General features: G+C 41.8%; 1 protein-coding gene across 1 annotated transcript; it reads left to right on the top strand.

The window, feature by feature from the left end:
* Nucleotides 1–17,035: 17,035 nt before the first annotated feature.
* Nucleotides 17,036–60,128, top strand: LOC306642973 (uncharacterized protein). Its single transcript, XM_079108847.1, has 3 exons — nt 17,036–17,188; nt 43,818–43,944; nt 55,449–60,128. Exons 1-3 carry the CDS (start codon nt 17,186–17,188, stop codon nt 57,779–57,781), a joined length of 2,463 nt encoding a protein of 820 aa, XP_078964973.1. The 5' UTR covers nt 17,036–17,185; the 3' UTR covers nt 57,782–60,128.
* Nucleotides 60,129–72,089: the final 11,961 nt, after the last annotated feature.

Below are 72,089 nucleotides of genomic sequence, written 5' to 3'. Positions count from 1 at the left end.
AGGCGTGATGTGCTGGTGGGATTCCCAGGACTGCTGCCCAGATGAGGAGTGAAGGGGCCATGGAAGGCCACCAAGCAGGCAGAGCAGAAATGCTTGTGGGATGCCAGGAACCTGAGAGGTGTCCTCTGCACAAGAGGCTGACTGTGGGCATCATGAGAAGCAGCAGAGTGTACGTTGGAGGCACCAGTCCAGTCTCAGGGGAATGTCCTGCGGGACTAATGGACAAACTGGAAGGTAAACCAGCACCTTTCAAGGGAGAAGCCCATGTGTTGGGTAGCCGGCGGTACCCCAGCTCCCAGGAGACGAGGCTGGGGTCCTGAGCACAGGTGGGCAGGCCCAACCTGGGGAACAGCCGGGACCCAGGGAGACAAAGAGGGCTGAGAGGAACAGAAGGTCGGGGAGCGGCAGAGGAGGAGGGCCGAGGTCCCTTCCTTCCGCTGCCTTTCTCGCTGGCACGTGCCTCTGTCTCTGTGTGAGGAGCTGTCTTCAGAGGGTTGGCAGTGCTAAACTATCTGGTTTTCCTACCATGTCTGGGGAGAGAAGAAGCAGGGGTATTTGTAATGGGATGAAGAGGAGGATTCCCTGCTCATCTTTGTGTGGCAGTGGTGAAACGGGGTTCATCCGAGTCTGACGTCACTCCTGAGGGGTTGTCTGACCCTGTTGGATGAAGAACGGGCAGGTGGACCATTACCAGTGCTATAGTAGAGAATGAAGAAATGAAGTATGACAAGTGATGCTACTTTGTCTACAGAGAATCCACCGCAGAGTCACTTTGCTAAACTTGTCCCACGTAAGGGACAGTCAGGAGGAGAGAGTCATCACAGTTGCTCCTCGGAGAACATTTGTCCTCTGATAACACAGAGGCCATGAATCCGTAGTCATTACTATGTGTGAAAGAAGAATGCCCAGCTTCACATTCCAGGATAGATGTGGGAGGCTCATCCTATGTGTAAGAATGAACAGACTTGGAATGCAGAAGCCACGTCTGCAGAGAGATTTAAAGTTAGGGAGAGTATTTTACCACCCAGCAAAGTGAATGATAGAAGAGAGTATGGTTATGGTATCAGTGTGGAATGTGTGCCTAGAAAAAAACCCCATGAGAGCTGGAAAGAGTGGTTCAGGGGGCTGAGGCAGGAGGATCGCCAGTTCAAAGCCAGCCTCTGTAACTTAGCAAGGCCCTAAGCAACTCGGTGAGACCCTGTTACTAAATAAAAAATAAAAAGGGCTGGGGCTTGGCTCACTGGTTACGCACCACTGGGTTCAATCCCTGGTACAAGACAAAAGAAGAGGAGGAGGAGGAAGAGGAGAAAAGAATTGGAAAGAAAATACATACTCTCAAGGGACCCAAAGGTACACCATGCTGAGATACCAAAGGGGCTGTCAAATCAGTGAATGAGTAGTTGATGATTTATCTTAGGGAGTGGGTTTTCCATATGTTGGTCATTGAAGTTTCTATAGTTGAATAAAAATGATTTTTCATTTCATTACTCATGGCTAAATTTCATGTAGCAATAATGACATACTGTGTTTTTGTTAAGTATAATTTTTGTTTTAGATATTTTAAGATTTTCTTCAAAATCTTTACCTATTTATGGTTAGCAAGTTTCAATAATTAGTGACAGAATTGGTTGTGGGATTGTATTATCTTATGGCGGGTCTTTTGTAGGATTAGTGGTGTTTTTCACTTATTTTGGGGGGATTGATAACAGTATTTGGACATACTATAGATACAACTATGGAAAAGTATTGTGCATACTCTAGCTATAGCTATCGCTATGGGAAAGTATCCTGAAATTTGGGGACCTGATATTGTAGGGCAGACCCCAGGTGGCTATAGTTGGGCTCTCTCGCCAAGACTTCTGGTCAGTTATGTTTTAATATGTAACACCCTGATTCAGCATAAGCACTCAAGGTCATATCTGCTTGTGAGCATGTACTCACTTATGTGACCGATTGACACTGGCCTTCTTTTTTTGGCCTACACATAAAAAAAGGCCTATGGAAAGACTCAGGGGCTGCTGCTGCCTTTGAATAAAGCAGGTCTACCATCCCAATTGCATCTTGCATCCTCTTTCACCTGCCAGGATCCTGAGTCTTCCCCAGGGCCTGACCCCCTGAAGGACAGATGTAGTAATGTGAACAAACCATTATTGGGATTTTAATGGAATTGTTAATGATTATATTTATAATTAGTTATTATGAGATGAAAATCGTTATGGAATTTAAAAATCTAGGGAGATTCAAGACAGCGGATTAGAGGAGGTCTGCGTTCCTACTTGTTCTGTGGCTCGGGATTTCAGCAGTGGTGGTACTGTTTCTCAGTGAGGTGGGTGAAAGAGGGATTTTACTAAAATCCAGTATTGAATAATCAGTGTTTTAGAGATTCAGAAATTTGTGTGCTTAGAAAAAGGAGTAAGAAAGACCACGTTGGAGCCAAACTAATGGTGGCAACATCAGTGGCAGTAGCACTGGTCCCCAGAGGGGAAGGAGGACACAGAGAGGAACATGCGAGCAGGTCTGGCATGCACGAAATGTAGGTCAGAAAAGCAGCCTAGGTGTGGGTGAACCGGAGGCTGTGCCGTGCACCGGTGCTTTGAAAGTGCCCTGTCTCTCAGTCAGTCACGGAGAGCTGAGGCAGAGCCATCTGGAGGTGGCTGTAGGAGCTGAGAGGTCTGAGCAAAGATGGCTGCATGGTCCTGGCCAGCAACTGCTGTATGTCCTAGGGTGTGACTAGCAGAATGGGCGCAAAACAGGCACAGAGAAGATTGCACCTGGGCGTCCAAGTTGGAAAAGCAGAGGGGAGCCCAGCTCATTTCTCCTTGAGTCTGGCAGCTCACATGACCAGCTGAAGTGTGTCTGGAAGCTGAACAAGATGGCGTGAATGCACTCAGGGTCTAAGTCTGGGGAGGCTGTGTTCATGGGCAGCAGAGTGTGTGGAGGATTGGCTCCCCTGTCCCACAGATAGAATTCTTGGGAGGCACCTGAGACTCTCAGCAGAGACCAGCATCTGCCAGGCCTTGGGGTATATTGACCTACTCTCCCCAGAGCACACATCACCCAACGAAGCCCAGGAGGCCTGATCAGACTAAACCCCACCCTCAGGAACTCCACTCTTAGAGCTCTGCTGTGGCTCCACCTGAGTGCCCTGATCTGATCTGTGCATGACCCAGTTCTACCACTCCTTGGTACTTATCCTAAAGAATTAAAGTCAGCATACTACGGTGATAAGTGCACACCCATGTTTATAGCAACATGACTCACAATAGCCAAATTATGGAAGCAGCCTAGGTGTCCATCAACAGATGAATGGATAAAGAAATGTGGTAGAGATACACAATGGAGTTTTATTCAGCTATAAATAAAAATGATTATGTCATTTGCAGAAAAATGAATGAAACCAGAGACCATTACATTAAGTGAAATAAGCCAAACTCAGAAGGTCAAGGGTCGAATGTTTTCTTTCACATGTGGAAGTGAGAGAGGAAAAAGAAAAAGAAAGGTGCAGGAGGGGTGGTGTCTTGGGAAAATCAGAGGGAGCTCAGTAGAGGAAAGGGGAGCCAGGAGTGGGAGGCGGAGAGGGAGGGCAACTGCTGGGAGATTGGTCAAATTATACTGTTACACTGAATGTAGGGATGAAATGCAACAACAAATTTCATCATTATGTACAGCTGTAATGCACCAATAAAAAGTGCACAATAAAAAATGCTGGAATCCCAGCAGCTCAAAGGCTGAGTCAGGAGGATCCAGAGTTCAAAGCCAGGCTCAGCAACTTACCCAGGCCCGAAGCAACTTAGCAAAACCCTGTTTCTAAATAAAATATAAAAAAGGGGCTGGGGCTGGGGCTCAGTGATTAATCACCACTGGGTTCAATCCCCGGTACCAAAAAATAAAATAAAATCTGAGGGTGGGATGAAGACACCTCACACTGTGAAGTCCACAGTTGGAATCTCAACACAGCCTTTCTGACCCAGTGTCTGTGCCGTGAAGACAAAAGGAGGATGGGAACAAGCACTGTTTTACAAGAGGTCGAGTGATTCGCTTCTCCTTTCCTATGATACGAAATGCTCACAAACAGAAAACAGCCTTTAAAGAGTGCCATCCAGTGCTTGGGGAAGAAATCACAAACTATGGTGTCTATCTGAAACGCAGCTTGAGAAACAAGTAGCTTACCCTGTTGGAGAGGTGAGGTCGGCTTAGGGATTTGGATGGGAAGTGGAAACTTAGGAACATATTCCCAGGAAAAACAACTGGGAGGACAGGATTCTGGATTTGAGACGCTGCTTGCCACACAGGTAGAAAGTTCAGGAGGAAGGAGGAACTGGGTCCCCTGCAGGCCTCAGCTACTGCCAAGCAGGAAAACCGCACACAGATGGGACCACAAGACCTGGGTATGCCTTGCCCTCTGAGTCTGCCGACACCACTGAGTGACAGTCGATGCCTCAAACCCAGGGATCAATGAGGCCAGAATGACAGATCCTTGACTGCATTTTGTTTTCTTTTGCAGTAATGAGAGTTGAATGCAGAGCCTTAAACAGCTGGTTTGTAAGGCAGGGTCTTCCTGAGTAGTGAAATTGAGCAGAGCCGGGAGGACATTTGCATTTACCTTTGTATGCAAGGTCATATCAATTTATGAATCATGTGTATCTATTATTCATGCATGAAAATAATAAAGTGGCAATTAAATTTTTTTTATTTAACTTCTCTCTGGCCTTGTAAGAAGGCAGCTTGAACTTTGAACTGGAAGTGCTACCCTAATATCCAAGGCAAATAAAATGCAAGTTTCAAATGTAATTTAAAATTTTCTGGTATTTACATTAAAATTGCAAGAAATTGGAAATTGATTATAATCACAGAACTAAATATATTCAAAATATCATCATTATGTGATCAATATAAAATACTGGAGAATGATACTGGCCAAATTATATTGCTGTATTGAGAGCATGTACAGATATTAACAATTCTCATTATGTATAATTATATTATAACTCTCATTATGTATAAACGCACCAATAAAAATATGGAAACAATTAAGAATAAACAAATAAATGTACAATAAAATTACTTACAAAGTATGTATATTTTTGGAACTACATCCTTGAAACTTGCTCTCTATTTGAAGCCTCCAGCACATCTCCGTTCGTAGCGGCGACATTGCAGGTTGAGAGCTAAGACCGCCCTGACCTCGGGGAGGTCAAGCGCCTGGATCCCTGCTTTACTGCAAGAGATAAGGGAATGCACGTTTTTACCAATATTTCTCCACTGATCTCAAAGTGCCCTGAGAGAGCAGGGAGGTCCAACAAGGAAGTGCCCCAAACACACTCTCCCACCTATGCCGAACTCGTACCCATTCCCATTGCAGATGTTTAATGGCAAAAAATGGAAGTTGGATCCCAGGAGTTGGGGGTCCCATGTTAACAGACCTGTCTGCAATCCTGACTCCAGAGCTTAAATATGCTAAAGGCAAACATTTTATTTTGCAACTCAGCCTTTGACTGAATGACTAGGCTCTAGTCTGTTTCTCCTGGGCTGTGGGTACAGGGAGAGGTTTAGCATCGATCCAATGCAGGTGTGTCGACCTACATTTCTGTACAAGTCAATGGCATCTGCAGGGCACTGTGAATACCAGGTGTAGCCTCAGAAGCAGCTGGAGCAGCAGAAATTATGATTTGTTTTGCTAGCCATTCTCAGTTCTGTTGGAGATTTTGTTTATAGCTGATTCTTTGAGAAGTTAGAGGAAAGGGGGACTAAAAGTGGGACTTCAGTTTCACTGAGCACTGTTAAGAAAGCATCACACGGACCCTTTGGTGACCCTGGCCACACCCGTCACCTGGGTATGGCTGCGGAGGGCGAGACTTACATGGAGACAGAGCCCAGTTCAAATGAAGCCTGGATTCTGAATTTTTTAGCCACAAGTACTTTTTGTTTGTTTGTTTATTTGTTTGTTTGTTTTAGTCTAAAAACACTCATCCAGTTCCTTTGTGGGAGAGGTGAGGTGACTGGAGGCCACCGTGACGTGAGAGGCAGTGGTGTCTCCGTCCTACGGCTCAGGTGAGCACGGAGGAGCACACAGTGCAGCCCCTCAGAAAACAACCACCAGAGGCCTTGGCCAGCCCAGGGTCACCGCTGGATCCACGGTCTCGGTCTTGGCGCTTCTCCTTTCTGGCCTCTTTTCTCACTTCCTCACTTTCCTTTGTGTTTGTTTTGAAGATATCCTGTCCCACACGATGCTGCCTCAGGCTGTCTTGGGGAGGGGACAAAACCAAGACTCCAGCACAACCTGGAGTCCCAGCACCCCATATCTGACCAGGTCAAAGACTGATGGAAACCTCAGCAAACACCCATCCCTACACGCCCCCAAAGGAGAGCGTGGGACACCAATCCTGTCACAAACACATCACCCAACACAAGAGATGATAGAGAAGCCACAGCAAAAGGCCTAGTTCTCAGAAAAGAGGACAGATGAATTAGAAACCAGAGTGACCCGGAAACCGACCCTCCTTCCGTGCAAATCAGTGTGTTTATGTTTAGTTGCAAATAATAAAACAAACCCCGCCAGTTTTGCAAGGAGAGACACGGTACAGCAGAAGGCAGCAGAAGTAACTTGAAGCAAAGGGAACCGCCGTGTCTAGCATGAAGGGGAGGTTCCTGCAGGAACTCTCGCCCCAGAAACCTGGCCTTGGTAAACAATCGTGATGCATTATCACATCAGTCAGAAGGTGGACACAGCCTGATCAGGCTGCTCCTTGTTCAGAACTGTCGGTGGACCTTTGATCATGTTGTGCAGCGGCTTTGTTCACTGTGCTGATGGCTGCCATTCAGTGTTAATTGCATTTGCATTATGCAAATTTGGTCACATTGAAGATTTACATTTCAAGAAACTCTCTTTTTTTATGGCTGCTAAAAATTCTGGTGGATGCTGGTATTCTTCACTTGTGGTCACCCGTGCTCTGGGCGTTGGTGGAGACCCCAAAAGTAAGAAGAGAGACACTCCCCCTCATAGAAAAGATGGTGGTTACTCAGCAGAGAGCTACCCTCAAGCCACCCCAGGTTCCAGGCACCATTATCACAGGCACTGGAAGTTCCTCCACTGAGCTTGCTGTTGCATGCTCCTTGCCCAGGAGTGAGGTGGACCGTGCTCTGCAGGCTGGAGCAAGTGGTCTAAGCCACCAAGGCGGGGAGATGTTTGTGGCGTCCCTTTCCAGCCAGGAGCTCGTAAGTCTGAGATATTATATACTTCAAAGAATCTCACTATCAGGTAGATCCACGAGACCCAAACTATATTAGAAAAACTAAACTAAAGTAAAATAGAAAGTTCAGTGGGGGCGGGGAGCAGGGAAAAGGAAGCACTGGAGACAGAATTTGGCAATTATATTCCACGCTACTACAGTTATATCAAAATGGATCCTCATGTCATGTGTAACTGAAAAGAACCAATAGAAAAGATTGTTGTTACTCTGAGATGCCTTATGTAAACCTCATGATAACTACAAAAAAGAAAAAAAACCATTTCAACAAAGAAAATCAGTCAAGAGATTTTAAAAAAGCACTTTACAAAAGAAGGAGACATTCGAAAGACAAGTGGACATACGGACACACATGTGAATCAACACAGCTGAGAGAAGTCAACTTTCAAGATGCTCAGAACACTGCACCCTCACCAGGAGGTAAACACAGTAACAGGAAAACATGAAGCATCACTCAGAGATTAACAACTGCAAAGGAGGTAGCAGTGGACCTGTGACGTGCTGGGCCCGCTCTGGCCATGGCCCAGTACTGCCCACTCGGGCACACCTGGGCACCAGCCCTGCCACCCCTAGGCAGAACAGAAATGCACCAGAAGATGCCACGGGAAAGCTGCAGTAGGCCAGTGTCCCTGCTGCCTCGGTCACCACACCAGGTCCCAGCTGTCTCACCCTCTGGGTCCCTGGCCTCCGTCCAGGCTCCAGGATCCGGGCCCCTGGCCAGCGCTGGACGTGGCGCACGTTAGAGAGGAGGCTGGAGTCACGGGAGAACTGACTGCGGAACCCGAGGGCACAACAGGCGTGGGGAAGGCGGCAAGGTGGGCAGCCAGGCCGCAGTGCAGAGGGAGGACGCAGGGAGAGTGACAAACGCCTCCAGGTGGAGAGGAGCAGGCGGCATGGGAAGGGAGAACAGGGTGACAGGGCTGAGCTGGAGGACGAGGTGCCCCAAGGTGCAGAGGACAGAAGATGGGTGGCAGCATGAGCCCGGCAACGCACTGGGGCGGCCCCTCGGGGACGGGCGGGGGACAGCTGATGATGGGAACCTTCACCTGGCTCTCTCCTCTGCCACTTTCCTCCTCCTCCCAGGACACTGCCCCTCACCCTGGCTCTGCCACTGCTGACCCTTACCCTGCTCCATCCGGGTCCCCTGCTGGGCCTGCTTCTCCCCTCCCCTTCCTTGCTCCTCCCCCTGCCCACCTAGACCACAGTCCTTTCTTCCCCTGGCCAGCCCCTCCTGCCCACTTTGCTCCCAGGCCTCACATCCCACCCCATCCCTCTCCTGCCTGATCCCCAGCTCTCTCTCAGACCCCTCCCCTTGGACAGCAGTAGGCCAGGTGGGACCCAGGTGGGACCTGCCCACAGCTGCCCCCTCTAACTTCCCTTTAGGTGAAATTTAGTAAAGAAATAGGTAGACTGCTGGTTCTTCTGCTTAAAGAACTCGATCAGTCCTCGTTAGAACAGAAGAGTGGCTATTCCACTAAGGAGGGCCGCGTGGGCCGTGGGCGGAGCAGACCCCAGGGCGTGGCTGGGCACGGAACGTCCTGGGAGTTAACGCGGTGGTGGTCGTCGTTTCGGGTGGGCTTTCTTTGTGTTCATGGATCTACTTAATTTGGACATTTGTCCTGGTTTGGTTTTGATCGGGGAGATTGAATTTAGTTTTAAAAGGAGGTGAGGAAGAGTGGAAAAGAGGGATTTTGAAAGGGGAACACTCGAGAGCAGTGGATCTGTGAATCGTGTTGTTTGCGGTGCTGGTTTCATGGATGTGTAAATGGGACAAAAAAAGAGTATGTGCCTGAAATATTTATATCAATTATACCACAACAAAGTTTTTAAGAAGTGGAGTGCATCTAAAACTGAGGCTAAAAAGGCAAGTATACAGTTTTAAATACTTAAAGAAGAGAGTAAGCACTCAAAAGCGAATCATGAATCTCAATAGTTTGGAGAAGACAAATTTTATAAAAAGGAGATGAAAGATAATCTTAAGCAAAAAAGTAAAATTTAAAGACATTGAAAATGCACATGTACACAGAGAGTGTTAGCAGGATCAAACGTTGGTGCTTGTAAAAGACAAAGTGAGAGCTCTGGTAAATTTGAGAAGTGAAAGGTTTATATCCATTATATGTGTAATTATAATGTGCATGACTATATTCAATCGTGCCTAAGTGAATGACTGATGAACATTCTGGAAAACACTCTCCAAGGTGATTTTGTCTCTTCCATACATAGTAGCGTGAAGGACACCGGGCTGGTGCCCGGCTGCACACCTAGGCCATGTGCACAGCTGTCAGTACACAGGAAGCCCATGGCTGACCATGGTTGTCATGCCACACAGAGCTGTAGTATGGAGTCGTTGTCATAAGTGTACGCCTTGTGATGAGATGAATGAGAGGCCTGTGAACTACAGACAGAAACCTTAGAAAGGGACCTGCCGTTTGGACAATGATAGATGACAGAGCTCACACTGCAACGAAGCAGAACAATGGCGTCCTTTCCAAGAAAGCTGCGCAGACAATGGGGTTTCTCTCTGGAAAAAAAAAAAAAAAAATTGCTCTTTCCTCACATCACACCATAATTCACTATCAAATGTACGCTTAAATATAAAGAAAAATACGGAACCACCTAACCTATGAGCAAGGGAGTGCAGGGTGGTGGGCTGCCCGTCCATGATGCCGCCACCCGGGAGGCTGGGCAGGAGCCCGCACCTGCAGCCGCTGAGGAGCTGAGGGGGAACTTCCTCAAAACGGAATTTTCAAAAGGGCTGAGGATGTGGTTCTGTGGTAGGCATCCCCGCTTGGATTCCCTCCTAAGAACAACAGAAAGGGAAATATTTCCTTTTAAAGTCTACCAAACGCCAGGTTAAATACACGAATCCATCGAGCAACGTTAAGAAGATTCTATTCGTTAAATGATGCCATTAAAGAAAAGTGAGAGTAGGAGAAAATAATAGCTCGATAGATAACCAAACTCTGTTAGTAAGAAAGAAGAGATGAGTCACCCCCGCCCCCAAAACAGGAAGACACTTGAACGGCCACTTTATGTGGGAGACATCTAAGTTCTTGATCACCATAAAAAAGCTCGACATCTTAAAAAATTAGAGAAATGGAAGATAAAGTCACAGCAGATAGATACAATTAAATAGTATTGATGAAGATATGGAACGAATGCTCAAGAACTAAAGTTGGAGTGCAAGTTGTTATATATTTGTGAAAATTGTGTTGAAATACTTGCTACTCTCCTACTGGAAACAGAGATCTGTGACATTTACTGCACATATGCACCATAATAACATATAATGATATAGCAGTAGTTGTCCAACCAGTTCAATCCAAGGGGTTGGGAAAGAGGATGTACATTTAAGAAGCGACAGATAGCAAAGTGTGAGAAAGACAATTTATAGGACCAGCCATGTTTTTGGTCATATTACAGTCAGTTTAATAAATAGTATACAAGTCCACAAGAGTAGTATGTACTCATCACATTTTGTGTGATGCTAGATGCATGTGCAAATTTTAATAGGAAATTGTGATATTTATCAGAAATACAAATTTACAGAAGCACATGAAAGACTCAATTGTACACGTCATATATATACATGAAACTCGTCACTACAAAGATGACCATTTGTCCACAAATTAATCTATAATATTATTCTATCAATATTTCAGCATGCTGTACTTACTTAAAAAATTAAAATATATTAAAAAAGTCTTTTAGTTGTTGATGGACCTTTTTTTTATTCACTTATTTATATGCAGTGCTGAGAATCAAACCCAGTGCCTCACACCTGTGAGGCAAGCACTCTACCACTGAGCCACAACCCCAGCCCAGCATACCTACTTCCAATGGAAGAAGGGACCAGACAAAGGAGTTCTAAGATACATGTGAAATGTTAAATACATATGAAATTTGCCAAAAACCCTGATTTATAGCAGCAAAAAAGTTGCTATTACCTGACACTAATGTATATTATGAAACTATAATATTGTAATACTAAAGACCAAGGCATCATCATGTTGAGTTTTTTGTATCGTTAAGGCTAATGGAAAGGTCTGCATAAATCCACACACTTAAAGAATCATGTTAAGTGTGAATGGATGACGCAGCCCCATCTAAGGGAGATGCTGGGGCTGGGGACACAGCTCACTGGTGCAGTGTGTGTGTGTGGGTGCAGAACCTGCTCAGCATGACGACAACAGGCAGATGTCAGGAGGGATTTTGTCAACAATTCAGCAGAGTAGGAGACTGCTGACTTCTCTTCCATCTGTAGACATGGAGAATAAATGTCTACTCATGTATCGGGTCTCTTAGACCTAGTCATAAATGAATTAAGACATAAATACATTGGACATCTGAGAAAATATCTACTGTCAAATGAGTTGGAAGCTGGGGTACACCTGGGCCTTCGTCCCGCTTTGGCACTATGCCATGTGATTGGTTCAGAATTCCCGACAGCCCTATGCAAAGGGAGATTGGGAGCCCAAGCAAAGCACACTCACTCTCAAGTTTCCTATGGTTTGTATCTTAATTTTCCTAGTGCTAGTGTGAGAAATAGAAAGGCTGGTTTTCAGAATATAGTATTTAGCCTTAAAAGGCAATTGGGATGTGAGAAAGGCAGCCAGGGGTTGGGGCAGAAAATAGACCAGAGTGGAAAGTTACAAGAAGTTGACTCATGTAATAGCACCATAGCCTATGGATGTGGCAGATCCAGCGTCCAGGCCCCTGAGCAGCCCCTTGACAAACCAGGTGGGGAAAGGGGTGGGCCTGACCAACAGACAAATTCTCTCTGTTAAGAAATAGGAAAGTGGGGTAAGAAGCAGGGGATGCTACACGTCAGAAGGCATGCGTCCCACGGAGGCTTTCCTGCCACACGACAAAGGGAGGTGGGAACAGCTAAAGGTGTGTTTCTTTAAATAATCGATAGGAGGCAGTAAAGCCTAGGCGATGTCTGAGAGGATCGTGCACCCCACAGCTCAGCCAATGAGGACCCCCGCGGGAGCTTGCGCTCTAGAAGATACAATGCTGGCGCACCAATCTGTGTGCTTGCAGGCCAGACTTTGTGGGTAGCACACCCTTCTGCAGAAGTAGAGCGTGCATGGCCGAGGAGCTTGTGAGCACGTGCTGATTTCTTGCAGCACCCTGATATTTCTAGCACTGGGACTAGATATACACAAGTATCAAAATGACAGGAAAAAAGTGATTTTCTTTGGCTTGGCAAGTTCTTCCACAGTCTTCAACACCTGGCATCAAAGCAGGGAGGGAGTTAAATCTCAAGAGTCTCAGTTTTTCCCTGGAAGGGATTTGCCAGAATATTCTGCCAACTGCCTATAATCCTAGTGGCTAGGGAGGCTGAAGCAGGAGGATCACAAGTTTGAGGCCAGACTCAGTAACTTAGCGATGCCCTCAGCAACTTGGTGAGACTCTGTCTCAACATAAAAAATAAAGAGGGCTAGGTGGGGCTACGTGGTTGAGGCAGTGATCAAAATCTGAAGTGACAAGGCAGTTATCAGGCCCAGAGATGTCAGGAGTGTTAGAATTCTCTCAGGGAATTTTAAGTCTGATTAATATAATCAGGGGTTCGATGGAAACTACACACCATGCAAGATCAAACAGGTAAAATAAGACCGCACTAGACTGTCCATATGAAATTCACTTTAAATGTGAAAATACACAGGACCACGCATGTCTGGTGGCACACACCTGTAACAACCAGTGACTCAAGAGGCTGAGGCAGGAAGATCACAAGTTCAAGATCAGTTCTATCAGTTTAATGAGACCTTGTCTCAAAGTTAAAAATGAGAAGGACTGGTTATGTAGCTTAGTGGTAAAAGTGACCCTGGGTTCAATCTTCAGTACCAAAAAAAAAAAAAAAAAAAAAAAAAAAATCATACATAGGCATTAAAAGTAAATGCGTGGAGAAAAATACATCATCAAAGGAGAAGCCAGGTTAATTTCAGAGAAGATTTCAAAGTAAAATCGTCAGAGATTAAAAAGGGTATTACAAAAAGATAAAGTGGTCCATTCTTCAAGGAGACATCAGAACCTTTAACTGTTATGGGCTGATTTGAAAATCAGCCCAAACTTACCCCACTTTGTTGACACCCCACCCTACATGACATTGGCCCCTTCCTCATGAGCCCACTCACATAGAAGGCTAACACCCCCACCCCACCCCCTGGCACCCTGATCACAATATCCTTGATCTTCAAAGCTAAAGCAAGAGTGTTTTTCTGAGAATCTATGTTCCGGTCTTCTAAAAATGTAATTTCTGAGAAGATGTAACCTGGCACTTTTCCACTTTATGAAATACATCTTGTGATTTTAAGTGCCTCTCCCCCTCCCTTTGTGGTTCTTGTGAGCTGGTTCCTTCTCCCAACCTGGTCGAGGGTTGCAGAACTGTGTTCTTGACCCCAGCTGGCAATAACTCCTTGTCTTTTGCTTCAAAAAGACCTGTAGTTTTATTTGGGAATTTGGAAATAGCACCGTAACAATACCATGAGACAAAAACTAATAGAACTGCAAGGAGAAAAAGATGAATCTACCATTATAATGTGAGATTTCAACAACCCTCTGTTAGAAATGGACGGATCTGGGCTGGGGAGATAGCTCACTTGGTAGAGTGCTTGCCTTGCAAGCACAGAGCCCTGGGTTCGATCTCCACCACTGCAAAAAAAAAAAAAAAAAAAAAAAAAGGACGGATCTGGTGGTGTAAAATTAGCAATGACCTCACCGATTCAGCAGATTGTGTAACACTGAATGTAAAAACCACAGCCACCTGAAGACACTTTGGTCAAAAACAGGCTGCAGCATGATGGCTCCAGCTCACAGCACAGCTGGGAAATGTTATTGCAAAAGGCACTGCTCATACATTTGTGGTGTTGCTGGTGTAGACAACTTGAGGCGCTGCCCGTCACAGAAGTACAGCCTGTGGAGTTACGTACAATGCATGATACTCGATAGTGACGATATATGACGTTACTGGTTGATTTATTTACTGTTCTGTGACTTCAATTGCCACAGAGTCTGTTTCTTGATTTTTTAAATTCAGTCCTCAGCTATTGCTCAGAATTATTCCAAATCCTTCCTACAAGCTCCAGGAGTATTCTCTCAGGAATATTATTCCCACTGGAGAAGAGCACTAGATGGACACAAATCCTATTTATCTGAATAAGTGTTACTATCCAGTGTGGGGGTCCTCTCTGCCACATCCTGCGTGGATGAGAAAAGGGTTAACTGCCAGAGGAGGCTGTTGGCGGTTTTTCTATCCATGACCCAAAAAACTTATCTACTTAATAAACACACAAGAGCCACTATTCTTTTTACCAGCTCTGGCCTCTTACAACAACAACACGCCCAACTCTCCTTTATTTTTAATACACAGGTAAAGGGGGCAAGAACCATCTTCTGTGATGGACAGGATAGGGTGGAGTTAGGGGAGCCCTTCTCTTCGGGGGAGTATTCCAGAAAGAGACAGGGAACCACTCCCAGGAAGTGCACATGCTTCCCGGCAGTTTCTGGAAGCCAGGGCTCTGCCTCCAGTAGCTCAACCTAGTCTGATTCTGCTAAATAAGGATGACTTCCCATAATCCAAGACCTAAGAGAATAAGAAGGATGAATCATGTGATCTAGCAGAGGCGCTTCAGCTTTGGAGTCAGAGTTGATCCTGAATCCTAGGCTTTAAACACGTTCCTTTACACAGAACGGTTATATAAACCTCATCTATAAGAAAAGAAAAAAGTGACAAAGAGTGCCAGAATGTCAGAATTCTTTTGTCTTACTGGTATCCACAGCCTGACAATGTGCCTTCACTCCTACTCCTGCCAAGATGCAGAAACTGCCTCCCAAGGTGTGGATCTGGGATCTCATTTGCTATGTTCATATAAAGCTGTGATTGTGAAAGTCTAAGACGGGTACCAGGTTAAAAGATACTGCATACTTGTGCTTTTGCTTTTGGAAACCTGCCATCTCCAAGAGAACAAGCCCGTTCCAAACGCTAGAGCGGGAGATACCCGGGGAGAGGACCAAGGTTCTCCAGTTGACAGGCACTCGCCTCCGAAGTTCAGAAATCTCACCAACCGTCAGCTAACATGCAGCTGAAAGTCCCCAGCTGAGCCCAGCGTAAGCTGATCAATGCCATGGTGGGCCAGCATGTTTAAAGAGGCTTATTATCCAGTGATAGATAACGCATACACCCTTTGTAAACAGGATGCCAAGCGTGGTCACATGTTGTGTGGAAGTTCTGTGGAAAATAGCAGATGTGTTATAGGTACTGATTTTTCTTTTCTCCTAATCTGAAGCTAGATCTTTTGATAGATGGTATCAAATTATACAGAAATGTGTATAGACATATATGTATATAATTTACACTAAAATTCTCACAGTACCTCATACTATAGGAGGAAACAGACATCATAATCCTGTCATTAGGATCAAAGAAAATTGCAAAATAAATTTTCCTTTAATCTGTTTAAACGCTAGAGTCTAAACTGCTGAAAGATCTGAAGATGTGGGCCCCCTCCTCCTGGGACACCCATCTTCCTTTCTTTGCTATGTGACATCTAAAATGGGATGGACTGTGCCCAGCATCTGCTGGGAGACTGATCTGCTCTGGGGCCCTTCCTGAGTGCAGTTCCCAACTCTCTCTCAGGAAGTGTCTCTCCTGTTCTTTGGCACTGAAGAGAATTATTGGTTAGGAGTGTATTTCATTAGGCATAAAAAGGAGGAGTCCAGGGACTTCACCTCCCAGAGGTCAGAAGAGCCACAGCTCCCAAACCTGGAGTTTGGCTGCCGTGAACTGACAGGTCCCACGGGCCTGAAGTAGAAAGTGAGTTCTGAGGATGTGGGTCCAAAAATGTACTTACTTCATTAGACATTTTATATTGGTCATATATGATAATGTCCTGAGTATGTCATTTTAAGTTGTTAAAATTCATTTGACTTGTTATTTTTAATCACTCATGTGAATAATAGAAAATTTAAATTTACATTTGTGCTCACATTTTTTTCTGTGCTGGAAATTGCTGCTTTAAGGGATTGCTTCCCAGTTCAACTTTTAAGCTGCCTCCTCACAAGACCAGACAGTAGAAGAGTTAAATTTTTTTTTTTTAGTTGTAGGCAGACACAATACCTTTATTTATTTTTATGTGGTGCTGAGGATCGAACCCAGTGCCTCACACGTGCTAGCCAAGCGCTCTACCACTGAGCTACAGCCCCAGGGCCGTATATAAAAACTTAAAGTAATTGTCATTATATAATTTCTACTTATGAATAACATATATGCTTTTATTTCATAAATTGGTAAGACTGCCTAAGGTCAAATATTAATGTCCCCCTGGCTTAGATCCCACTAGTGCAAGGAAACCCTGTTTAGAAAAGCTGTCGCCGAGCCTCTTTGTTCAATTTCCAGCAATTCAAAAATAAAACAAAAATAGGTGTGGTGGGGCATGCCCGCAACTGCAGCCGCTTGAGAGACTGAGGTGGGAGGGTTTGCGGCCAGCCTGCGCAAGTTAGTGACACCTTGTCGCAAAATAAACACCGAAAGGCGTGGGGCTGTGGTTCAGTGATGGAGTGCTCCTGGCCTCGACCCCCAGCTGCCAAAAGGAAAGCAAGTCCAAGCCCAGAAGGGCCGAGCTGCCATTCTGGCCTGGGTCGCTCCTGGGTTGGATGCAAGCCGCTGTCACTCAGCCGGTGGGCGCGCTAGGCTGGGCGGCAGGGGGCGGGGCCTGAGGCGCTGTCCAATCAGAGGCGAGTGGGCGAGACCCGTCCAATCCGGAACTCCCGCAGCGAGGAGGGGGCGGGCTCCCACGTCGGGTGCGCCTTTGTCTCGGGACCCCGCCATTCTTCAGATCGGCGTCTGGGCTGCTCTGGCGCGCGGCGGGCCGGTGTCTCTGCTGCCAGGTGCCGCAGGTCCACGGGGGAAGGCCGGTCGCCCCGAAGGCCCGGAAATGGTGAGTGTGCGCAGACGGGGCGCGGCGGCTCGCAGTCGGCGGCGGCGGGCGCTGGAAATGGCGGAGCCGCGTCCTCTCCTGCCTCCGCCCGAGCGCTGCTGGGCGGCTCGGCCCGCAGGCCCTCGGCCGGCCCGCGAGGCGGAGGTCGGCACGGCGCCCTCGGAGCCTGTCCCCGGCCGCGCGGGGCCCAGCCCTGCGGAACCCGCCTGGGCCTCGGCGGGCGGGGCTCAGCCTCCGCCCCATCGCGAGGCGGCGCGGTGGGGACCCGCGTCCTCCCGAGGGGCGGCGGCCGTGCGGGTTGGGTGCGGGGATCCAGCCCAGGGCGCTGGACCGCCGAGCCTCACTCCAGCCCTTCTTATATTTTATTTAGAGACAGGGTCTCGCCAAATTGCTCAGGGCCTCGCTAAGTTGCTGAGGCTGACTTTGAACTCGCGTCCTCCTGCCTCAGCCTCCTAAGCCGCTGGGATTATGGGCGTGCGCCACCGCGCCTGGCCTATTTTTAATTTTTTGAAGAACATTCATACTGTTTACAAAAACAGCTGTACTAACTTTGTATTCTCACCAGCAGTCGTGCACGGGTTTCCTTTTATCTATATCCATGTACTCTGGAGTACTTGTTATCTTTCTTTCTTTTATTTTTTTTTTTTTTGTAATAGCCTTTCTAACACCTGTGCTCAGGCTGCAGGAGGTCTGCTATTTGACTTGTGTAATTCTTGAAACAAATCTGTTAGAATCCAAGCCGTCAGGAAGCCACTGGAAGAGTATAAAGAGGAATCTGTGATTTCTAACATCTTTCCTGCATTACTCCTGGGAATTATAACTCATGGAAGTTCTTGCAAAACAGCAAATGCATTTGTTTTTAATCTGCGGAGATTTGGGCATGCCCAGTCACCTTTGGTCTGGAGGTTGGAGGTTTAGGATGCAAATGCTGAACTCTGTCTCAGGCAGTCAGTGGGTTATGGTGCTTCCTCCTATTAAATCTGTTAAGCAAGATAGATAGAAATTCAACTGTCAGCAGCAGCAATTAGCAGACTATGCTGATAGATATCTTCCAAGGATAAATTTAGACTTTGAACTCCTCTGCCCTAATCCCAGGTGATGAAGCCCAGGAAGTACTTGCATGACCCTAGAAAATCACCACCTTTTGATACTTGTTATTCTCCCAGCACTATATAAATTAAAATGCAAACCACAGAAACTTGAGTTAGGGTGTGTGTGGTCCCAGTCTCCCATCCTGTCCCGATGATATGGGCCATTTTGCAAGGTACTCCCATGGACAGTGTACCCCAGCTTTTCCTACTCATTTGAAAGTACATGTTTTCTCAGTTGTCCAGTGGACCTGAGTCTTTAAACTCATGTGTGACTGTCCAAAAGGGACCCAAAGCATGAGCATCTATTCAGTGTAACCACAGGTGGAGGGAAAGTCAGGTGTCTCATTCTGTTTCCAAAATAATCCGTGTAAGAAAAGCCTTTTATTTGTGGTGCTGGCCTTTAAACCCAGGACCTTTCAATTCTGCACATGCTCTCTAACAGCGAAGTGCTTCCCAGCCAAACAGCTACTTTCAGATTTGGTAATTCATCCATTTACATCTAATTTTGTTCTTCATATGGTTGGATTTATATAGACTTTTCTATTACTTTTAACAATACAAAAATGTTTGCATATACATGGATTTGTTTGTATTATGTTTCCTTGGTCTTTATTGTTACAATATTATGGTTTCATATTATACATTAGTGTCTGGTTATATTAGCTACTTCATTTGCTGTTAGAAATCAGTGGTTTTGGGGACTGTTTCACGCTTTACTACCAGTTGAATTTCAGAAAAAAACTTGCTTTAATCTCTTTTTTCCACTAAAGGATAAGCATGGTGAAATTTTAATGAGACTATACTATAGATTAATTTGGGGAAAATGATTATCTTTTCAATGATGAGTTTTATCTACACGGTGTGTGTAATTTAGTTTTTCAAGTACTTCTGGAAATTTCCATTTTCTTATAAATGCTACGTATTTCCTTTGAAACGTGTATACATGTGCAGTCTCACGTGAATGTGGCATCTGTCTGATACTTAGGTGGTGTTCTCTGCTGTTTGTTGAAGTGATCATTTTTCTTCACTGCGGTTCTCTCTTCCTCCACCCGATTCCAGATGTTCCCATCAGGTTGGTGCTCCTCTTGTATCACCATGGTTCACCTCTGCAGACGTTTCTATCAGTGTGTGCCATGCTGGGGGAGTACGATGGTCTTCCTTCCACTCCGTCAGTGTTTCATGAGAATTCGTTTGTTCTATATCTTCATCAACAGTATTTAATTTTACTTTTTATTTATTTAATTTCTAAAGATGTGAGCTTTTTACGATTCTTGAACACAGATATTTCATATAAAGTGACTATGCAATCTCCTGCTGCCTTTGTTTTGGGGTCTCTCTCTTCCTTATTAAAAGTTTGGTTATATGTGAAGTAATTTTCTTCCATCTTGTGGAAAACTCAATGAAAATACAGAATCCTGTTTACTTTCTCCCTCTGTCACTTCCTTTGTACCATTTAGTGGTATCATTTGATGGGTAGAGTTTTTATTTTATTTCTTTTATTTTTTTATATATTTATTTATTTATTTATTTTTTATTGTAAACAAATGGGATACATATTGTTTCTGTTTGTACATGGAGTAACAGCATACCATTTGCATATTCATACATTTACATAGAGTAATGTTTGATTCATTCTGTTATTTTTTTCCGTCCCCCCACCCCTCCCACCTCTCTTTTCTCTCTATACAGTCCCTCCTTCCTCCATTCTTGACCCCTCCCACCCCCCAATATGTGTCATCATCTGCTTATCAGTGAGATCATTCGTCTTTTGGATTTTTTAGATTGGCTTATCTCACTTAACATGATATTCTCCAATTTCATCCATTTGCCTGCAAATGCCATAATTTTATCATTCTTTATGGCTGAGTAATATTCCATTGTGTGTGTGTGTGTGTGTGTCTATATATATATACATATATATATGTATATATATATATATATATATATATATACACATACCACAGTTTGTTTATCCATTCATCAATTGAAGGGCATCTAGATTGGTTCCATAGTCTGGCTATTGTGAATTGAGCAGCTATGAACATTGATGTGGCTGTATCTCTGTAGTAGGCTGATTTTAAGTCCTTTGGGTATAGGCCGAGGAATGGGATAGCTGGGTCAAATGGTAGGTCCATTCCAAGTTTTCTAAGGAATCTCCACACTGCTTTCCAGAGTGGCTGCACTAATTTGCAGTCCCACCAGCAATGTATGAGTGTACCTTTTTCCCCACATCCTCTCCCAACACCTATTGTTGCTTGTTTTCTTGATAATCGCCATTCTGATCGGGGTGAGATGGAATCTTAAGGTAGTTTTGATTTGCATTTCTCTTATTACTAAAGATGGTGAACATTTTTTCATATGTTTGTTGATTGTAGATCTTCGGTGAAGTGTCTGTTCATTTCCTTAGCCCATTTGTTGATTGGGTTATTTGTATTCTTGGTGTAGAATCTTTTGAGTTCTCTATATATTCTGGAAATTATTTTTTGACTTCTTTATATATTCTGGAAATTATTATTCTGCTCTATCTGAAGTATGAGTGGCAAAGATATTCTCCCACTCTGTAGGCTCTCTCTTCGCATTGCTGATAGTTTCCTTTGCTGAGAGAAAGCTATTTAGTTTGAATCTATCCCAGTTATTGATTCTTGCTTTTATTTCTTGTGCTATGGGAGTCCTGTTAAGGAAGTCTGATCCTAAGCCAACAAGGTGAAGATTTGGACCTACTTTTTCTTCTGTAAGATGCAGGGTCTCTGGTCTGATTTCAAGGTCCTTGATCCATTGTGAGTTGAGTTTTGTGCAGGGTGAGAGATAGGGGTTTAGTTTCATTCTGTTGCATATGGATTTCCAGTTTTCCCAGCACCATTTGTTGAAGAGGCTATCTTTTCTCCATTGCATATTTTTGGCACCTTTGTCTAGTATGAGAAAATTTTATTTATTTGGGTTTGTGTCCATGTTCTCTATTCTGTACCATTGAACTACCTGTCTATTTTGGTGCCAATACCTTGCTGTTTTTGTTACTATTGCTTTGTAGTATAGTTGAAGTTCTGGTATTGCGATACCCCTTGTTTCATTCTTCCTGCTAAGGATTGCTTTAGCTATTCTGGGTTTCTTATTCTTCCAGATGAATTTCATGATTGCCTGCTCTATTTCTGTAAGGTACGTCATTGGGATTTTAATTGGAATTGTATTGAATCTGTATAGCACTTTTTGTAGTATGGCCATTTTGACAATATTAATTCTGCCTATCCAAGAACACGGGAGATCTTTCCATCTTCTAAGGTCTTTCTTAATTTCTTTCTTCAATGTTTTGTAGTTTTCATCGTAGAGATCTTTTACCTCTTTGGTTAGATGGATGCCCAAGTATTTTATTTTTTTTGAGGCTATTGCAAATGGAGTTGTTTTCCTCATTTCCCTTTCAGCTGTTTCGTCGCTTGCATATAAAAAATGCTTTAGATTTATGTGTGTTGATTTTATAGCCTGCTGTTTTGCTGAATTCATTGATGAGGTCTAGAAGTTTTCTGGAGGAGGTTTTTGGATCCTCTAAATATAGGACCATGTCATCTGCAAATAGTGACAGCTTAAGTTCCTCTTTTCCTATTTGTATCCCTTTAATTTCTTTAGTCTGCCTAATTGCTCTGGCTAGAGTTTCGAGGACAATGTTGAAGAGAAGTGGTGAAAGAGGACATCCCTGTCTTGTTCCTGTTTTTAAAGGGAATGGTTTCAGTTTTTCTCCATTAAGAATGATAGTTGGCCATGGGCTAAGCATAGATAGCCTTTACAATGTTCAGGTATGTTCCTACTATCCCTATTTTTTCTAGTGTTTTGAGCATGAAAGGGTGTTGTATTTTGTTGAACGCTTTTTCTGCGTCAATTGAAATAACCATATGATTCTTATCCTTAAGTCTGTTGACATGATGGATTACGTTTATTGATTTACTAATGTTGAACCATTGTTGCATTCCAGGGATGAATCCCACTTGATCGTGGTGCACAATTTTCTTAATATATTTTTGGATACAGTTTGCCAATATTTTGTTAAGGATCTTTGCATCTATATTCATTAAGGATATTGGTCTAAAATTTTCTTTCCTTGATGTGTCTTTTCCTGGTTTGGGTATGAGGGTGATATTAGCTTCATAGAATGAGTTCGGTAGGGTACCCTCCTTTTCTGTTACCTGGAATATTTTGAGAAGTATTGGAATGAGTTCTTTGAAGTTCTTGTAGAACTTGGCTGAGAATCCATCTGGTCCTGGGCTTTTCTTGGATGGTAGATTTGTAATGGCTTCTTCTATTTCATTGCTTGATATTGATCTGTTTAAGTCGTGTATGTCCTCCTGGTTCAGTTTGGGAGGAGTGTTTGTCTCTAGAAATTTGTCAATGTCTGGTACTTTCTATTTTGTTGGAATACAGATTTTCAAAGTAGCTTCTCATTATGTTCTGTATGTCAGTGGTGTCTGTCGTGATATTTCCTTTTGCATCATGTATTTTAGTAATTTGAGTCTTCTCTCTCTTTGTCAGTGTGGCTAAGGGTTTATCTATTTTGTTTACTTTCTCAAAGAATCAACTTTTTGTTATGTCAATTTTTTGAATAGTTTCTTTTGTTTCAATTTCATTGATTTCAGCTCTGATTTTAATTATTTCCTGTCTTCTACTACTTTTGCTGTTATTCTGTTCTTCTTTTTCTAGGGCTTTGAGCTGTAATGTTAGGTCATTTAATTGCTGACTTTTCATTCTTTTCTGGAATGCACTCCATGCAGTGAATTTTCCTCTTAGTACCGCTTTCATAGTGTCCCAGAGATTTTGATATGTTGTACCATCATTCTCATTGACCTCTAAGAATTTTTTAATCTCCTCCCTTATGTTTTTTGTTATCCATGTTTCATTCAATAACATATTATTTAGTCTCCAAGTGTTGGAGTAATTTCCTTTTTTTACTTTGTCATTGATTTCTACTCTCAGTCCATTATGATGTGATAGAACACAAGGCAGTATCTCTATTTTTTTGCATTTCCTAAGGGCTGCTTTGTGGCATAACATATGGTCTATTTTCGAGAAGGTTCCATGTGCTGCTGAGAAGAAAGTGTATCTGCTCGTTGATGGATGGAATATTCTATATATGTCTATTAAGTCTAGGTTATTGATTGTGTTATTGAGTTCTATGGTTTCTTTGGTTGGATTTTGTTTGGAAGATTATCTAGTGGTGACAGCAGTGCGTTAAAGTCGCCCAGAATTATTCTGTTGTGGTCTATGTGATTCTTGAAATTGAGAAGGATTTATTTGATGTACAGGGATGCACCATTGTTTGGGGCATAAATATTTTCTATTGTTATGTCTTCCTGATTTATGGTTCCCTTAAGCAGTATGAAATGTCCTTCTTTATCCCTTCTGACTAACTTTGGCTTGAAGTCCACTTTATCTAATATAAGGATGGAAACCCCTGCTTTTTTACTGAGTCCATGTGCGTGGTAGGTTTTTTCCCATCCTTTCACCTTTAGTCTGTGGATGTCTTTTCTATCAGAAGAGTCTCTTGCAGGCAGCATATTGTTGGGTCTTTCTTTTTAATCCATTCTGCCAGTCTATGTCTTTTGATTGATGAGTTTAGGCCATTAACGTTCAGGGTTATTATTGAGAAATAATTTGTATTCCCAGTCATTTGGCTTATTTTTGGTTTTTAAGTTGGCTCGGTTTCTCCTTTGAGTGGTTTTTCTCTAAGGTAGTTCCTCCCTTTTCTGACCTACATTGTTGTTTTTCATTTCCTCCTCATGGAATATTTTGTTGAGAACATTCTGTAGTGCAGGCTTTCTATTTGTAACTTCTTTTAACTTTTGTTTATCATGGAAGGATTTTATTTCATCTTTAAATCTGAAGGTTAGTTTTGCTGGGTATAGGATTCTTGGTTGGCAACCATGTTCTTTCAGAGCTTGAAATATGTTGGTCCTGGCCCTTCTAGCTTTTAGAGTCTGGGCTGAGAAGTCGGCTGCTATGCGTATTCGTCTCCCCCTTATATGTAATCTGATGCTTTTCTCTCGCGGCCTTCAAAATCCTATCTTTATTTTGAATGTTAGGCATTTTCATTATAATGTGCCTTGGTGTGGATCTGTTGTGATTCTGTGCATTTAGTGTTCTGTAAGCCTCTTGTATTTGATTTTCTATTTCATTCTTCAGGTTTGGGAAATTTTCTGATATTATTTCATTGAATAGGTTGTTCATTCCTTTGGTTTGTATCTCTGTGCCTTCCTCAATCCCAATAATTCTTAAATTTGGTCTTTTCATGATGTCGCATAGTTCTTGAAGATTTTGTTCATGATTTCTTACTATCTTCTCTGTTTGGGCAACTTTATTTTCAAGATTAAATATTTTGTCTTCATTGTCTGAAGTTCTGTCTTCCAAGTGGTCTAGTCTGTTGGTGATGCTTTCCATTGAGTTTTTAATTTGGTTTATTGTCTCCTTCATTTCAAGGATTTCCATTTGGTTTTTTTTGAGAATCTCTATCTCTTTGTTGAAATGATCTTTTGCTTCCTGCAATTGCTCTTTCAGCTTATTGGTATTATCATTCATTGCCTGCATTTGCTCTCTTATCTCATCCTTTGCTTCGTGAATCATCTTAATCATGTATAATCTGAAGTCCTTTTCTGACATTTCTTCTAACATACTGTCATTGGATTCTATTAATATAGAATCTAGATTTGTTGGGATCATTTTCTTCCCTTGTTTTTTCATGTTGTTCATGTATCTTCCCCTCTAGCAGTGCAGATCTGGGGTATTGCAGATTTCCCCCTATAGGCTTATAGTGGCCCTATAGGTTTCCAAAACCCTTTCTTTAAGGGGAGATCAATATTAGCAGTGCCCAAATCAGACACTATGCAACCCTAGACCAAATAGCCTCTATGAGGACAGTAACAAAATTGTCATAATAAACAAAGTGAGTTCAAATATTATCTTCTGTAAAACAAACAGGTTTGCAATAAGGTCTGCAGTTTCTAATGAAGAACAAAGAGGATGCAGAGGGATGTAGAATGTGGCTGTTAATGGGATAAGAAAAGAATATACAGAAGTTCTAGAAAATAGGGTGAGAGTGTAATCAAAAGAAATCGGATGTTAGCATGCAAAAAAGGGAGAGAGAGACTCTGAGGGAACAGGTAAACAAAAGGAAAAGAGAGCAAGAAAAGTAAAGAAGTAAAAACTTAAATTTTTTTAAAAAGGAGAAAAAAGAAAATCTACAGTGTAACAGTCATATAGTAATGAAACCTCCCAGTGTTCAGTAGCCTATGCATGAGAGGTACCTGACAATGAGCTTCAAGTCTCCAGCAGGCGTCTCAGGATGGGATTTGCACCACCCAAAGATCAGAGCTGTGGCTCCCAGGATTATCCAAGATGGCTTCTCTGGCTTCGAAATGTGTTGGCAAATGGGGAACTGCAGCTCAGGGGTGGACGTGGTCAGCTGCAGGTCCTGGAGACGGGATGCAGTTGGTCCGGCAGTGGTCCTGGAAGTCCCATGTGTTTGGTGTGGTTGTGGGATCCTGGAGGCCGGGTGCAATCAGTCTGTGTGGGGTCCCGGTGATAGGGTGCAGTCAGTTGGTCTGGGGGTTCTGGCAGCAGGGAGCAGTCAGTCGATGTGAGGGCCCCAGAGGCAGGGAGTGATCGGTTGGGCTGAGGGATCCTGGAGACGGGGCTCAGTCAGTCCGACCAGGGGTCCTACGGGGCCTGACTGTTGTCTCAAAATGGCGACAGCCACGTGTAATCAAACCTGCAGGTACTGTAACAGTGAACTTCCAGGCAGCAGCAGGCAGCTGGTGCTCCACTGGTGGTCAGGGATCAGTTTGCTGACTGTTGTCGGACGATCGGGAGGTGTACCTCGTGCGTTGGGTGATGGATAGGTGTAAGGCAGGCAATGGACAGGCGAGAGGCAGGCAAATGGAGGATGATAGATGCCTGACAGTGAGCAATCTGCTCTCAAAAAGGCGTCGATATGCTGGCAGACTGTGGGTCATCACAGCAGATAAATGTGTAAACACCAGGGGATCGATAAGCAGCAAAAACTGCCTCACCGAGAAACCGATATCCTCTGCTTAAATTCGGCGTTACGGAGCGACAAGGAATGCAGCCTCCCTCTAGTCCGACATCTTGGATCTGCCGAGTTTTTATTTTAATGTTGTACAATTTGTACATTTTTAAACATGTCCTTTTGTGTAACTTTGAAAATAAGTAAATTTTTGTGTGATTCTTGGGATTGAAACCAAGAGTGTTCTTCCACTGAACTGCATCCCCAGCCCTTTTATGAATTTTATATTGGGGCAGGACCTCACTAATTTGCCCAGGCTGGCCTTGCCATTGCAATCCTCCTGCCTTGGCCTCACAAGTAATTGGTATTGCAGGCGTAGACCACCTCATCTGCCCCATAACTCTCATGTTTATTGAAACGAAACAGAACAAAACAAAAAGCTGTTGAACGTTTTATATTTTGCTTGTGTTCCTGTGAAAGAAAACTTAAAGTCAGACACCAAAAGGCACTCAAGAGCACATTATTATAAGTGCCACTTAGGTGGAGTAAGGAAGAACAGCACGGGAAGGCTCAGGTAGAGAGCACTCCTGGGAGGTGGGGTCTCAGCAGCGGGAGAGGGAAGCAGCTGCTTCAGGCCTCCTGCCCTGGAAGACCCCTGAGAACTGGGGTCCACCTGGTGCACTCATCGCCAGTCAGGTGTTCCACTCCTCCATCCAGGGATGAGTTTTCAATGGTCACGGTGGCCATCCTATTCAGGAGCTTTATCTACAGACCTTCTCACAGTGGTGTGGGTTTTGGGGTCAGAGGCCAGTCAGCGCTTATCTTAGTGCATGTTACTAAAGAATCCTCCCTTCCAAGACATGTGGCAGCCCCTGTGCTATCACTCCTAGCTGGACCCTGGCCTGGGTGGGCCCTGTCCATAGATGGTCCATCAGTCCTGCTTATTGATGTATTTCCCAGCTCGCGTCCAGCCAGCTGCTCTTGGTTTTGTTTCTTACTCTCTAGGTCCCTGTGCCAGTGTTATTTTACAGGTTAGGTGTTACTCGCTCATCTACCAGGTAGTGCAGAACACTTTCAGAGAGATTGAAAGTGAACCGGTGACCTTACTGTGCATTCCACTGCTTGTTACTAACTACTACCTGTTAGAGATAACTACTACTTTCTGTTTTAACTAGTACTCTTAGAGTGTTCTTTAAAACAAGGAAAACAGAAGTGTGACAACTTTTCATTAAATTTCACCTAAAGGGAAGTTAGAGGGGGCAGCTGTGGGCAGGTCCCACCTGGGTCCCACCTGGCCTACTGCTGTCCAAGGGGAGGGGTCTGAGAGAGAGCTGGGGATCAGGCAGGAGAGGGATGGGGTGGGATGTGAGGCCTGGGAGCAGAGTGGGCAGGAGGGGCTGGCCAGGGGAAGAAAGGACTGTGGTCTAGGTGGGCAGGGGGAGGAGCAAGGAAGGGGAGGGGAGAAGCAGGCCCAGCAGGGGACCCGGATGGAGCAGGGTAAGGGTCAGCAGTGGCAGAGCCAGGGTGAGGGGCAGTGTCCTGGGAGGAGGAGGAAAGTGGCAGAGGAGAGAGCCAGGTGAAGGTTCCCATCATCAGCTGTCCCCCGCCCGTCCCCGAGGGGCCGCCCCAGTGCGTTGCCGGGCTCATGCTGCCACCCATCTTCTGTCCTCTGCACCTTGGGGCACCTCGTCCTCCAGCTCAGCCCTGTCACCCTGTTCTCCCTTCCCATGCCGCCTGCTCCTCTCCACCTGGAGGCGTTTGTCACTCTCCCTGCGTCCTCCCTCTGCACTGCGGCCTGGCTGCCCACCTTGCCGCCTTCCCCACGCCTGTTGTGCCCTCGGGTTCCGCAGTCAGTTCTCCCGTGACTCCAGCCTCCTCTCTAACGTGCGCCACGTCCAGCGCTGGCCAGGGGCCCGGATCCTGGAGCCTGGACGGAGGCCAGGGACCCAGAGGGTGAGACAGCTGGGACCTGGTGTGGTGACCGAGGCAGCAGGGACACTGGCCTACTGCAGCTTTCCCGTGGCATCTTCTGGTGCATTTCTGTTCTGCCTAGGGGTGGCAGGGCTGGTGCCCAGGTGTGTCCGAGTGGGCAGTACTGGGCCATGGCCAGAGCGGGCCCAGCACGTCACAGGTCCACTGCTACCTCCTTTGCAGTTGTTAATCTCCGAGTCGATGCTTCGATGCTTCGCGTTTTCCTTTGTTACTGTGTTTACCTCCTGGTGAGGGTGCAGTGTTCTGTGTATCTTGAAAGTTGACTTCTCTCAGCTGTGTTGATTCACGTGTGTCCGTATGTCCACTTGTCTTTTGAATTTTCTCTTTGTAAAGTATGTTTGAAATCTCTCGGCAGTGCTTTTCCTTAAAAGTTAAGATGTTAATTTTCTTCTTACAAGCATCTAGTACCTCATAATTGTCTACTATAAGCCCTCTCTGGAAATGGGCACCACAGACACTCCCCACTCTTTCTTACCTTCATGCACTCTTGGTAGTAGCATTTGACATGGAATCTACTAATTCAGATCAAGTTTTATACAAATCTGTTACCCTTTAAAAAATTTTTTTAAAATTTGATGCTCTTAAAATATTCAATGTAAGAATATTTTTTAATAATATAGTAACAGTTTTTCTCTGAAAATATATTTTTCTTTTAAATACACGGACCTTTAGTATGGGATGAGAGGACCAAATCTTACTATTTTTTAATAATAGTTATCTATTTGGCCAGCAACCGTGGTTAGAATATTGGTAATGATGTAAGAATTCAAAAATGACATATACTTATCTCCTACCCACAGTATCAGGACTTGTACGTACAGATCTCATTTCATTTTCACAAGTTAGTAAAGAATGAGTATTTATTTTTGTTCATTAGCTCACTTTAGTTACACATAATATTAGGGTTCATTTTGACATAATGACATAAGCACGAGATATATTTTTCTCTAATTCAGTCCTCACTACTTCCTCGTATCTTTCCTCTTCCACTGTTCCCTCTCCTCTAGTCTATTGATCTTTCATGTGTTTATAGATACATTTAAATTAGTGCCCTGGGGATAGAAATGCAGGTGAGATTCCCTGTGACATATGGTTATATGTGCATTGGGGGTTTTGATGAGACTCAATCCACTGTTCTTCCTTTTTCGAATCCTTCCTGCCTTCCCTTCAGTCCCCATTTCTCTACTCTGCTGATGTCTCTTCTATTGTCATGGAATTCCCTCCCCCTTTTACTTATTTTTCCTATTTTGTTTTAGCTTCTGCATAGCAGAGAAAATGTCTGACCTTTGACTTTCTGGATCTGGCTAATTTCACTCAGCATGATGTTCTCCATTTCCATCTACTTCCTGGCAAATACCTTATTTCATTCTCTTCTATGGCTGAGCAACCCTCCACTGTGTGTGTATCCCACGTTTTCTAGATGCATCCATCTGCTGGTGGGCACCTGTGCTTGGCTAGTGCGAATCGCAGTGCCAGAAACTCGGGTGTGGCCGCATCCCTGTAGTATGCTAATTTAGACCTTTTGTATGTGTACCAAAGATGGCATGGCTGGGCCACATGGTGGCTCATTCCCAGGTTCTGAGGAGTCTGCATACTCATTTCCCGAGTGGTTTTACTAATTTGTAGTCCCACCAGCAACATATGAGTATACCCTTTCCCTATCCTTGTCTGCATTTATTAGTATTTTTATTCTTGATAACAGCCATGCAGTTGGAGTGAGATGAAATCTTAGTGTAGTTTTGATATGCATTTCTGATCGCTAGAGATGTTGGCCCTTTTTTTCATATATTTACTGGCCACTTGTATTTCTTGTTGGGCAGTTGTCTGTTTAGTTTGTCCATTAGTTGGTTCTTTGTTTTCTTGCTGTTAAGTTTTTCCAGTTCTTTTTATATTCTAGACATTAATCCTCTATCTGAGGAGCAGGTGGCAAATACTTTTCCCATTCTGGACGCTCGCTCTTCATGCTCTTGTTTGCTTTGCTGTGCAAAAATTTTTTAACTTGACACCATCCCACTCTTGATTCTTATTTTCATTTGTTAAGCGTTAGAAGTTTTGTTAAGGAAGTTGATGCTTGTGTAAGTATGTTGGAGTGTTGAGCATGTTTTCTTTTAGTAGTTGCAGAATTTCTGTCCTAATTCCTAGGCCTTTGCTCCACTTTGAGTTGACTTGCGCAGGGTGACAGAGAGGGCGACTTTCATTCCTGTGCTTATGGATGTTTAGCTTTCTTAGCATCATTTGTTGAAAAGGCTATCTTTTCTCCAGCATGTGTTTTTGGCACCTTTGCGAAGCATAAGGTTTCTGCATCTCTGGGTTTGTCTGTGTGTCTTTAGTTCCCCGAGACTGTCACGTCTGTTTTGGTGCCAGTGCGTACCAATACCATGTTCTCGCAGGTTGGAGATCGGTATTTTCGCATTCCTAGCAGACCTCTTCTTGCTCAGAATTGCTTTGTTTTGTTTTGGCTTGCTTCTTCCAAATGAATTTCAGAACTGTTGTTTTCTAGTTCTCTGGAATTTTGGTAGGGATTGCATTGGATCTGGTAGTGCTTTTGGTAGTGTGGCTGTTTTGACAGTGTTGATTCTGCCCATCCAGGAACATCTTCTAAGGCCTTCTTCCGTTTCCTCAGTGTTCTGTGCTTTTCATGTAGAGTTCTTTCATCTCTTTTCTTAGATTAATTCACAAATATTTTATTGTTTTTGAGGTTATTGTGAATGGGGTAGTTTTTCTAATTTCTTTTTCAGTAGATTCATTATTGGAATGTTGAAAAATGATTGATGGATGTTGCTTTTGTATCCTTCTTAACTAAATTGTCTATCTGCTCTAGAAGTCTTCTGGTGGAGTATTTTTTTTTTTTTTTTTTTTCATTTCTAAATATATCATCAGCAAACAGAGATAGTTTGACTTTTTCCTATTTATACCTTTAATTTTCTTTTCTTGCCTGAGTGCTCTGGCTAGAGTTTCAAGGACTCTGTCGAATAGGAGTGGTGAGAACAGACACCCTTGTTTTTTTTTTTTTTTTTTAAATAAAGGAAATGCTTTTCGTTTTTCTCCATTCAGCATTTATCTTGGCCTTGGGTTTGTGATACATAGCCTACACAATGTTGAGGTAAGTTTCTTGTATAGCTAGTTTTTCTAGTGTTGTGTACATGAATGGCTGCTGGTCTTTGTCAGATGTTTTCTGCATCTGTTCAGATAATCATAATTCTTGTCCTCACAATTGATGTGGTGTATTGCATTTATTGATTTGTGTATGGTGAACAAACCATGCATTCCTATAACAAATCCCACGATCATGGCACACTTTTTTTAAAAACTTTAATAATGTATTTTAATAGCAAACTTACAGGAACAACACAACAATACAGACATTATTAAAAACATGAATTTTCATGTAAGACAACTCAGAAAATTATAGTGAATAGATAGAGTCTACTGTTGCCATCAATAAGAGATTCACTCGCTTAAAAAAATCAAAATGCTGGCATTGTCCAGGAATCTAAGTTATTTATAATTTTTATAAAATTGAACTGCTGACACTAGTTGCGGAAACATTTTGACTTGCATTAATGCTTTATGTGCCCGCATTTATATTAAAAACACACACAAGTGAAAGTGGAAAAACGACCAATACCTGATTTCTGTCCCCTATTTTTCCACTTACCATCTTATACCTTGGTGCCTTTTGACCCCATGGAAAAAATATCTAATATTCCGAACTACCAGTAACAGGAAGAAGAGAAAGGCTGTTTTTTGGGAATGAAACGCTTCCTGTGGGTGGCGTTGTCAGGACGCGGCTGTTGGCCTGCGCCTCTTCGCTCCCTGTTCCCTGGGCGCGCACAGTGCTACTCGGGTCTCCAGAGGCCGGGGAGGCCTCGCCCGGCTGCGCCCCTCGGGTCTCCAGAGGCCGGGGAGGCCTCGCCGCGCAGCCCCCCGCCGCTGGAGCGCAGAGCCTCGCTGGAGCCCCGAGGGTGCCCGAGGGGAGCTGGCGAATGGCAGTCGGCGAGCCGGTGAGGAGGAGCTAGGTGCACCCAGGCTGCCTCGGGCAGCGCACCGCGCCCGCGCGTTTGCGCAGTCTGCTGTGTGCGCGCCAAGCCGGGAGGACTCGGTGCCGGCGCTGCGCGGGCCGCGACACAGGCTGCGGCGCGCCCCCTCTTTCTGTGCCCTCGGTGCAGTTTGCATCAAGTTCATGAAGAAGCGTGGTGCCGGGCGTGGGGCGCACGCCTGTGATCCCAGCCGCTGGGACGCCGAGGTGGGAGATCCGGAGTTGAAAGCCAGCCTCAGCAACCCAGCCAGACCCTGTCTCAACATGAACAGTAAGGGCAGGGATGCCGCATGCTCGTTGAGCACCTCGGATCCAGCCCCGGTGCCAGAAAAAAGGATTGTGCGTCTGTGCTCTCCAAGGATATAGGCCCGAAGTTTTCTTTCCTGGATGTGCTGTCTGGTGTTAGAAGCAGGTTGTTAATGGTTTCGAAGAATGTATTTGGTAATGTTCCCTCCTTTTCTATTTCAGTAAGTAATTTGAGAAGAATTGGTGTTAATTCTTCCTTCAATGAGATTAGTAGAATTTAGCGGAGACTCTTATGTAGTCCAGGGCTCTACATTCAAGAGTTTTATTTAACCTGTAGGTGTTAGAGTGGTTTCTGTTTTTTTATCTCTTTATTGGTAAAGATTCCATTATCCTCTGATAGGATACAGGAATTATCTTTTTTTTTCCCATTTGCTAAGATTTGTTTTGTAACATAGAATGATCTATATTAGAAAATGTTCCATGTGCTACTAAGAAAGTAAATTCAGTTGTTGGATAAAATACTCTATAAGTGTCTATTAGGTCCATTTGATTAATAGTATTTTTTAGTTTCAAATGATCTTTACTTTGTTTATATCTGGATAGCCTATCGAGTGGTTAGAGAAGTGTGTTGAAATCACCTAGTATTATAGTATTGTGGTCTTTTTGATTCTTACTGTTGAGGAAAGTGTTTGCTTTATGTACATGGTTGCACTACTGTTTGGGCCATAAATATTTACAGTCATTGTATCTTGTTGAATGATTCCCTTAACCAGTATGAAATGACCTTCTTTGTCTCGTCTGAGTAATTTTTGGCTTGACGTTCACTTTATCTGATATCAGAGTAACTACATTGGCTTGCTTGTATATATATATATATATATATATATATAGTGTATATATATATATACACACGTGCGCACGTACACTTTTTAAATATTTTTAGTTGTAGATGGACATGATACTTTTTTAAATTTTTTATTATTATTTTTTTAATGTGGTGCTGAGACTCAAGCTCAGTGCCTCACACATGCTGGGCAAACACTCTACTACTGAGCCACAATCCCAGCCCCGTGTGGCATATTTTCCCCATCATTTTTCCTTAAGTCTTTGAATGTCTTTGTTGGTAAGACGAGTCTCTTGCAAACAACATATTGTTGGGTCTTGCTTTTTAATCCAATCTGCCAGTCTCTGTCCTTTCTTTCCTTCCTTCCTTCCTTCCTTTCCTTCCTTCCTCTTTCTCTTTCTTTCTTTACCAGTGATTGAACCCAAGGGTGCTTAACCACTGAGCTATATCCCCAGCCCTTTTTATTTTTTATTTTGAGATGGTCTCACTAAGTTGCTGAGGTTGGCTTTGAACCTGCAATCCTACTGCTTCAGCTTCCCAAGCCTCTGGGATTGTAGGTGTGCATCACCATACCTGGCAATCTGTGTCTCTTGATTGAAGAATTTAGACTGTTTACATTTAGTTTTACTACATAGAGATGATTTTTATTTCCTGACATTTTAATTTAATTCTAATGCTTAAGTGATTCTCCTTTAATTGACTATTTTTCTAGTGCAGTTTGTGCCTATGCTGGTTTTCCTTTTTATTTTTCATTTTGTGGACATGAAATATTTCATTGAGTATTTTTTGTAGTGCAGGCTTAATGATTAAGTTCTTTTAGTTTGTGCTTATCATGTTTTTGTTTTATCTTCAGTTTCAAAGGATAGTTTTGCTGATTATGGTCATCTTGGCACCCATTTTCTTTCAGGGCGTGTTATGTATTATTTCAGTTAATCCTTAGAAACACTGGAAGAAGTACGATTAAGTGGATTGAGGGTATAGTGTTAGGTACTAGGACAACAGCTGTCCAGTCACAGTGAGATGTGACATACACGTGATCATAGTTGATGTTGGAGCTATGTAATAAACCATGTCAGGGTGGAGGTAGAGCACAGCTGATGTCAGAGCTACGTAGTAAACCATGTCAAGGAGGAGGTAGAGCACAGCTGATGTCAGAGCTACGTAGTAAACCATGTCAAGGAGGAGGTAGAGCACAGCTGATGTCAGAGCTACGTAGTAAACCATGTCAAGGAGGAGGTAGAGCACAGCTGATGTCAGAGCTACGTAATAAACCATGTCGAGGAGGAGGTAGAGCACAGCTGATGTCCATGTCCAAACACCACTGTCTGTGTCCACTATGCAGGCACTGTCCCTCTCCACTGCCAGCTACAGATACAGAGTCCCTCCACGGATGACTGACCTCCCGCCTTATGCAGCCATGATGTGGATGCCTTCCCTTTCCACTGCCTGGGAGGGAGCCTGCCTTTCCTCCTGGATCTGAGTTCCATTGTCCCTCTGCTGTGGATCATGGGCACCTGCTTGTCCGCCTGGGCTCCCAAGGAGGCTGTGCAGAGCGCTGGCTTAGGCTAGCACATCCCAGGGTAGATCTGTCCCGCCCTCCCTCCCCTTTTTTGTCTTGAGGGGGACAGGCTTTTAAAACTGCTTGGCTAGAAGCATGTCCCTCTGTCATTTTTCTTAGAGGGAGTATTGAGACATACCAAAGCAGGAATACATATTCCTCTTGTTCAATTTGTTGCTCTCTGAAGGCTGAGAGATGCCCTGTTGGCTGAATTTTGTGGGCAGCTGAGCACACGTGAGCACACCATATGGCTGCTATGTACTCTGTACAGCATTTTGTCCACAGTTTGGGTTAGACTACTTGGTGTTCAGTGACTCTGCTGCTTGTGTCAGACCGGGCCTTAACCGTGGTCCACAAGTCCTGAACACAATACCTGTGTGGTTTCTAACGGCTCCAAGAGCAATCCTTTGAGCATGACCCCATTCCCATCCCCCATTAGTGTGTACATCTGGGCAAACTGAAGGCTGTGTGGAAACACCTGTTTGTTCTCACAACAATCCTGAAGGTAGGATTCCTGTCTCCTTTCCTTTTGTGTGTGATCAGGAGCCTGACTTGCAAAATCAGCAGTCAGTTAACCTGCATGAATTTTCTCTAGACCAAATCACACGCTCTTTGTGACATTTTTACTTCCTTGACACTATCAAGCTTCTGGTTACCTCCTTTTCTTTCTCTCTTTCTCTCTCCTTTGGTACTTGGATTGAACCGGGGGTGCTTAACTGCTGAGCCACATGACCAGCCCCTTTGATTTTTATTTTGAGACAGGCTCTTGCTAAGTTGCTTAGGGCCTCAATAAGTTGCTAAGGCTGGTGTTGAATTCATGATCCTCCTGCCTCAGCCTCCCCAGCCGCTGAGTCAGGTTTTTGCACCACCGTGCTTCGCCTGGCAATTGTTTTTAATGTATACAGGAAGAGAGCAATCCAAACATAAAATTAAGGAACCGATTCTAGTGACAGTCATATCAAAAGCCAAATACCTGGGAATAATGTTTTCAAGATGTGAAATCTTAAACGTTAAAAACTGGAATACATGGCTTGTTTTGGGAAGACCCAGTGTCCCCAAGACTCATTTCTTTGTCTCTGAGGTCTTTAATTTTACAGAAGAAGAAAGGAATTGCTGTGTGTGTGGGGGGGGGGGGGGGGGGGGAGTACTGGGGATTGAATTCAGAGGTGATTTGCCACTGGGCTACATCCCCAGCCCTTTTTAATTTTATTTTGAGATAAGGTCTTACTACATTCTAGAGGCTGACTTCAAAATTGTGGTCCTCTTGCCTCAGTTTCCCTAGTAGCATATCCTCGAGAGTAAAATACCAAGTACTGTTTGGCCTCACCCAAGCCTGCAGTTATTCAGTATTGAAAGGTTCTCCAGATAGTATAACAATATTTGTTTGCATGAGACCTGGAAGCCAGAACTCTGGGGAAGGGAGACTTGGGATTTAAAAATGTGAGGGAAGAAGACTCTAGAAAATCAAAGTGAGTTACTTGGTTATGAAGAATAGAGTCCCTTAGGGTCATTTTTAGGATCAAAGAATATATAAGAATAGGAACAATGCAGAGCATATGTAGGAAAAGTGATCATCAGGGAGCGGTCTTGGGCAAAAGTCAGAAATGTAACACACGCATATACACACGAGCGTCACTTTCCTGTTGTCCTTCCACCAGCAAGCCTGTATCCACTGGGGTCACTCAGGCTGGCCCTGCTAGAAGAGATAAGGAGTCAGTGACCGTGGAGCTCTGGGGAGTGTGGGCAGAACTCCATGCATTCCTCCGAGTGGGAACCAGGCAGGAGTGACACATCAGGACCATCTCTGTTACACACACACACCCCTAAATAAATTGTTCTAGGAAAATTGATAAATTAAGTGAACTCGAGAGGTTTCTGGCCATATAACTGGAATACTGAAAGTATAAATTTATAGAAGGATTATGGAGCACCCCTCTATTACCCTGTTGTTTTATTTCATTATTTGCACAATAGTAAATAACTAATATAATTACTAAAGACTCAAATCAGTGAATGATGGGTTCAGATAGAATTGCCATATTATTTTCTTGTGTATTAATTTAAAGTAAAATAGAGACATGATTTTTTTCATGTTTTGGATTGCATCTTTAAAGTTGGGTAAAATTAGGCCAAGTGGTCTAGTTTTCTTGTTTCCTTCATTCTTTACTTATTTATTTCTTCCCTTTGCTGTATAAATTAAAGTTGTATAGCACACAGCTTTGCAACATACATAAAGAGTAACTTTAGTGGTGTAGATAAGCACTTTAACATATGCATCAGAAAATATGGTTTATATACACAATTGACTATTATTTGGCCATAAATAAAAATAAAATCCTTTATTTCCAGCAAAATTAAAGGAAATGGAGGATGTCATGCTATGCAAAGAAAGCCAGACATAGAAAGCAAAGTATCACATATTCTCTTACATATGAAAACTAAAATAAAAATTACCTAAAAGTAGAGTACTGATTACTAGGAACTGGGGGGGGGGGGGGGTTGGAATAAGTGTGATTGGGTGTTATCAATGCATGTGTAGGCATATATGGAAATATCATGCTGATGTAAAATCCACCATCTCCCATATACATATACATGTATACATGTATACTGATTCCGTTTTCCTTAAGAATCCCAGATTGTTTGTGTATGTGTCCAGAAGAGTATCTAGATCTTAGGGTAGTTCTATTTTTAATTTTTGGTGACCTCACTGTTTTCTATGTCGCTGCCAGTTCATATTCCTGCCAACATTATAGGTTGCACATATCTTCTGCAACACTTTATTACTATTATTTTAATAACATCCTGACAAGCATGTCATGGTATCTCACTGTGATATAACCTGGTAGCTCAGAATTTCTAAAATTAAAAGGGGGAAATTCTTTGACATTGGTCTTAGCAACAGTTTTTGGATAAAACGTACAAAGAACAATCAAATCTATACCAAAATAAAAAAATGCTTCTACCCAGCAAAGGAATCAATCAGTGACATGAAAAAGTAGTTATGAATTGGAAGAAAATATGTGCTAGCTACATATCTGATGAAAGTTTAAAATCCAAAATAAATGAAATGAATATAACTCATCAAAAAGGAAAAAAAATTAATAACCTAATTCATATATGGGTGAAAATCTATCTAAAAAGGACATAAAATGTCTGACAGTATGTGAAAAGTGCTCAGCATCACTGAAGTACTCAAAATCAGGAACATGCTAGCCAAAATCGTGATTGCCTTTTGCTTCTGTTCCTCATTTACGTGGTGCAGATGTAAGTATTAAACACTGCCTATTCTCCATCCTTCAAAAGGCATCCTGAGGCCTGGGGGGAATTCACAAATTGCTAAGACCCCATTTCCCAACTTAGTATTTCATCTCAATTGTGAAATGTCTAGAAACATGGCAAATTTTTAGCTATACATGAGTTTTGAATGTTAATTGAAGAATAAATAGAATATATCAATTGACCTACATGTGAAGAAATATAAAAAAGATCTATAAATAAGAGTTAGTGCAATTGTAAATGTTATTATGAGGAGCTCAAAAGCTGGACATGGCTGTTTGTATCTGTAATCCCAGCTGTTTGTGAGGCCGAGGCAGGAGAAGGACATGAGCCCAGGAGGTTGAGGGCAACCTGGGCAACAGAGGAAGGGCGTATCTCAAAAACAAAAACCCCCTTGACTGACAAGCGTCCTCACTGATGAATTCTGCCAAATATTTAATAAGGAATCAATACCGATCATTTCAGATCACTTCCAACAATAAAAAAATCATCCGTAAAAACATTCATCAAGTTTTTCTATACGGCCAGATTTACCACACAACAAAAGTAGCACAAGGAAGGAAGTTACAGATTATGGGTACTCTGGTTATAAACTCAGGTATTCAAAGCACTTGCAAACTGAAGGTAAAAGTGTATTAAAAAAAGATTTTGACACCATACTAAGAGGGATATCTCAAAAGTACATATTTAATATCCAAGTCCAATCAAGTAACATCATGATTTTTTAAATTTATGAAAATCATTTTTGTAGAGAAAAGCTTTTGACCAATCAAATGTCCATGGTAAAATACATGGCAAAGTAGGATTAGAAGGAAATTCTTTCACTTCACCAAAGGGAGTTATGAAAAACCTAGAATTAATATTATATTTAATGGTGAAAATCTGAGTGCTTTACTCTTTAATTTGGAAAAATATGTTTTTATGGCTTCTATGACATATTCTGGAAATTTTAAACATGCAACAAAGAGCAAAATAGCCTTCATAGAGGATATCATCTGCATATAAAATTGCTGGGAGCCACCTATGAACCATGTGTGTGAACTGAGCATGTTGGAACTAATGGGCTGGGATGTGGCTGTCCCCCTGGTGGAGACCCCCTGGTGTGAGACCACCCACTTCAGGCTGCACTCTGACCTGCTCACTGCTGAGCTCAGCACCTCCAGAGGTGGGTGTAGCATGCCAAACACCAGTCAACCTGTTTACTGCAAGACCCCTGCCACACCGAGAAACAAGACTCCTCCCACTCCTCCCACTGAAACCATACCCCTGCCTTCCATGACCTCCCCTTAACTAAAGAATTGGGGCCTTTTTCAGTTGTTCAAGTTCCTGTCAGGACTGGAAGACCCACCAGGTACTCCACTTTTTATATCTAATCTTTGTCTTTATCTTTTACTGATTGTTTCAGACTTTTCATTTTCCCAGGTGGCTCACACCTCCTGAGCAGGAACCTGCTCTAATGAGGTGCTGACCACCCCTTCATATGAAATGTTTGAAGAATTAGCACATATACAAAGCACTAGTTGCAAAGTGAATTAAATTGTATTAAAATTATATTTAAAGTATGTAGATTTTTACACTAGCAATGATCAGTTTCAAGACATGATTACATTCACTACTGTGAATGTAAAGAATATATGTGAATGTAAAGAATATATATATTCACTACTGTGAATGAAAGAATGTATGTGCAAGATCTGCCCAATGAAAAGAAAAAAAGATGTAAAACAAATGGAGAAACAGCTGATATTTAATGACCAAAATTTTAAAGTTAAAAGCACTGTATCCCAAAATGCTTTTGCAAATTCAGTGTAATTAGGTCAATCTCTTTGCTGAAATTAGCTGACACTAAAGTTCTTATGGGAAGGAAAAGGAAATCAAATGACCGTGCCAATATTGAAAATAAGAACAAAATTGTATGAGTTCAGTTGAAAATACTTGTTGAAGGCAGACTGTATTGTGTAGAATAGTGGTTTTCAGGGAAACATTTTTAGATTTTTTGATGAGCAGTGTTCCCTAGACTTGTAGTGTGGGGGTTTGTGTCAGTCTAGACAAGGTTTAGACTGGGATTCTTTGTCACTGTGGTGGTTACCCTCCGAGCACTAGATAATTCAGTTTATTTGATGATGACTTTTCAGTTGTCTCTCAGATTTACGGGTGGAGGATGTGGAAGTGTGCGTGTCTGAACCTAGACAGTGACCTCATTCCCTTGCCTCAGTGCTCTGTGGCCCAGGTTTATATGAGGCGTTTTCCTCTGCAGGTGACATGTGAGAGCTGTCTCCAGCAGTGGATGGTGATCTCTCCTCTTGAGCACCCTGTGGGAAAGAGCCTCAGGATCTTGCCCTGCTTCTCTGACGTGCTTTTGAGGTTCCTGAGGTCAAGCAGGCATGGTGGTGGTGACCCTTTGTCTGTACCCTGGAGGATTTCACTTTCACATTCACCCACCTGCCCATGTTCTCAGGGACTGGCTCAAAGCACTGGTTTCATTTTTCTAGTTTAACACAGTTTTCATGGAGAAATCAATCATGGTAGCCTGTGTCTTCTGCAGGGTTCCCTATTCTTAAAATACCAGATTGTTTGTCTGTCTTATGATATTATGCATGAACTCAGAAAATATCATTTATTTTTAATTTTGAACTCCTTTTTGCAGTCTGAGGATGAAACCCAGGATGTCATGTGTTCTGGGAAAGCACTCTGCCCCTGAGCTGTGTCCCTAACCTTCTTTGTTTTTTTCCCATCTTTTTTTTTTTTTTTTTTTGTGCTGCGGATCAAACCCAGGGCCTTGTGCTTGCAAGGCAGGCACTCTACCACCGAGCTATCTCCCCAGCCCCCATCATTTTTCTTATTTCATGTGTAGAAGAAACACTTTTTATCAGTTCTACTGTAACTACAAACCTAATTCAGAAGCCAACTATAATTTTTAAGTATCCTTTTTCTCTGTTATACTTTGGAAGTTATTTTAGGTCATGGTTAGTGTTGTCTTCCCTGTTCAGGTTTATATCATAGTATGTCTGTCTTTATGTCTGTTTAAGACCAGGTCTCATTCCCTGTCGATCTAATTCACTGTTTCTCTCTGGAAACCACACACATCTTTCACATTCACTTTACTGTTAAACGAACATTCACTTGTCGTGAACCCATGGTCATTATGATTAGTCTTCATGGAACTGGAAATTAAAATAAGTCAGAACTACATTTTCTGGCTTCTGGAAAACATAACACCTTACTTATATTTAAGCCATATTTAAGCTTTCTGTGATTTGCAACTTCGAGTTTCCACCTTGAAATTGGAACCAGAATTGGGGTAAAAGCAGTGGGTGTCAGTGGACTCTTAATACGTCTTCATGGGTGGGTATGGATTCCGTAGGACAGTGGTGTTTCTTTGTGGCATATGTTCAGAGGCTCACATCCACTACCGGTACCTCCATTGCCTTCCATTCCACCACAGATTCCTTCCTCTCTCTTCTTTCCATGAGGTCCTTTTTTCCTTATTTTCTCTCTAAATGTCCCATTTTCCCAGCACCAGTTGTTAAAGAGGACTTCTTTTCTCTGATGTTTATTCCTTTTGATCTTTTCAGTAATCGGATGCTTATAGCTGTGTGGCTCTGTCTGTTTTCTGTTCAGTTCCACCGGTTCTCATTCTCCTTGCTGTTTTTATACGCCAGTACCATCATGTTTTGTTACTGTGTATCTGTCATATTAGAAGTCAGGTATTGTGGTTCCTCCAACTTTACTGTCCTTGGTCAGAATTGCTTCACTTGCCTGGCTTTTTAGGAGTCCATGTGAATTTTAGGGTTGTTTTTCTAGTTCTGAGCAAAATGTCATTGGTATTTTGGTGGGGATTGCCTTGAAGCTCTGTAGGTGTAGAATTCTCTGATTCTGTTTATCCATAAATATTGGAGGTCTTCCCTTCTCCTGGCATCCTCTTCTACTGCCTTATTCTGTGTTCTACAATTTTGCTTGTAAAGATCTTTCATTTCTGTTGTCAGATTTATTCCTGAGCATTTTACTTTTTAAAGCTATTTTGAATGGAATAGGTTTCTTAATTTCTTTTTCAGCAGATTATTGTATAGAAAAGCTACTGATTAGCATGGGCACAGTGGCACACATCTGTAATCCCAGCAGCTGGGGAGCTGAGGCAGAAGGATCATGGATTTGAAGCCAGCCTCAGCAACTCAGTGAGACCCTGTCTCTAAATGAAGTATAAAAAGGGCTGGGAGTGCGGCTCAGTGGTTGAGCACCCCTGGTTCAATCCCTGGTACAAAAATCTCCTGGCATGTGGCTTGCTCTGGAGAGTGAAGAATCTCTGGTCTGCCAGAGACAAGGGCCTCACCTGTGGAGTCTCAAAGGCAGACCTAGTGCATGTGCTTTCATTTCATTCCACCTTGCATGTGCGTCCTCCCCCTGCGTTTACAGTTAAAAACACAGGAATATGTACACCATGTGTCTTTTAAGTTCTAAGTTACAGCTCAAAACAAATGAAAGAAGAAAAAAAAAAAAAAAGAAGATGATACACAACTCAAACTGTAGCTCTTTATTTTCTATTCTTCAGTCTATCTCAATAATATCATAAAAAAGCCAGCCTCAAATTGATTTATGATTTTTCCCACAATTGAACATATTTATTTATGTTCACATGGAAAATTCTGTTGTTTTAATGTATAAAAAGTTGCCATTTTTTATGTGTGCTAAAATGTAAATGTCATTTGATCATTCTGATTTTGCTGCCCTCTTAATGTTTACATTACTCCTCGGTTATAATTGTCCTGCTCTGAAAATTCTTTTAATATTCACACTTATTTTGACCTTTATGTTCCCTTTTTATGAATTGTATGTCAGATAAACTTGGGTAAAAGTTGAATTCCACCATTTAGTGGATGTTTGATAAAGTATCATTAAAAGATGAAAAGTGTTACTCCTCTCATCAGTTATTATAGGTTTTATATACAAGATATGAAAATCTCTTAGAGTGATATTTATATATTTGCAGTGATCCAAAAGGATTGTTGTTTCTCCTTGCTGTTATGATGAAATGCATAAATCTCTTAAAATATTCAAATTCAAATTCATCAATGGAGTTTTCATTTATTATTCTACGTCATTGCTCTTCAAGGGCTTTCCTTGGATTATTGGCATTGGAACCGCAGGAGGGCTTGCTGTGTGCTCAGAAAGCCTTATCATGTTCCAGAACTGCTGAATCATTGTGTTTTTTTGTAAAATTTCTAATTCATGTTTGTACATGTTAAAATTTGAGAAGCATTCTTCGAACTCAGTGTAACTCTCATTTGAGAATGATACATGATTTATACAAACATAGAAGTTAAAATGTATATTCTTGTGTTAATGCCTTAGTTTTACATTTTATTTTAGAGATGTTTAGTATGTTCTTTTTAGTGGTATATATTCCTTTTGCTTATGTCATCTTCTTTCCTCAGAGTTAGATAATAGAGTACCTCACTGTTTAAAAGTGTATTGTTGAATAGCCGAGGTCAGTTGCTGTGAGAGCCATTCTAACATCTCAACAGATAAGAACTGTCAGTGATCACGTGGTCGGCATGCTACTCATATACTTATCTTTTTCCAGGAACCATTGACCTTCAGGGATGTTATCGTTGATTTCTCTCAAGAGGAGTGGGACTGCCTGGAGCCCGTGCAGCAGAGTTTGTACAGAGACGTGATGTTAGAGAACTACAGGAACCTTTTCTTCCTGGGTGAGCATGGCGTCCCTCAGAATTCACATTCACTGTTGGTGTGAAACCTCCTCCTTCCTTTGCAGATGAACTCTTGGAAGCTGCTCCGAATGAATGTTTTAGGTACACACTTTCAGAGAAGATTGGGCGTTTGTTAGTATAGACAGGAAAATAGTCATGATACTTCCCTTTGTGGTGAACTTCTTTCTCAAGGTGATAAACATCCTTCACTTTAGATCAATGGTAGTTACAGCAGTTCTGTGGTATAAAATATCGTGACCTCTATCTTAAAGTCCATTTATTCCCTTATTTTCCACTCGTTTCCTTTACTTTTTAATGTACTTATTAGTGTACTGCATTTGTGTGTAAGAGTTTCTTCTTGTTTGCATGGTCACACATGGTGGCTGCAGTCTGCTCCATTTCAGTCCCTGTTTCCTCCCCTCTCCCCCCTTCCCCCGCCTCTGCTCCGGGAGTCTTCCTCCTGGTTGCCGCTTTGTTCTTTTACTAGTGCATCAGAGTTCAGTCTCATAGTTGGTCATTGTTGCATGATCATACACGTATGCAGTTTGGTTTGTTCCATTTCAGATCATGGTGCCTCTCTCTCCCCTCCTCTCGTCCTAGTCCCCTGCCTCTATTCTACCTACCTTCTATTCACTTATCAGCTTATTTTTAATTGGTGATTTATAGATAGACATAAAGGAGGAATTCCCTGTGCTGTATCTGCACACACAGGTAACAGAACACTGTCAGATTCTTTGCACATTTCCTTTTCTGTCCCCCTTTCCTCCCCTCGCTCTTCCTCTGCCTCACTGGTCTTCCCTTCTCCTTCAGGATATGGAACTCCTCCTTTCTCCTTGCTTTGTCCTAGTTTCTGCATATGAGGGAAAATATTTGACCCTTGACTTTCTGGGTCTGACTTATTTTACTTAGCATGAGATTCTCTGTTTCCATCCGTTTACCAGCAAATACCATAAATTCTTTCTTCTTTGTGGCTGAGTAAAGAACATGTGTGTATATGTTTTATAGATACCACATTTTCTTAATCATTTATCTGTTGGAGGTACCGGGGCTGGTTTTATAACTTGACTGTTCTGAATTGTGCTGCTGTAATCTCTGATGTGCCTATGTCACTAGAGTACACAGATTTTCCTGGGATAGTGGGGTCATTTGGTGCTTCCAGTCCTAGTTTTTGAGAGATCTGTGGTGCTTTCTGGGTTGATTTGTGGCCCCACCAGTCATGTATGAGCGCACCTTTTCCCTACGTCCTCACCGGCAGTTTTCTTCATGGTTGCCATTTTGACTAGAGTGGGGTGAAATCTCCTTGTAGTTTTGATTTGCATTTCCCAATTGCTGGGAAAGCTGATCATTTTATCGTAATTATTGGTTATTTACATTTCTTTTGAGAATTGTCTATTTAGCGTTTTGCTTTGGTTTGGTTTTGGGTTGTTTTTTTTTTTTTTTTTTTTTTTTTTTTTTGCTTATTTATTGATTGGGTTATTGCTTTTTGGTATTAGCAGCTTTTTGAGTTCTTTATATATTCAGGATATTGATTCCCTCTGAGGAGTACCTTGCAAAGATTTTCTCTCATTTCATAGACTCAATCATTTACTTTACTCTGCAGGAGCTTTTTAATTTGATTCCATTCAATTTATTGACTCTTGATCTCCTCCTCCCCCCTGCCCTCTACTGGGAATTGAACCAGTGGTGCTTTGGTGATTAAGCACATCCCCAGCCCATTTTACTTTTTTAAATTTTGAGGCAGGGTCTTGCTGTGTTGCAAACAGAAATAATTTGACTTCTTTTCCTCTTTGTAACATTTATCTTCGTTTCTCTGGCTGGAGTTTTAAGAACTATATTGACTGGGAGTGGTGAAAGTGGACATCCCTGTCTTGTTCCCAATTTTAGATGAAATACTTTCATTTTCTCCTTTCAGTAGGATATTGGCTTTGGGTTTGCCACATATAGCCTTTATAACGTTGAGATAAGTTCCTTCTATCCCTAGTTTTTTTCAGCATTTTTAACATGAATGGATTTTATCAAAGGCCTTTTCGGCATATATGGAGATAATTACATGATTCTTGGCCTTAATTCCCTTTTGTGGTGAATTATATTTATTGATTCATGTATTGATTTGTGAACCAGCTTGTACTCCTGGGATAAAACCAGCTTGATCATGGCGTACTGTCTTCTTGTTGTGTTTTTAATGTGGTTTGCTAATATTTTGTTAAGGATTTCTACATGTATGTACCTCAGGGATGTTGGTCTATAGTTTTCTCTCCTCCAGTTGTCTTTGTCTGGTTTTGGTATCAGGCCTACCAAGGATTGAACTCCTGGGCACTTAGTTACTGAGCTATGTCCCCAGCTCATTGTATTTTTTATTTTGAGACTTGGAATTGCTAAGTCTGAGGCTGGCTTTGAATTTATGATCCTCCTGCCTCAGCCTCTTGAGCTACTGGAATTATGCGTGTGCACCACCATGCTGGCTGGCATTTGGATCTTGTTTTTAATCCGTTCTGCCCACCTGTGACTCTTTAGTGCTGAGTTGAGACCATTTGCATTCATTGTTGTTATGGATAGTTGTTTGCTATATCCTGCTGTTATGTTTTGTTTCTTATATTTAATTTGATCTTTATTTTAATTGAGGTAGTTTCTCTTCTAGTTAGCTTTATCTATTTGGGTAAGTCTGCATTTGTTTTTGGGTTCTTCGGTATGTAATATACCTTTAAGTTTCTTTGTTGTGCTGCTTAGTGATTGTGACTATTTTAGTTTATCCTTATGAAAGTTTTTTTTCTTCATCAGTTCTGAAAATACCTTTGCTGAATATAGCAATCTTGGCTGGTATTTTTTCTTTTAAAGCTGGGACTGTCTCATGCCAGGCTCTCCTTTATTTTAGGATCTTGTTTAAGAAGTCAGAAATGAGCCTTATTGTTTTGTGTATAAATGTAAACTGATCTTTTTCTCTTCAACTTTTAATATTTTTCCTTATTTTCTATATTAGGCATTTTGATCATGATGTTTGTTGAAGAGGTTCTTTTATGATCTTGTCTATTTAGGATTTTATGTGTTTTTTATATGCGGCTATCTGTATTCTAAGATGAGGAAAGTTTTCTGCTTTATCTCACCAAAGCAGTTCTTAATGCCTTTACCCAGTATCTCTGTGTTCTTTTCCATTCCAGTGACTCTGCTTCAGTCTCTTGGTGTTTTCCCAGAGTTCTTATGTAGTCTGATCGTGGTCTTTTACTTTTTCCCCCTTTATTTAATACTGACTATTCAAGTTCACATACCCTGTCCTCAGGGTCTGAAGTTCTTTTTGCCACCCAGTGTAATCTGTTGGTGATGCTTTCAAGTGAATTTTTGATTTGATTCCTAGTGCCTTTTATTTCTAGGATTTGGGAAATGGTCTTTCCCCTGTGTTTGCTCTCTTCATTTGTTCCTTGGATCTACTTTTAGTTCATTAAACAATTTGATAATCAGTTTTTTTTATAGTCCTGGAATTTTGTTCCCTTCTTATCTGTGGGTTCCTTTGCTGGATGATGGTGAATTGGGTGGGGCTGGGGTGGGGCAGGTGGGGCATCACCTGTTTCCTCCTGCTTTCTGGGGGGTCTTGGACTTCTGCATGATCAAGATGTGTCCCTCTTGCATTCCTCTTTTGACATGTGTCCTTTGGTGTGTAGTTATCTTTTTTCCCTAGGGACCTCTGGCTGGTTTTGCCCCACCCCTTTGTTTTTGAGTATGATTAAATGTCTAAGAATGAGACCTAAGGCCCCCCCTCTGGTTGTTCCTACTTGGGCCCTGGTTGTTGGTTTGGGGTTTTTTTCTTCCCTCTTTTACATGTTGAGCTATGGTCGAGTTTTGAGTGGGGCTAGTTCATGTGGGGAGTGAGGTTTGTTGTTAGCTGGCTCAGTTGTATAGGTTGCTCAGCAGCAGAATCTGCTCTGTGAACTTAACGTGTCCCAGGCATTTCCTAGCTCCTCTTAGAGAAAGGAGAAGCAAGGAGTAGCGAAAATGTTAGCTACTAATGTGCAGCCGTAAGACAAATGTTCAGTGTCCGCTTCCTCATCTACAGACATTAGCTGCTGTCTACTGTGTTTTCTGCTGTATTAATAATCACAACAGGAATGGGGCTGGAATAGCAAACCATACAATTCTGTCAGGTAGGAGATACTAAAGTGAAGCAGACTGGGTAGGAAGGCAGGAGAAAGCTTGAAATATTCAACAGTGAACAGGAGAAGCAGGGACGAGCAGAAGAGAGCTATAAAGATGGAGGAGTGAAAAATAACTACAAGTAATCAGAAAAAGAGAATGATGTAATAGGAAAATTTGTCTATTAGTGGGGAAAGAGTGAACAAAAACCAAGGTGTAAGCAACCAAAAATAAGATCAAAACTATTCAAAACTACAAAAAATCTGACCACACTAAAGTTAAACCTAGACTAAATGATAAATGAGTGAAAAAGCAAGCAATTAAAATGAAAGAAAAGTTATATAAATACATACACATATGTTTTCAGACCTATCAGTGCTTCAAGGACACAGATGGGAAAAAGTAAAATAACAGGGAAGGTAGGACTGGAAAACGGTCAATGAGGACGAGGGCTTGTTGTGTGGGGTGACCAGGTTGGGTGTCTGGGTGTCTACAGCTTGTGCTGCTGTGCCTTTGTTAAGTTGCAGATGGACATGACCCTTTATTTTTTTAGGTGTGTTTCTCTGTGGTGCTGAGGATGGAACCCAGTGCCAGCGGTGGCTCTCGTGCCTTCTCTTGCACACAGGATGAGCAGCCGGGGCTGGCGACAGGTGCACTGGCACACGGGGCTGGCGTGGGGCTTTACGGGAGCTTCGCTAGGTGAGGCTGTGCTGGGCGGCCCTCGGAGTCGTGGGTGTGTGTTCGAGGTCCTACCTGCACCCTGTGTTGGGCAGATGATCTCTCTGCTGGAGTCTGGGTCTTGGACATTTTGAAGTGAGAGGCCTGGCCCCCGCAGACCTGGAGGCAGGTGCCGCTGTGCGTCTGGTTACTGGCGCCCTTCCCGTGTTCTCAACGCCAGCTGCAAAAGGGCGTCTCTCTCCCTGTGTCCCAGACGGGATCACCCTAGGCGCAGTGCGGGTCTCAGTCACGCAGGTCCAGGCAGCTCTGGACCCACAGCCGGCAGCTGCAGGGTCACACTAGTCACTTCCTTTATGGCTTCGGGATTTTCTGCAGCAGCTTGAGAATGGTTCCCGCACCGCAGGCCTCTGCCCTGGACTGAGGGGATTTGTTGCTTTTCACTCAGCAAATTCCCCCACCAACTCAGGGTTAATAGGATCGGCCTCCCTCTCTTCCCACAGTTTCTAAGCTGATTTAAATCTCTGCACTTTCCTGTCTTTCTTCCTGTTCTCCCCACCCCTCAGCAAGGGGCTGGTGCAACTCTGACATATCATTTTTCATATTGTGTTCAAAGTGTCTGACTCTGTCCCTCTGATTAATTTACTCTTCAGGTTTTGATCTCATCGGCTTCCCTCGTCCCCTGCCTCACTATGATGCAGTGTTCCTGTTGAGTAAGTCCTGTGTTGAGGGCAGTGCTGGGCAGTGCACGCCTCTCATCCACCATCTTTGGTGGATTTCTTTACTTTTGATAGTTGGAAGTCAAGTGCAGGATCTGCAGATTCAAAACGCTTCCTTAGTATTCTAATGGGTCTGTCAAGAAACAACATTTGAAAAAAAATATTTTCTAGGCTCTTTTATTAAACCTTTTTCTAATGAGCATGGTTCTAGGATAGAAACATTGGTAGTTACTTTCCATTTTCTGGTTGAGAGGTCTTGCTGTCTAAGCCATCCCTGGCCACCTTCTGGAGCAAAGGAAAGAGCCGTCAGATGTGAACAGAGAAGAGTAGCCTTGTATGTACCCAGTCAAGCAGAAGTGGATGGAGCAGAGGACAGCTGAGAGATCCCCATGTCCTGGGGAAAGCCACGCTTTAAAGGGTGAAGCTTTGATCCAATGAAAATGTTTCTTCAGAAACCTAGGTTTATTTCTCTTTGTGTCACAGACATGTTCTGCTCTGTCTTCATCATGATTTAAAATACTTTAAAACGCCTTGCATTCTAGTGATTTCCCCCAGTACATTCAAAGTAACAGCCAGAGTACTCCCCTCTGCCTGTGAGGGTTTGCATGATCTGGCAATTCTTCATTGTTCTTCGGGGTCTCCAGAAAGTGTGCACATTTCTGAATATGTTCAGGTTGAGCAATTGTAATGTCTTAACGGTATAAATCATTTTCTCTGATATGATTTATATATTCATTCAGATTTTCTCATCAGCATTATTTATGAATGCTTATAATGGATTTTCTGTGAAACTTTTCTGCCAAATTAATGAATGTCAGTGATTCAGATGCCTGCTCTTTACGGGTACATAGTCAGAGTTAAAACTTGAACATATATAGGATTTTTATAATACGATTATTCAGAATTTTGGGGGTTAAAGTTTCTCTTTTTCCTGATTCCTTTTTTGTGTTCCATTTTTAGAGTAGTTTCTATGTTGTAGATTGAATTTCCTTTGGTTAATAATGTTTTTATTCATTTATTTTTGTCTTTATTTTTGGCCAACCCAGGGCTTTGTAAATGCCAGGCAAACAATTTGCCACTGAGCTACATCCCAGCCCTTATTTTTTTACCCATATATTATGATCAGGTGGAGATTTTAATTATTTTACACTTTAGGACAAACGTAAGGTGAAATTAAAATATGCATAAACCGTGTGCCTGTTGTCACTGAGATTATATATGCTTTTATTTGCTTATACAAATATTGTCCATGTTTCATTTATGATTTGTATATTGTATCTCAATTGATTCCTTGTCCTGTATAGGTGCGTATTCATGGAAATACAGTTTTATCAAGTAAGTATTCGGACACGTGCACATGCTGAAGAGGGAACCTGGGGTGCTGTGGTACCGAGCCACGTCCCCAGCCCCATTTCATCTTTATTTCGAGACAGGTTCCTGCTAAGGCGTTGAGGCTGGCCTCTGATTTGCAGTTGTCCTACCTTGGCCTTCCTGGTGGCTGGCATCGCTGGCATGTGCACTGTCTGTATTGTGATGAATCTCTTTTATTTTTTTGTCCAGGAACAAATTCTGTTTTATGTAGTTTTTCAAATTTTAATTGTGATCTAAATGACATAAAATAAAGCTTACTGGTTTTTGTTTTCGATTGTGGTTTTGGTATCAGGGATTTAACGAAGGGGCGCTTAACCACTGAGCTACATCCCCAGCCCTTATTTTTTATTTAGAGACAGGGTCTTGCTAAGTTGATAAAGACCTCTCACTAAGTTGCTGAGGCTGGCTTTGAATTTGCAGTCCTCCTGCTTCAGTCTCCTGAGCCTCTGGGATGACACTCCTGTGCCACTGCGTCTGGCTTAGATGGTATCTTTTTAAAGTAGAAAGGTATTTCATAGTTTCTACATTCTACATTGCCTTCATCCACTCATGTTAAGGGACCTTTGGTTTATTTCTACCTGTTGGCTCTATTGAATGATCATTGGTATCAAAGTATATTTTTATTTGCCCCACATATGTGAGGATTTGTTACTATCCATTCTGCTCCGTTCCATTTGTCTATTTGTCTGACTTTATGTCAGTTTTAAACTATTATCATAGTTTCAAATAATGTTTTTTAAATTAGGGAATCATGATTTTTCCAAGTTTATTTGTGTTTTGAATGTTTTTTATTTGTTTTTGGACCCTTGAGATTCCATACAATTTTTAAAAATTCTGTTAACGTATAAAATAATATTGGGATTTTGATAGCTATTATAAAGTGTCTCTAGATCCCTTTGGGTCGTACAGATATCTTTTAATTTTATCTTCCAGTTCTTAAACAAGACCATCTTCAAGAGTTTGTTCTTTAATTGCCACCTGTTACTATGTGTGGGCATTTCCATTTTTTATTTCTAATTTTATTTTTATATTTATTAATGTTTGTTTTGTGTTTTTAAATTGGTCTATCCAGAATATTTCATGAACTATTAAGAAGATTGACTCTAAGTCTAATTGCTATGTAATAATTTTTGAAGTTTTCTAACTCCTGATTACCATTGTATCTGGTTTTAGTTTTCATTACAGTAAGTGGGGATTGATTTCTCCTAGTATTATTGTGTTGCTTTCTGTTTCTTTAATTTGCTCAAATTTGCTTTCTATATTTGAGAAGTGCAGGCGAGTTGCATACGTGTTTACTGTTTCTGTAGTGTCTTAGAGAAGGGTCCCTTTTATTATATGATATTCTACTGTGTTTTGTGAAAGTTTTTTCACTTAAAATGTATTTTATTTCATATAACTTTTGTTTTAGATCTGTTTTACTTAATGTAATTATTGCCACCTTTGCTTTCTTTAATTCACTTTTTCATTAAATATCCTTTTCATCCTTTCGCTTTTACTCTGTGACCTTAGACCTAAATAGCCTAGAAGTTATGTAAGAGCAAATACATTTTAAGTGAAAACACTTTGATAAGAGACAAAGAAAAATATAAAGGTAAAAGGGACCATCTTTAGGATACTACAAAAATAGTATGTATATGTGTAATTCATTAGTCTTGGACAATATAGAAAGCCAGACTGAGAGAGTGAAAAATGACATTCAAAGCAGCCAGCTGGCTATTTGGGAGTTTAACCCAGTTAGTCACCTTATGTGTACTGATCGGTGGCTAATAATAATTCACTTACACTTAAATGTATTACTTAAATATGTTACTCTTGCCATTTTTAAGTTATTTGTTATAGTTGCTTTTTCTACTTTGCTTTAATTTGTGGTTCATTGAGTTTTACAGTGACATGCTTTGGTTTCTCCCCTCGTTCCCTTTATATCTTCTATTCTTACTTATTTTTTTCATTATATTGGGATTATAATAAACAGCACTTTAAGCTTATGGGATATTTTGAAGTGATAACAAGTCAGTGACAATTCTGTGTAAAAATCATTGTCTTTAAATGTTCTCTTAGTGTTAGGTTATTGAGGTCACAGCTATTTTGAAATGGCATGTGCCTTAACAGAGGTGCGATGATTTTGTGCTTTTTGTCTTTTAAATTCTGAAGCGAAATCAAGTGTTTTATGCACCACCATTACAGTTCTTTAGAATCCTATGCTTTTTTTTTTTTTTTTTTTCCACAGAAAGCTTTAAAATTTCAAATTACTCGTATTGCTGTGTAGATTTATTTTATTTCCAATGGGAAGGATTCCCTTTAGTATATCTTGTAAGGTCTAGTGGTAAGGAACCTTTGAGCATTTGCATATCTTAAAAGTCTTTATTTTCACCTTTGAAGGATTATATTTCTTGGTGTAATATTTGTGGTTCCTGTTTTGTTTGACTGCATCCCCCTGTTCTTTTCTGGAAATCTGCTAAGACAGACACTAAAACATATAGTATTATATACAGGTGATACCCTCTTTTCTGTTGGTCCTCTCAAAATTTTCTGACTTTGAAACTTTGATTATAATGTGCTTTATATTCAATCTTTTGCTTTATTCTAGAAATAATTGAAATTCCTAAAGTTGGATATTTGTTGTTTTCCTCATATTTCTAATTTCTCAAACTTAAAAAAATATTTTTATAGATGGACATAGTACTTTTAATTACTTTTATGTGGTGCTGAGGATCAAACCCAGTGCCTCACATGTGTTAGGCAAGTTCTATACCATTGAGTCACAACCCAGCCCTCAAACATTATTTCTTAAGGAATTCTATTACACAGTTTCTATTTACTTATATTGAAAATTTTTTGTCTGAATTGCATTTTTTTTTTTTTTTTGGTTGCTGTTGTTCCTGTTTAGTTCTTTAAACATCTTTCAAATGGCTATTTAGTGTTCTTTTAGTAGTTCATAATTGTCAGTTTCCTAATGGTCAGTTCCTATTTTATTTTGTTACTTTGATTGAGCCATTTTTCACTTTTTTCTTTGTGTTCCTGTTATTTTTCACTGGACATTTTCCACTTGAAACCAGCCAGCAGATTATGAAAGTCAATTTGGAAATGAGTATGACAGTTACTAAGTAAATAAAAAATAGGCCAGATGTAATGACACATGTCTATAATCCTAGCTAGTTGGGAGGCTGAGACTAGAGGTTGCAAATTTGAGATGAGTCTTGGCAGCTAATGAAACCTGGCCTCAAAAAAAAAATTATATATGTGTATATTTTAGTTTCTATACATGCATATATATTATATATACATATACACTTTAAAAAGTGGGGACTGAAAATAGAGCTCAGTGTAAAGCAGCTCTGGGTTTGATCACAAATATCCTCTCCCCCACCCTCCACCTGCAAAAAAAAAAAAAAAAAAAGAAATAAGGCAGAAGGTCAGTTTCTGCATCAGTAGACTCACGTGGAATCTGAGAAAGTAGGACTCAAACTTCATATAAAATGTGGTTCCAGGGCCTGGAACTTAGGGGGCTGCTGTAATGTTAGTCACAGGGTGCAAGATTTCATCCTAATGAGTGTAAGGAGGTCAAGAGTTCTGCTGTACAAAAGGTGAGTGCTATTTTATTTTTCTCTGAGGAGTGATGCCCTGGGGTCCTTGACCACGAGCCTACATCCCCAGCCTGTTTATTTGTTTATTTATTTAGAGACAGTCTAAATCAGTTACCAAGGCTGGTCTTGAACTAACAGTCCTCTTGCCTCAGCTGCTTGAGTCACTGGGATTACAACTGTGCACCACCATGCCTGGGAAGTAGAGTGTGTGCTTTAGTAAATGCTACTAGGATGGATGTACAGCTTTCTAAGAATAAAAATGCTGATTATTCAAAATAATGCATGTGTTGGTTAGGTTTAGTCATTTTACCTTTAAGATATATACTTGAAAACATCATGATAAATAAAGGTTAATTTTTCAGTGAAATCAATAAACAGCAAAAGTTGAAACGATTGTAAAGCGAGTCTTTGTGGTTGACCTATGGTTGACTTCATCTGGGTGGTACTAATGTCTGCTGTGTGAGATGGTCGCTGCCTCAGTTTTGTTTTCAGGATATTTCTCTAGAAGTGTATATGTATTTTTCCCATCATAAAGGTTTGTCCATATCTCTTAAGAGCCCAATGGTTCTTCTGCTCTATAGCGTTTCTGTGGTACTGTCACCCCAGATCTACCTATTGTCTCCAGGTCTCTGTATAGACAGAAACCAGTTTTTAGAAAGCCCCCAAGAAAGCCAGAAATATTTGCATGCTTCTCTCTTCCCTTTTCCTACTGAGAGAGAAGGTGTTGCTGGTTTTCCCTCATTGCACGTGCTCTGTTGTGCAGCTGAGTGGTGTGGTTCCTTCCTCTCCGGCATGCCTCTTCAGTGGTGGGCTCATCTGCGGTGGTCGAACTCTCAGGTGGTCTTGAAGATGCTTGCACATCAGTTTCGTCAGTGTGTGCTTGTCGAGTCCATGTACTTCTGGGATAAGGATAACCATGGATTTACTGTGCTGCTCCCCAGTGATTCCCCACCTTCGTGTAATTTCATATATTTGCAAATTATTCTCACTAGTCTAGAAAGTGAAATAATTGGTTATTTTTTATTTCTTTCAGCTATATATTCTCATCAAGTCCAAGACTTTTTGCCAGAGCAGGGATTAAAACATTTATTTGAAAAAGTGATCAAGGGAAGATATGGAGCCCATGGCGTTGAAAATTTACACCTTAGGAAAAATGGGGAAGGTGTCAGAGAGAGTGAAGGTCCGAAACCTTGTCATGATGAACATAGCAAATGTCTGGTGACTGTCCATAATGAAAACTTCAGTGTCAGCAGACACCAGGAACACGTAACATCTCAGAAAGCAGCTCACTCTATCCCCGTCACCTTTGAGGAACTCGGTGTGTTCTTAAATGTGTATCCGCAGCCGTTTTTGAACCATACCTTCCCTCTGAAAGGAAACTTGGAAAACCTGGAATGGAGTCTGTCCCAAGCTTCAGTTAACAACATGAACAATTTCAGTTGCAGCATTGGTTTAAACTTTTACTCAAACATTTGTATAGATAAGAGATTTAGAAATAAAGAACAGATTTCTGAATGCGATCCCTTTGAGTGTCACTTCACAAAAAGTCTGCTATTTTGCAATCAACAAACAGTTCTTCCTTGTGCCAAAACATACAATTTTAATAAAGGTGGGGAGGTTCATTCTTCCCCATTATTGCTTAATCAAAATTCAGATAAAGATACTTGGAAAGTCCTGTATGTTTATAATAAAACCTCCAAGACCTTTAGCCAACTCTCTTCCCTACGTAACTACCAGTATATTTATATTGGTGGAAAAAATTTTGAATGCAGTGAAACTCATGAAAATATTAACTTTGGTTCAAATCCTGGAAAAAACCATTGCGTTCATTTTACAAAGAACTTTGGCAAAGTTAGTAAACGTGGGAAAGTCTGTCATCAGAGCTCAAAAGTTAGTATCCATTCAGATACCCATATTGAAGACAAACCTTACAAATGCAAAGAATGTGAAAGGACTTCGAAGAAAATGTCAAGCCTTACTCAACACAGAAGATTTCATACTGGAGAGGAGCCCTACAAACTTAAAGAATGTGTCAAAGCTTTCAATCAAAGCTCAAACCGTATTAGTCATCAGAGAATTCAAAATGGAGTGAAGCCCTACAAATGTAAAGACTGTGGAAAAGCATTTAATATAAGCTCACACCTTATTAAACACCAGAGAATTCATACTGGAGAGAAGCCCTACAAATGTAAAGACTGTGGCAAAGCTTTTAACCAAACCTCAACCCTTACTCAACACCGGATGATCCACACTGGAGAGAAACCGTACAAGTGCAAAGAATGTGGCAAAGCTTTTAATAGAAACTCAAACCTTACTCAACACCGGAGGATCCATACTGGAGAGAGACCATACAAATGCAAGAAATGTGGCAAAGCTTTTAAGGAATGTTCACACCTTATTAAACACCAGAGAATTCATACTGGGGAGAAGCCCTATAAGTGTAAAGAATGTGGAAAACCCTTTAAAGACTGTTCAGCCCTTACTCAACACCAGAGGATCCACACTGGAGAGAAACCCTACAAATGCAAAGAATGTGGGAAAGCCTTTAATCGAAACTCAAACCTTACTCAACACCAGAGGATCCATACTGGAGAGAGACCATACAAATGCAAGAAATGTGGCAAAGCTTTTAAGGATTGTTCGCACCTCATTCAACACCACAGGATTCACACTGGGGAGAAGCCCTACAAGTGTAAAGAATGTGGCAAAGCTTTCAAGCAAATTGCAACGCTTACTCAACACCAGAAGATTCATAGTGGAGAGAGACCGTACAAATGTAATGAATGTGGCAAAGCCTTTAGGGATTCTCTAACACTTACTCAACATCACTGGATTCATACTGGACAGAAACCCTACAAATGCAAAGAATGTGGTATGACTTTTATTCGGACCTCACACCTTAATAAGCACCAGAAAATTCATACTGGAGAGAAGCCCTTTGAGTGTCAGGAGTGTGGCAAAGCTTTTAAACGAAGTTCACACCTTACTCAGCACCAGAGAATTCATACTGGAGAGAAGCCCTACAAATGTAAGGACTGTGGCAAAGCTTTTACTCAAAACTCAAACCTTATTGGTCACCAGAGAATTCATACTGGAGAGAAGCCCTACAAATGTAAAGACTGTGGCAAAGCATTTAATATAAATTCACACCTCATTAGTCACCGGAGAATTCATACGGGGGAGAGGCCCTACAAATGTAAAGAATGTGGCAAAGCATTTAATCAAACATCAACCCTTACTCAGCATCAGAGGATCCACACGGGAGAGAAGCCCTACAAATGCAAAAAGTGTGGCAAAGCCTTCAAGTCTTGTCCAACCCTTACTCGACACCACAGGACTCACACTGGAGAGGACCACTCCAAATGAAGAGATGCTGAGCGCTTAATCAGATCTGAGTCCTCCTCAGCCTCAGGATTCGTGCTGGAGAGGGACCGCATAGCGTGGGGGACATGGCAACCCCTGGAGTCGTTCAGTCTGCTCGACACCAGAGAATGCACAGCAAGAGCAGTGCTGAAGAGGTGATGCGCCATGACTGTTGGGGTTTCACACGTTCTTCAACATCAGGAAACTCACATCGCGTCAGAACCTTGTGGACGAAGTGTCTGGAAAGACCTTTGTCCAAAACATATGCCTTAGATGCGGCAAAATGTTTATAATGGAGATCAAATCTTGACAAATGAAAAAATTATAGCAAAGTCTTTATATCTAGATGTATATGAGAATTATTAATAGAGAAAAATCCTGTAAAAACAGATATGTGGCATTGCCTTTAACTGTTGATAAAAATTTACAGAACATCATTAGTTGATGTGATAGAAATTAACCCTCAGATCAGAATAGTGATAGTGCATCTCTAGAAAGATATCAACTTATAAAGATTACGTAAGTATATTCAGTCGTGAATGTTGAAGAAATTATAATTCTCACTTAGAAATTATATCAGAAGACTCATTAATGGAATTTTCCATCTGTATTTTTCTGAAGACTGTGATGGAATTTGAAATAGTTAACGTTCATGCATAATATTAATAAAGTGTTTCAAGTAAAGTGAATGCTTCTAAACGTGTTAACACTGTTCTGTTGAGTCAGGTGTTATTCTGCCAGGCATAAAAGAATTTTACTTTCCTAAAGGTTATAGGTAACAGGTAATAAAAGGTATTATTTGGTATAAATGGTCCTTACACCATTTAGGCAGTGTAATTAAGCTTCAAATTGTGTGGCAAGTATTATCACAAATTGTATTTTAAATAGTTCTCCTTTTTATAATTAGTTGTACATTTAAGATGTTATGGGAGAGAGAGAAATGCCAAGAAGTCCAGATTTCTGTATCTTCAGTTTTACCCTGTAGTATTTTTTCCACATGTCACTTCTGGGTATCAACAAAACACAAACATTGGTTTGATTGAAGTTGACTTAATTGTACAAATGTTCTAATCTTATGGTGAATCTCATGGTAAGAGCACCTGAAAGCACCAACTGTGTGCAAGTGTTCACTTTAGAAAAGGGAAGCAACTGAAAGAATTTCAAGATTGGTGATGATTTACTAGTAATCTGGAAACTTCAGGTATCTGAAAAAAAAAATTCATTTTAAATACACTGATCTCATTTCTCCAAAGTGTCATTGTTCTTGTTTTATAATCTCAGGCCAGTTCTGACTTTTCTCCCTTCATGTTTTCTCATTCTACACTTAACATATGACTGACTCGTTTGAATGTTATGAAACACCTCTTGATCACCTGCTCAGGGATTTTAAGAATGATTGTTAGAACATTTAGTGTTATTTAGAAACAGTTCAAAGATACAATGAGCATGTTAACATACATTTTATTTTATCAGCGTATTCCATTATTTCCCTCTCAATGGGAGAATGCTTGGTCATTGTAATTTTCTTTTCTTTTTAGTTTGTTATGTTAAATCATAAAATTTAGTGGATTCACTGAGCCAGTTTGTTTTAGATTAAAACTAAGTGGAATGCGTAGCATAACCTTCACAGTTTTCCACAGTGGCTGCACAAATTTGCAACTACCAACAGTGCATAAGTCTTTTTTCTCCACATCTGCATGAACGTTCATTATTTATTTCCTCTTGGAAAACAGCTGTTCTGACTGCAGTGAGGTGGAATCTCACTGTGGCCTTGATTTGCATTTTCCTGAAGGTTCATCATTTCAGCATTTTATCAGCCATTTGGATCGTTTTGGAAGAGTGGTCAGATAGTTGCCCACTTTTAGATCGGATCACATGTTTTTTTAGTGTCCCAGTTTTAGTTTTTTTGCATGTTCTGCATATTATTCATACACTGCATGAGTGTCAGAGATGTTTTGTGAGTCATCTCCACGCTTCTCATCTCTCCACTCTTTTAGTTGTTTTCTTCGCTCTGCACAGCCTTTTTGGTTCATGATCCCATTTGTTTATTTCTGTGTTTGTCTTTGATGCTTTTAGGGTCATATAAAAAAATCTTTGCCCATACCATAAGTCTTGAAGTGTTTCCCCTATTGTATTCTTGTATTTTCAGTGATTAAGGTAATATATTGGGAGTCAGGTGCAGTGGTGCAAACCTGTAATCCCAGTAACTACAGAGGCTGAGGCAGGAGGATGGAGTTCCAGCCAGCCTCAGCAACTTAGTGAGGCCCTCAGCAACTCAGACCCTGTCTAAATATTACAAAGGGCTGCGGATGTGGCTCAGTGGTTAAGCACCCAGGGTTCAATCCCTGCTCCCCCCCCCCAACACAAAAAGGAAAAAAAAGGTAATAAATTGGGGTCTTTGGTTCATTTTGAGTTGATTTTAGGCAATGAGAGATAAAGGTCCAATTTAATTGATTCCTGAAGGTGTATATACTAAGATTGGGAATTGGTAAGTACAGTCTTCCAGTTTTGTACTTTTTTGAAGAGTATTGAGTATACACGATTCCCTTTACATCAATATTAATCAGTGGATCACATTTAAAATTCAAGAAAATGATAGGTGGAAATTTTGGTGGGTTTGCATTGATGTGTGCATCTTACTGAGATTTGCCATTTTAACATTAAATCTTACAAATATGGGATGCTTTTCTATTTACTTAGTTCTTTTTCAGAAAGTTTTTTTTAGTTGTAGATGAAAACAACTGTTTGTTTTTGTGTTGCTGAGGATTGAACCCTGGGCCTCACATGTGCCAAGCGAGCGCTCTGCTACCGAGCAGTGACCCCAGCCCTTACTTAGTCTTTTTAAAAATCTTTCAGTGGGATGTTTAGTGTCCAGTGACTTGCAAGTTTTTCATAAATTCATTGCTAAATATTTTAATTATTTGATACTGTCATAATTTACTGAAATTGAATTTATTCTTTGTATATTATCTTGGATTCTGCAGCCATGCTGCACTTCTTTTTTAGTTCGTTTGTGAAATCCTGATGGTTTTCTAAACACAAAGCCATTTACTCTGCTAATAGCTCACCTGGATGTCGTTTATTGTTTCTTTGATTACTGATCCAATCTCTTGTTATAGGTATCCACTCCTTTTTTAAGTCAGTTTTCATAATTTTGTTTTTAAGAATTTGCCCACATCATCTAGATTTTCTCAGCTATTGACATAAGGTTGTTCACAGCATTCTCTTGAAATTATTTTTGTGTGAATTCAATATTGATGTCCCCAGTTTTATATAAATTTGATAATTTGAGTCTTCTCTATTTTCTTGGTTAGTCTAACAGTCAATTTTTTCAATCTTTACAGGAACCAGTTATTTTTCAGTGATCCTGTTTTCTGTTCTCTAATTTTTCTTTTTATCTCTGCCCAGGTCTTCATTATATTCACCTTCTGCTAGCTTTGGATTTAGCCTAGTCTTTTCCTTAAAGTGTAGATGTAAGTTGTTCATTTACCTTTTATAATGTAAGGTTTTATAGCTATAAATTTTTTTCTCACCTTGTTGGAATATTACCTTTTTCATTCAGCTTAAAGTATTTTCTAATTTTACTTTAATTTCTTCTTTATGCTGTTTAATTTGCACATATGTTCTAATTTTGTAGTTTTCCTTTTGTTATTTTTTCCTGGCTTCTTTTATTATGATCACAAAAGATGTGTAGTCTTATCTCAGTCTCTGTTATTGGCACTTAAAATGTTCTGAGACCCAGATATGGCCCATCTGGGCAGTGTTCCAGGAGCGTTTAGAAAAACTGTGCACTCTGCCAGCTGGACACAGTCCTCCACAGCTCATGTAGTTCTGCTTGGCTGATAACGTTCAGCCCTTCTTGTAAAATTGGTCTTTTTTCTAGTGACTGTCCTTGTTGAAGTGGGGTTCTACTGTATCCATCCATTTTCATAGGATTCCTTTTTCCTTTGATTCCGATAGTTTCATACATGTATTTTGGGACTCTTGGTAGGTGTATAAGTATTCACAACCATCACATCTCAAGAGGTCTGCCATTTTGCTAATGTGTGACTGACTCTCTCTTCTCCAACAGCTTTTTTCTCTAGAACATTTTGTCTGCTGTTCACCAAGCTGTTACAGCTGCCTCATGCTGGTTATTTGTGTAGCACTTTTCATTCTCATCCTATTTGTGTTTTTAAATCTAAAGTGAATCTTTTATGCACAGCTGGATATTTTTTATGTAGCACTAGATTAAATCCAGGGGTGCTCTACTACTGAGCTACATCCCCAGCTTTTAGTTTATTATCTATTTGTGTTCTTTTAAAATTTTTTTTAAAAAATATTTTTAGTTGTCGATAGACCTTTAATTTACTTATGTATGGTGCTGAGGATCGAAAACCGGACCTCACATGTGCTAGGCAAGTGCTCTTCCACCCAGCTCCAGTCCTGTTTCTTTAGTTACTTTGGAGACGGCATTGCTGAGTTGGTGAAGTGTGCACGTGTCCATTCTCAGCCTCCTGAGTTGCTGGGACTACAAGTGTGTTCTACCACATCCTGCTTGGTCCATTTGTGCATTATTTGAGTTTAAAATAATACTGATGGGAAAACACTGCAAACCAGCCAGCTGTCGAGTGATGCCACGTGTAGCACTTTCTCCCGTTGGTGCCGTAGCAAAAATAAAATGGGAACAGGTGTCAATAGACACAGGTGCCTTCGCTGTCTTCCAGATTCTTGTACATGTGGAACATCTATCTGCCAAATATGATTTGGTTTTAGGCCTGGAGGCTTTCTCCCAGTTGATAAGACCACCAGGTGAATAATTCGTTGAGGGCATTGATTAACTCTGGTATGAGCCTGTTCTCTAGTGAGATGGACTTTTTTGTGCCAACTAGAAGCATTTTGGTGGTACAGGCATGTAGTGCTTGAGCTAAGGAATAAGGTGACATACATTTTATTGATGAAACAAGATGACTTGTGGCATTGTTAGCCTTCTAAAGGTCCTGGAAGACCTGAATGAGCTGGAATATGACCTATAAAGTGTGGGTAATGTTGTGTAGTATTTTGTAAAGATTTAAAAAGCTGAAAGGATTTGTTAGAGTTGGCATGCCCAGTAGAGGCTGTTCTAATTTAATTACTGCATGAGCACTATCATTGTAAATATTGACAGATTCTGATGGAAGGTGTTGCAGGGCAAATACAGCTTGTATTTTAGCACGTTGTGCAGAGGAAATTTGTCTGATGAACTAGACTCTTTTTGTTATGAAACCTGGACCTCCATGAACTGGACCCATCAGTAAAAACGGTTGAAGTCTGAGAAATTGGTTTAGTACGAACACTTTAAGGGAAAACAAAAGTAGTCATAGAAACAAACTAAAACTTCATTAGCAGGGTAATGACTTTGGCCAGAAAAATTAGCAAGTGTGATCTGCCAACTTGTGGAATTTTGCCAAAACCAAACTTGTGCAGTAGTAAAAGGAACTGCAGTGAGGGAAGGCTCTAGTCCTAAGAGCCACCATGCTCGATGTCAAGCTTTGCAATTAATTGGGCAACTAAGTCATGAAATGGCATTAAGGATTTAGAAGGAGAACACGGCAGGTGAAGATTTTATAGTTCCTGTCTCTTGCCAAAGAACTCCCTTGGGGTTATGCATAGTCAGAAAAAGTAGTACTTGAATAGGTCTCTTTAGATCAACCCTGGTGAGTTGGGCTGCTTCAAGAGCAGACTCTATGCGAGTCTGTGCAGCTTTTTCTTCTGGAGTAAGTTGCCGAGGATAAGATGGAGATGGCTCTCCTTTGGGGATATTGAACAAAGGCCCCAACTCTGCTGTAATTTTAAAGATGGATGTAACCAATTAGTGTCACCCGCCCAGAAGTTTCTGGAAGTCACTGAGGGTACATAAGGTGTCTAATTGTAATTTGAAGCCACTGGGGACGAACTGTGTGCCCTTCAATCAGACTTCCAGGATATCGAAACAGGAGTCTTGAACCTTTTCTGGAGCTATACATAACCCACGTGTGGTAAGAATGTGCAAGTCCATGAGGGCTTCCTGGTGCACGAGCAATTCTGCATGAGTTACTACGATGTTATCCATGTAACGGATATTTTATACAAATGGAGGAAATAGCTTGATCTACAAAACGTTGGCACAAGGTAGGGCTGTTAGACATTCCCTGGGCAAATACTTCCCAGCAGTACCATTTGCCCAGCTCTTCAAAATTCACTGAGGGACACTAAAAGCAAAATGCTTACAGTCCTCGGGGTGCAAAGGGATTGTGAAAAAGCTATCTTAGACCCAGTGTGGTAAGTGATGAGGGAATAGCAGTAGGTGAGTGTAGCCAGGTGTAGAGGACCCACTGCTTCAGGGTCCTGGTGACTGCTGTGATGTCCTGTGGTGACCTCTGTCTTCCAGAGCGTTCTTGATCACTAAAACACGAGTATTCCAAGGACTGCAGTAAGTTCAGTGTGGTCCACTTGAAGCTGTTCTTGTACTAATAATTGAGCTGCAGCTTCTCTCTCATCAGGGCCATTGACTGACGCAAACAGGGTCATCAGAAAGCCAGGTGGCGTTAGCTGCTGTGTTCTGGGTGGGAGAGGTGATCCTGGCCCCTGGTGAAAAGGTGAGGAGGCTTTATAGCCCAGCCCTCTTTGCCCTGGTTGGTGGGAGGGTCTGGAAGCAGGCTGCCTTGTTGCATTTTACCTGACCCTTCAGTAGAATCAGAACCTTGATTTAACGTTTGAGAAGTAAACACTGCATTGGGACAGGGCACCCATCTCAGCTAACATAGCATATCCAAAGATTTGCAGGAGGATGGTCAAGAATATAAGGCTTACCCAATCCAGTATTACCTTCAGAGTCCTCTCATCTAAGGTTTTGAGCATTTTGTTGAGGTGGGAAAACTTGACTAATACCTTATAAGTCTGCAGAGACCATATCTAGAGGCCAAGACTTTGGCCAGTGCTTCAGGACAATGACAGAGACATCAGCCCCAGTATCTAACACCTTGAAAAGATTTTCCATTTAATTTTTTTTTATTGTAAACAAATGGGATCCATGTTGTTTCTCTGTACATGGAGTAACAGCATACCATTTGTGTAATCATCATACATTTACATAGGGTAATGATGTTTGATTCATTCCATTATTTTGCCTTCCCCCCACCCATCCCACCCCTCTTTTCCCTCTATACAGTCCCTCCTTCCTCCATTTTTGCCCCCCTCCCAACCCCCATTATGTGTCATCATCCGCTTATCAGTGAGATCATTCGTCCTTTGGTTTTTTTGAGATTGGCTTATCTCACTTAGCATGATATTCTCCAGTTTCATCCATTTGCCTGCAAATGCCATAATTTTATCATTCTTTATGGCTGAGTAATATACCATTGTATGTATATATACCACAGTTTGTTTATCCATTCATCAATTGAAGGACATCTAGGTTGGTTCCACAGTCTGGCTATTGTGAATTGAGCAGCTATGAACGTTGATGTGGCTGTATCTCTGTAGTATGCTGATTTTAAGTCCTTTGGGTATAGGCCGAGGATTGGGATAGCTGGGTCAAATGGTGATTCCATTCCAAGCTTCCTGAGGAATCTCCACACTGCTTTCCAGAGTGGCTACACTAATTTGCAGCCCCACCAGCAATGTATGAGTGTACCTTTTTCCCCACATCCTCTCCAACACCTATTGTTGCTTTTGTTCTTGATAATCACCATTCTAATTGGGGTGAGATGGAATCTTAGTGTAGTTTTGATTTGCATTTCTCTTATTACTAGAGATGGTGAACATTTTTTAATATATCTGTTGATTGCTTATACATCTTCTGTGAAGTGTCTGTTAATTTCCTTAGCCCATTTGTTAATTGGATTATTTATATTCTTGGTGTGTTTTTTGAGTTCTTTATATATTCTGGAAATTAGTGCTCTATCTGAAGTATGAGTGGCAAAGATATTCTCCCACTCTGTAGGCTCTCTCTTCACATTACTGATAGTTTCCTTTGCTGAGAGAAAGCTATTTAGTTTGAATCTGTCCCAGTTGTTGATTCTTGCTTTTATTTCTCGTGCTATGGGAGTCCTGCTAAGGAAGTCTGATCCTAAGCCAACAAGGTGAAGATTTGGACCTACTTTTTCTTCTATAAGATGCAGCGTCTCTGGTCTGATTTTAAGGTCCTTCAGGATAGTTCCTCCCTTTGCTGATTTGCATCATTGTTTTTCATCTCTTCCTCATGGAATATTTTGCTGAGTATGTTCTGTAATGCCAGCTTTCTTTTTGTAAATTCTTTTAGCTTTTGTTTATCATGGAAGGATTTTATTTCATCATCAAATCTGAAAGTAAGTTTTGCTGGGTATAAGATTCTTGGTTGGCATCCGTTTTCTTTCAGGGCTTGGTAAATGTTGTTCCAGGCCCTTCTAGCTTTTAGGTTCTGGATGAAATATCTGCTGATATTCTTATTGGTTTCCCCCTGAATGTAATTTGATTCTTTTCTCTCACAGCCTTTAAAATTCTGTCTTTATTTTGTATGTTATGTATTTTCATATTAATGTGCCTTGGTGTGGGTTTGTTGTAATTTTGTATATTTGGAGTCCTATAAGCCTCTTGTAGCTGGTTTTCCATTTCATTTTTCAGATTTGGGAATTTTTCTGATATTATTTCATTGAATAGATTGTTCATTCTTTTGGTTTGTTTCTCTAAGCCTTCCTGAATCCCAACTCTTTATTGAAATGATCTCTTGCTTCCCGTATTTGGTCTTTTAACTGTTGATTGATTTAATGCCTGCATTTGCTCTTTCATCTCGTTGGCTTCCCTGATTGTTTTAATTATGTACATTCTGAACTCCCTTTCTGACATTTCTTCTGCTGTGCTGTCATTGGGTTTTATTGATATAGTATCTAGGTTTGTTTGGGACCTTTTCTTCCCTTGTTCTCATATTGGTCAGATGTCAGTGGGACTCTGAGATATTGCAGATTTCCTCTGTTGGCTTATAGTGTCCCTGTAGATTTCCAGTATCACCTCCCAGCCTTCAGTAGCCTGAAGTCTTGGAGGAACTTGATAATGTCATGCTTCTGGAGAAGGCTGCCCCTAGCCCACTACTGGGTCCAGGGCCGGGGGCTGGTTCTGCGTGGAAATCCTCTCTCTGGGTAGGCCTGCTCTGAGAAGCTGGCTGTAGACAGGGCCTGCTGCTGCTGGAGGGAGCTGGGCTGCTCAGGGAAAGCCTCTCGCTGCCCTCCCCTGGTCCCAGAAGCCGCCTGCGGTCCGGGCATGCCGCTGGGTCTGGGGCTTGGGGTTGGCTCTGTGCGGAAAAGCTCTCACTGGGCAGCCTGCTCTGAGAAGCTGGCTTTGGATCACACCTGCTGTCAGAGAGAGCTGGGCTGCTTGGGGAAAACTCTCGCTGCCCTGCCCTGCTCCGAGAAGCTGCCCACTGTCCAGGTCTGCCACAGGGCTGAGCTTCACCCGGTGGGGGAGACTCACCCCACGGCTCTATGTTGGTCTGAGTGTCTCACTACCTCCCCTTCTTGAATCCTGAGTTCTGGAGCGACGGGAGATGCAGTCACCCTCTAGTCCACCATCTTGGATCTCCTCTATTTAATTTTAATTTAAGTTCTGGACACCCCTGTTAATCAATTGTGACCGGTACACCTGATGGGAGGAGCCAACCCGCCCCACCCCCCCTTTTTTAGGCTCAGGGGAAAGAATTTTAACAGTTGACTTACAGGGTAAAAGAACAATTTGTGCTATCCTAGTCTCAGGAAGAATTTGAACAGTAGTATTAGTCATTTGAGGCATGACCTTAATTTCCCCTTGACAGTTAGGATCTATGACTCCTAGATTTAACACTTGAAAACCTGTCATGGTTAAACTACTTCCCAAAATAAGTTCCATAACTCCCTGTGACAGGGGACCATTAACTTTTGTTGGAATAGCCTGGGGGTGCAACTCTGGGGTCAATACAAGTCCAGAGGTGGGGCAGAGGTCCAGTCCTGTGCTTCTGCGGGTAGCATGGTAGAGGTCTCTGACTGGGGGTTTGCTGGTAGCCTTGGCTGATTCAGCTGTGGTGGTGTGTCATTACCCCCACTGTTTGTCGGGGCCAGGGCTGGACCCCTTGGCAGTTTCCCTGCCAAGGAACAAAAGGATGTCCATGTATGTCCATTTGAGCTCCATTTCCTTATCCAATGATAACCTCGCTGACACAAGGGCATTTCTCCGATGGCCTTGGCGAGCCTTGCCTTCCTCCAGCCATTACAGGACTGCAATTATTGGCATAATACCAAGAAATTGAAACAAAATCCCTTATTACAGGACTGCAATTATTGGCATAATACCCAGAAATTGAAACAAAATCCCTTGAACTTACCTGCTTTTTTTTTTTTTTTTTTTTTTTAATGAAAAATCTTTCAGTGCTGTGGCAAAAGCTGCTCCTTGAACATATCACTGGCCAGTGCCTGCACTTAGATGAGTAAAACCATGCACAGTACCCTGCTTTCAGTAAGGTGCGATGCTTCTTGGCAAGTCTTATTTATACTTTAAATGCGGATTGTTTTACCAGATATTTCCAGCATCGGGACCTCAATGATTCTACTTGTAGCCTGATACAAGTGAGCCACAAAATCATCATAAAACTCATCTGGTTCTTGTTTAATTTTACTGATATCTGTTGTTTCTTTCTCCCTTTAGTTGGTAAACTCTTCCAAGCCTTTGTTGTACACGTACTTATTTGCTGATAAGCTTGTGTATGATTTAGCTGAGTCTGTACATTTTGGAAAGCTCCAGTTCCTGTTCACATTTCCACAGTAGTGTTTACACCATGTGAGTGATTTCGAGTTGCTTGGTCACTGTTGGCTTCCATCCAGTCTGACTTCCACATTAGATAATCTCCTGGACTCAAGCATGCCTTTGCCAGAGCTTGCTAATCATTTGGAGTTAAAGCCTCATTAGAGCTATTTTCAAGCAAGTTAATAACAATTGGAGAAGCTGACCCATCTGAACTAGAAGCTGTTTTTAAATCCTTACAGGTTTTAAAAGGAATAGGCTCATATGTGTAATATTTGTCCAGGATTATTAGAGTCATGCTTTTTAATTACAGGGAAAATTCGAAAGCCTGAAATATCTTCTTCAGCTTATCCTCTCATAGGATCAATAGAAATGGAGACAAAGGTCACTGAGGGGAGACAGCTGACATTTTGATTGGCTCCCAAAGTAGAGGGCGCTGAAGATGCATTAAAAACTACTGTAGCAAAGTCTTCAGTCATGTCCTTATTGTTAACAAACAGGCATCAAACTGATGCACCTCAGATTCTGATTCTTGTTCATATGGTAAGGACAACAGTTTACCACCTGTAGCCGAGATCATGGCCGCAGCGTTAGAGAGGGAGGCAGCACACAGCAGGATGACTTCAGTCTGACTCCCATCTACAGTTGGTTTTGAATCCGTTGCCTTGGTAGAGGAAGGGGATCTTGATTTCTCTTGGGTGGATTTGAACAGTTTTTAATCAACGACCATAAAGTAGGTTGACATGGGAATTCTATCTGAACCCTCATTAATACAGCAAGCTCACAGCTGCTCCCCTACTCTTTCCTGGGTATCAAAATTGAAAGTACCCTCTTGTGAAAACCCAAGGACAATTTCATCAACAAATTTTAAAACTATGACAAGTTACGTTTAAAAGTGCATTCTCAATCTTTAAGTATTTGCACATTAAGGCTTTTCTTCAGAGAGCCTTGATTTCCCATGTTTTATCCCCGCGACTGATCTCACAGACATGTGCTCCTTACCTTGAAGTTCAACAACGATTACTGCTGATGTCAGGATCTCCAAAAACGCGTGTGCATTCCACGAGTGTCCCCTCTTCTGATTCTGTTTGAGGTCCCCTGTGCTGGAGCCCTGCCTTAGGTGCCAACTGATGCGACCGGTCATGCAGCGTCAACAAAGGATTTTCATGAGGGGTGATGGGAGAAGAAGAAAAAGAGAGACAAAAAACAGATTTTCACTAAAAGATGGGTCGAGGTGGGAGACTGCACTCTGAAGGAAGAACAGTGCCCCAGAACAAGCCCTGCAAGCTTATCATATAGGACCTCACAATCAGAAACCTAAGCGATAGGGGCATCGTAAATTGCCCAGGCTCGTAAGTTGCCAGAGGCTTTGTGCACTAGAATGTCACAGAGCTAGAGACACTTTGCAGCAGCTGTACTACTGCTCACAGTGCTCAGAACGTTCTGGTATTATCCTGCTGTGCCCAGGACACCCAGTGTGCTGGCATGTCTGATGACTGTTAGCACCAGAGCTGAGAGTCAAGGCTGATGATATCCTCACCTTTGGCAAGAAATGTTCCTGGGCTTGCTGACACTGCAGCATTAACTGATACTGGGGGCTCATGTGTTCTGTGCACACATTTATACACATTTAAATACACAATCCCACATACACCTTTACACATGCTTCCTCATATTCATACAGTAATGCACGTGCACATGGATTTAAACAATATGATTTTGAGTGATTTCACCAAGTGTACACCAAGAGCCACAATTTCCCTCAAACTTAATATGTGAATCTTTATATAATGTGCACATCAAACGTAACAACTTGGTGAAGCCCTGTCTTAGTGCTATGGTGGATCATGGGGTTATCAAACCAGCAGTGATGTGTCATTGTTACAGTCAGCTTTTTTGCAACTGTGATTAAAAGACCCAACCAGAACAACAATAGAAGAGGAAAAGTTTATTTAGGGACTCATGGTTTCAGAGGTCTCAGTCCAGAGACAGCAGGCTGATTCCTTAGGGCTCGAGGTGATGCTGAACTTCATGGCAGAAGACTGTGGCAGAGGGAAGCAGTTCATATCACCAGGAAGCAGAGAGAGACTCCACTTGCCAGATACAAAATATATACCCCACATCCACACCCCAGTGAACCACTTCTCCATTCACACCCCGGCTGCCTCCAGTGACCACCCAGTTGATCCTATCAGGGATCACTCCACTGATTAGGTTAAGGCTGTAACCCAATCATATCTCCAAACCTTGCACTGTCTCGCGTGAGCTTTTGGGGGTTGCCGCATCTAAACCATGGCAATTATGTTTTAGTCTAAAATACTGTTGGATGAGCCACCAAGGGTGACAGCCATGTTGTTGGGTTTGCTTTCTACATAAAATGTTTGAGGTGTTCATGAGAAAATGTGTTTTTGCAAAGTGACAGAGTTCCCTCAATAATGGGTTGTTTTGAAAGAATGAGGTTGATGCTTGAATCTTTTTGGCTTCATATCTTACCACATGATCTCTTCCTTTCATATGTGTTCCTCCCATGATGTAATGTCAAGGGATCCTCACCAGAACCAAGAAAATGGGCCATCCAGTTTTGGACATTCAGCCTCTGGAAGTGTGAGCCTAATAAATCTCCTTTTTTATACTGCAACCAGCCATAGGCATTTTGTTATAGCAGTGAAAATGTATCAGCACACATTTGAAATTGGAAATACACTTGAAAGGCATGTGCCCATTCCTCGGGTGATCTTAGATGTCTGGGGAGAAGTTGGAGGAGTCCAGAGGCATCCACATAGGAGCATGGCCTTTTGGTTTTCAATTACTACAGATGGAATGCAGAGATGACACTTTTAGACTGGGTACACTATAGAGAATGAATTTGGATAGGAGCATCCCAAGGCAATCAGACCAGGGAGAGGGCCCTTCTGCTCCAGGTACATGACTAGGTATGAGGAGAGAGCGGTGATGAGGATAGAGAGAAGTGACACGTTTGAAAGCCATTGAAGGAGCATATTGGAGTAGAGTTTTGGCCAGGCACAGGCACAAACTAAGAAAGGAGCCATGAAGTGAACTGCAGGCTTGAGCAGCCGTGTAAGGGATGGATGGTCTCCAGGAAAGGGCGACAGGGCGTAGGACTGCTGGCCTCAGTAGGTGATGAGCAGTTTGTCTGGCCAGACCTCTAGCTGGAGTTGCCCCCAAAGTGATGGCACTGGTTCCACAGGGCACGAGGTGTGGCTACGTGGAATGCCAAAGAAAGAGGCACAAACTTCAGGGGACCCGTTCAGATCATGTGTCAGGGGAACTGAATCACAGAGAGCTGGGGCTTCTGCAGATGGACAGTGAGAAAGTGACCTTCTCCTAGATGTGTCTGCAGAGAGGCGTCAGGGCTTCCAGTGTGAACAAAGGTTGGAGGAATTCGATTCAGGATTTTCCTTTAAGGAAAACGGATTTGATCAGCTTCCCTCACCTGATGTCTGGGAAGCAATGGCTGAGGTGTTTTCTTAGGTCAGGAACAGCAGCACACGCATCATCTTAGTAACCTGTGATGCTTCATGCTTGGCACACTGCGGCTTTGTTTTAA

Source organism: Sciurus vulgaris, assembly GCF_902686455.1.
Source record: "Sciurus vulgaris genome assembly, chromosome: 13".
In the NCBI taxonomy this organism is placed as follows: Eukaryota; Metazoa; Chordata; class Mammalia; order Rodentia; family Sciuridae; genus Sciurus; species Sciurus vulgaris.
This window is presented reverse-complemented; position numbering and strand designations above follow the sequence as displayed.

Excerpts from the sequence above, each read along its gene's own strand:
- LOC306642973 (XM_079108847.1), top strand. Across the intron at positions 43,945-55,448 it reads CAGGAACCTTTTCTTCCTGG|CTATATATTCTCATCAAGTC; the intron begins GTGAGCATGGCG and ends TATTTCTTTCAG.